Here is a 72,089-nt window from a genome sequence, read left to right on the forward strand (position 1 = left end):
GAGGCGCTCAAACTGCCTCCGATAAGCATCCCTCTGAGTAACGGGGAGAAACTTCTCCAGAAACAACTCTGAAAACTGATCCCAAGTCAAAGACGGCGACCCTGCTGGTCTGGCTAAACAGAAATCCCTCCACCAAGTCTTGTCGGATCTAGATAGACGAAAGGCAGCGAAATCAAATCCATTGGACTCCACAATGCCCATATTCCGAAGAACCTCGTGGCAGCTGTATAAGAAATCATGGGGGTCCTCAGAAGAAGCTCCGCTGAATGTAGCAGTGAAGAGCTTGGTAAACCTATCCAGCCTCCATGAGGCATCTGCGGACATAGCCGCTCCATCGCCAGCCTGTGCAACTACCCCCGGCTGAACTGTCGTAGCTGGCTGAGCCGCTGGAATCAGACCCTGGGGAGCTACCTGCTCCGGAGTACGTGCAGCAGGAGTCTGGGCCCCTCCTCCAGCCTGAGAAGTGGCTGGTGCTACAGGAAACAATCCTGCTCGGGTGACACTCTCCATGAGGCCCACCAACCGGACCAGAGTGTCCTGAAAAACTGGGGTAGCAATAAACCCCTCTAAGACCTGAGCTGGGCCCACCGGAACTGCTACGGTTGGGGATGGAACCTCCTCCTCAAGGTCAACCTGAGGCTCCGCCACTGGTGCTGCTGCTTGGGGCTGAGCTCTGCCCCTACCTCGGCCTCTAGCACGGCCTCGCCCTCGCCCTCTGCCCCTAGCGGGAGCTGCCTGGGGCTCGGACTGCTGATCGGTAGATGAAGAAGTGCGTGTTCTCGCCATCTGCGAAAGAACAGAGTGGAAATCCAATTAGCATTGAGAAACAGAACCGCACGACTAGAAAGAACAAATGTGAATCCTTTCCTAACTCTGTAGCCTCTGGGGGATAAATACAGACGTCTCCGTACCGATCCCTCAGACTCTACCAAGTTTGTCCATGAGTTATGAGACCTATGTAACCTAGGGCTCTGATACCAACTTGTCACGACTCGGATTTCCCGCACTCGGGGTCGTGATGGCGCCTACTCGTGGTAGCTAGGCAAGCCTACTCATTTACTCTTCCATTGCTAACAAATCCTTTAACAATTTATAACATCAATATAGAACATGAAATTTAATAATAATAGCGGAAGTCTGAATCATGATCTAAATCAAAACGCGGAATAGTCAACAATAGCCTCTGCCCAAGACTGGTGTCACATTACTCACGAACTGCTAAAGTTTACTAAATACAAAGGTATGAAAGAAATATATAAACTGTTTGTCTCGAAAACAAGGAGGCAACAGTATAGAAGAGAAAATAAGGGAGAGATGCCGGGCCTACGGACGCCTGCAAGGCTACCTCGGTCTCGCGATAATGAAAGCCTGCTCCCGTACTAATGTTGCTGCTGCTCCTCAAAACCTGGACCTGTGCAAAAATGCACAGAGTGTAGCATCAGCACAACCAACCCCATGTGCTGGTAAGTGTCTAGCTTAACCCCGGCGAAGTAGTGACGAGGCTAGACTGGACACCACATAAACCTGTGAAATTATAAATATACAACGGAATCGAAATACCAAGCAATTAACAATATGAGAGGGGAAACATGCTATGGGGAGATGGCAATATTAACAGTAATCCTGAGTAACAATCTAAAGCAGTCTAAATTTACGAAAAACAAGGAACCAATACTCAATATAAACACATTTGTATCAATAACTGTTGCGGCGTGCAACCCGGTCCACATTTACCATTGTTGCGGCGTGCAACCCGATCCACAAATACCACTGTTGCGGCGTGCAACCCGACCCATATCATTTATCATTTATCATTGTTGCGGCGCGCAACCCGATCCTCATATCTCATTTAACATTGTTGCGGCGCGCAACCTGATCCTCAAATATCATTTATCATTTATCATTGTTGCGGCGTGCAACCCGATCCATATCATTCGACAGTCTAGCTCCCCAAACAATAGTCACAAATAAGGGGCATAAAATTAAACAAATATTGGAAGGAATCCCGGCAAGGGAAAAGAAACCAACAAGTTCAATACAACGTCCCGACAAGGGAAATACCAACAACGCTTTCTCTTTCATTCATTTCTTACATTATAATCCACTTTACCATTTTGAGCCAACGCTCCAAAGAATCAAGTCATTTCATATACTTTCAATATTCGTATCACAATTCGAGCCAATGCTCCTAGGAATCAAATGATCATATCATCGTTCACATGTTATTCACAACATATAGAAATCCTCCAATAAACACGGAAATCACAACCAAATCATGATAATCACATTATGAGGACTCACGGTCATACTAGATGAATCGCAGCAGACTCAACCTTAGGAAGAGTGGGCGCTAATACTTTTACCTAATAGTGGTATCGGGGTCAATTTCCACAGGGAGCTAGAAAGGGAGTTGGATATTTGCTTAATCTAGAAATGCGTGTTTGCTTCTAATTGATCTTCTATCATTTTTGGGTTTTTATGATTATCAACTACAATTTAACAACTACTAATTATAACTAAATTATGCTAAGATAGCAATTCTAGGTTGTATGCAAGATAGAGAAAGACACTAGGGTCATGGCATTTACCTAGGTGGTCAACTAACGGGTAGAGATTCCTAATACAAGAATGATGATTATGGGGCTTAGGCTATAACCGTTGCATGATTGCACTCACTCTCACACCTCTCGGTAGAAAGAGTGATTTTGCCCAATTGACTCTCTCGAGACCAATTGGGTAGGCCAACAAGCCCAAGCAACTTAGGGTTCAAGTTGGGTAATTACTCTCTCGAGGTTTAACCCGTTAATTGGGACTACCATTCTCATGGGTCCATCCCAATTCCTTGTTGGGTTAATCTTGGGGTCATAGACACTCTTTCTCAAGAAGAGTCAAGACCCACTAAGCTAGACTTAGTGTTTGCAACTACCAAATCTTAGTTAAATCATAAAATTAACCCAAATAGCAAACACCCAACATCATTCAAGCATTAAACAATCACACCCATTAATTACCCACACTAGGGTTGAGCCACAACCCTAGCTAGTGGGTTTAGCTAGACATAATAGCAACAGAAATTGAAGAAAAATAGTAGATAAAATCAACATATTAATTAACTAGAATGTTAATCTACAAGAATCCACGGTAAAACAAGATGAAAATGCCCAAAATAGGCTAAAACTTGAGTCTCACGAGTGCAGCAGCTGTCTGATATCTAATTCTTCACCTAGAAATAATAAAATATTCTATTTATACTAGGCTAGAAAAACTGGACAAAAATACCCCTGCGGGGCTGGCGCGGACCGCGCAGAAATGCAGCGCGGCCGCGTAGGGGTCTTGGTCTTCGATCACTCACTTCTGAAGCTGGGGACGCGGACCGCGCAAAGAGGTAGCGCAGCCGCGCAGGCTAATGGGCGCGGACCGCGCAACAATGAAGCGCGACCGCGTGGACACAAGCGCTGGCCGCGTAGAAAGGAGCGCGGACCGCGCATGGATACCCTTGAAATGCATACTCTCCTAGCGCGGCCGCGCAGCAAAACAGTGTGGTCCGCGCTAGGTCCTCTTATCCCTACTTCAATGATTTTTGACACTTGAGCAGGTTTCACTCCGTTTCGAGCCGATTTTTGACTTGTGTCATCTTGTCGCTCAAACCTGCAATCAAGCGCACTTTGTAAGCATTCTGGGTCTATTTTATGACAACTCATACATAAAGCATAGGCAAGTATGGGCATAAAACGTGTTAAAATCACAGTTATCACTAGACACCAATGTATAGGTACTCGTCACCATGCCTATACATCGTACTCGATCATTTAGCAATTAGCAAACAAGACTCAACTCCTATTCCCTCAAGCTAGGGTTAAACCAAACACTTACCTCAAAGCCTTGAAATCCACTTAATCCTCAACTATCGCTTTACCCCGCGGTTCCACCTCCTATTCGCTCGAATCTAATCACAAATTGTTCAATTACTTTAATAAACACTATATGAATCAATTTGAATGCATAAAAAACGAATTTCCCAAGTTTTTCCCAAAAATTCAAAAATCGCCCCCGGGCCCACATGGTCAAAACCCGGTTACCCATTCCCCTCACGAATTCAAATATGTAATTTGTTTTGAAATCGGACCTCAAACCGAGGTCCAAATCCCAAATTTTTAGAAAATATAGGTTCTACCCAAAAAATCCAATTTCACCCATGAAAATCCTTGATTTTAAGTGGAAAACATGTTAAATGATGTTAAAGATTGAAAGAATTGAGTAAAAATCGACTTACAAATGATTTGGGATGAAGATTGTTCTTGAAAAAATCGCCTATGGTGTTTGGGTTTTGAAAGAATGGTGAAAAGTGATGAAAATTCGACTAAGTATAAAATTTGTTGGGCTGCGGATATGGGAATTGCGAAATAGGGTTCGCAATTGCGAACCCTACAGACATGGGAATTGCGAGAATTATGTTCGCATTTGCGAACTTAGGCAAAATGGGGAGGAATCGCATTTGCGAGAAAAGCCTCGCATACTGGGCATCCGCATTTGCGAAGGAAAAATGCCGCATTTGCGATCAAGCTGCCTAGGGCCCATCTTCGCATTTGCGATGAGAAGCTCGCAATTGCGAGTTCGCATTTGCGAATGCTGGCTTCGCAAATGCGAAGCCTGTAGAACTGAGATACCAGATTTCTTCCAAGTTCAAAAATGCACTCCGACACCTATCCAAAACTCACCCGAGCCCTCGGGGCTCCAAACCAATTATGCACGCAACCTCAAAAACATCCTACGGACTTATCCGTGCGATCAAATTGCCAAAATAACATCATATACATCGAATCAAGCCTCAAAACTCATGTTTTTCTTTGAAATTTTCATAAAGCATCAAATTTCCATTTCAAGTCCGAAACACGTCAAACGACGTCCGTTTTCAACCAAATTTTACAGAAAGCGCTTAAACCATATATAAGACTTGTACCAGGCGTCGGAACCAAAATACGAGCCCGATACCACAGTCTTTTAATCAAATTTCATTTCCAATTTCCTTAGTAATTTCAGAAAAATAATTTCACAGAAAAATTCATTTCTCGGGCTCTAGACCTCGGAATTTGACTCCGGGCATATGCCCGAGTCCCATATTTTTCTGTGGATCCTCCGGGACCGTCAAATTACGGGTCCGGGTTCGTTTACCAAAAATGTTGACCGAAGTCAAATATATTCATATTAATATCAAAATTTAGCTTTTGTCACACAGAATTCATATTTAAGCTTTCCGGCTACGCGCCCGAACTGCGCACCCAAATCGAGGCAACCCTAAATGAGGTTTTCGAGGCCTCGGAAGCACGGGATGAGTAAGAAAACAGGTGATGACCCTTTGGATCGTCACAACATCATGGAGTGTACCTCACGAATGATTCAGGAAGCCAATGTTAACGTCGTTCACTGCTATAGGAAGGCTAATCAAGTGGCGGATTACCTAGCTAAGCTAGCAACTACTTCTTCTAAAGAATCATACTTCTTTACATTCCAACAGCTCCCTAAAGGTGCCAAAGGCCCTTTCCAACTAGACAAGAATCAGATGCCTAGTATTAGAACCAAGTTCGATAAGGCAAATTTTTTTGTGAGCTAATTATTCGCTTTGTAATGGGTTAGGGATGTATATATTTCTCCCTACCCCTTTTATCACAAAATTGTCTTGCTTTACAATTTTAAATTGGTGTCTGATCAAACCAAAACACATCTAATAAAAGAGATAGAAGTAATTAAATCCAATAATTAAACAGGCAAAATTAGCTAAGAATAGCATAAAACAGTTTCACGTTTCCAACTTTCTATAAAGTGGAAAAGGTGACTTTGTGAAATGTGAATAAACCACCCATATTTCATGATTGGCAACAGATAATAATTTGCTCTGTTTGTTTTGTTGCTCTACCATTCACACCTTCTCACATCCCCCACCTACTCCAAACGCAACTCACCTACCCCATCCCTAAATAAATGAACCCCCACACTTTCATAATCCATTTCTCGGATGATGTGCTTTACTGCTACTATTTCACATATATTTAGACATTTATTACTAAAAATAATAATAATAATAATTTCTTGTAAGATTTTTCACAATTTCTTCCACGAGGCCGAAGAAGTCTGAGGAATTTTGGTATATTTTTCAATGGGAGAAACTCAAGAAAAGCAGCACCACATTTCTTGTAAGATTTTTGCACATTCCTTCAGTGTTCATCTTTTTTTGTTTATTTGTTTGTGTTTTCCTAAATTTTTAAACTATTATTTGCCACTAATTCATATAGTTGAAGAGGAAGCTAATAAAGGAGCAGATTATATGGCGAATAGTTCAAATAGTACTATCTCTCAATCATTGACTTCGTGGCGTGCAAAATACAAGAGGTGGCTCGAAATAGGCTTCAACTCTTTATTAGTTCTAATTTGCCTAGCTGCTGCTACACTACTCGGCGAGCTTTACTACAAAGAAGGTGGAAAAAGCACTTGGATGAATTCACTTGTACAAACTGGTGGATTTCCAGTACTTTTCCCAATTCTCTTCTTGAAAAAAAGAGAAGAAACTCAAGACGACAACAACGCAAGGAATAACAAAAATCCATCAATTTGGATGTTTTTATCTGTCTATGTTTTTGTCGGTTTACTATTGGGTGGAAGTTGCATGTTAAATGCTGTCGGATTATTACACCTCCCTGTTTCTACATTTTCCTTAATATCCGCTAGCCAATTAGGGTTCAATGCTCTCTTCTCATTTTTCCTCAATTCCCAAAAAATTACTACTTATATAGCCAATTCTATAATTTTACTCACAATCTCCTCAATTCTCCTCGTGTTTCAACCTATTGATTCCTCTTCAGGCAACGGCGAATCATCGAAAGGGAAGAGTTATACAATAGGATTTATATGCACACTTTTTGGTTCAGCAGGTATGGCGTTGTTGTTATCCACCACTGAACGTATTTTTAGAAAAATTATGAAAAAACGTACAATGAAAGAAGTGATGAACGTAGTGATTTGGCAATCTTTTTTCGCCACGTGTGCGATTCTTATTGGTCTGTTCGCGAGTGGAGAATGGAAATGGATGAAATCAGAGATGCAAGAATATATGTTAGGAAAAGTATCGTATGTTATGACTTTAGTATGGACTGCATTGTGTTGGCAGATTTACACAATTGGACTTCTCAGCTTGATTATGAAGGTATCTGCTTTATTTGCTAATGTGATTACCACATTAAGTGTGCCCTTAATTCCAGTTCTTGCTGTCATTATATTTGATGAGAAGATGAGTGGGGTGAAAGCTGTTTCTATGATTTTGGCTCTTTGGGGATTTTTATCCTATGGTTATCAGCAATATCTTGATGAATTAAAGCTCAAAGCTGAAAAGTCTGTGGAAAAAGAAGAATCTGAAGTTTCACTTGTTGAAAGAGGATTAAGTGGTCCAACTTAATTAAATACTTACTAATTGTAGAAAAGCATGCTTTCTATTCATTTTCTTTTAGTGTAAATGATGGACACTTTCTTAATTTATCTTCATGGCAGCTTTTTTTCCATGTTTTAGTTAAACCAAGTTCAGTACATTAAATTCATGATATTCAGCAAAATTTGTCATAGGATGCCATGAATACTTCCGATAAAAAATTTATTTAATGAGAAATATATATATTTTTAGCCGCTCCCATTAAAGATGGAGACTTTCTTAATTTGTTTAATTTCTCGACATCCATTACCTACTTGTCAGTTGTTGTGACCAGGGGCGGATGGATTTAGGAGAGCCGAAGGGGGTTAAAATTAAGACAAAATCTATTTTGTTACTCTATATATTATATTTTGAATTCTCTTGTCACTACCCAAAAACATAGCTCCAAGGAGGTTCAAAACTTTTGTGAGGTTATTGGTTCAATTCCCACTTGTCATAGTTTTTTTTTTTTTTTTTGAACTACCTTAGCGGAAATCTAGCTTCCACCACTAGCTGTGACTTATGTTATTACTGAAACTTTTGTTTTTGTTCTTCAACGTACACGTATGTATATTATATAAGAGTATATATTTTTTTTTCTTCATGTTTTGTTAACCAATTGAAGTGCATTAAATGACATTCAACAAAATTTGTCAGAGGAAGCAATGAATACTTTCCCATAAGAAACTTAATTCGGTTATTTGTCGAGAGAGACGTCTTGATAAACTCCAAATAAGAATAATAGAGTATGAAGATTGATTTACCAAATTGCTTGTCGTATTTTCTATCAATAACTTGCTTTACTTAATTAAAGTATATGTCCCTATATATCCATTTTCGTAGATATTAACACTTATATTTGGGTAGGACTAGGGGTTAGGCATACCCTACCCTTTCGGCCCTTCCTAACATAACCTAATGCAATTAAAATAACGCTGTAGTAGTCTAATCTTCTACCTAATGCTAGCACATGCCTATCATGGGTGAAGCCATATGTCTGAAAGGGTGGTCACTTGACCACCCTTCGTCGGGAAACAACACTGAGCATATAGGTAAAATATTAGGTTTTATAGGTATATAATATATATGGAACACTCTTTATCGGAGAATTTTTTCACTTCTTTCAAGTTTGAACACCCTTGAAAAAATTTCTGGCTTCGCCACTGATGCCTATTATTATATCGAATAATTGAATGACGGAATATAGCTTAATCATATAGAGGGTAGATCCTTGTCAAGTTGTCATAGATATTTCAGTACAGTTTAAGTAGGGATGTTCAATATTTTATAAATGAATGTTTTAGACGCACGATTTGCATGACACTCATGAGCTAAACACTTGGACATACGTAAGTTCGAATATAGTCGTCTCTGCCTGAAAAACACGAACGGAACTATAACAATCATGGGATATAGACCAAAAAACTTTTACGAGCACCATTAGTTTGCGGCTTTTTTCATTTTTAGCCCGTGCCAGAACTATTTACATTTGGTAGTTAAAAAAGTGTATAAAATTTGTATATAACATACAAAATGTATATATATACAAAAAATATACATTTTTTAGCTATTATTTTAAGAGCGGCTATACAATATCCTTTCCCATTATTCTGTCCCAATCGTGGGCTTGAATTTTTTGGAGGTTTTGATTATGTAATGGATCCAGACTGTCATGAATGCAGTGTAGACCACATATTATATGTTTATAGTCTAATAGTAGTATCTTTTACAAACAACTATTGCGGGTAAGGAATAAAGTAAGTAGTTATCAACTACAAGTTGAATATCCCTTTGTATCAATTTATTTGAACCTATTTGACATTTATTGATTTAAAACAACCCATAGATATTTGTATGGCTATAAATAATTTCATTAAGGGTAAAAGGAGAATTTTAAAGTTAAATTATTTCCAAATTTAAAAAAGTTCATTCTTTCTTAAATTGACTAAAAAGAAAAGGGAAATTACTAGCTATGTCCATTTATAAGTAGCTCATTACAAAAATTGGCCAATTGATAAAATATTACTAATATTAGCCAAATTAGCCAATTAGCTATTTGTAGCAAAAAATATCAAATTTTTGCTTTATTTTGAGTGGGTGTTATTAGAATAGATTGGGCACAACTTAAGGAGTTTGAATCTCAGTTTTGGGATGATTTGGTGAAGTTTTGAGGTGGTTTGAATTGAAAATTCGAAGTAAAAGCTGAACATAAAAAAAATGATATGTGTATCACACTGTGTATCATTTGTGTATCACATATGTATCATATTTGTATCAATTGTGTATCACATGTATATCCATGTATACCTGTATGTGTGATACATGCGTGATACATATGTCGCAGAAGACTTTTTTGAACTCGATTTAATTACGAATTTTGATACAAAACTAGTCCAAATCACCTCCAATCTTCCTCAAATTTTGTATATTGACTTATCTATATATTTTCAATGAATTTCAACTATACCCATTGAAAAAGTTCCTTTTTTGTTTAGATTTTTAGAATATTGTATAGATTTTTGTATTTCATCACCTTATTTGCTACCCCGTCCATGAAATTTCCTTTCCGTCTTGTATCTAATGTTGCTAATCACGCTTAAAAATATGGAAGGTGATTTTTGCATGTGATTCTTTGAGAGAAAGAACCCTATTATTTGGTTTTTCAATTTTTGTTGGCTAGTTTTGGTAAGTCTATGACTAATGATTAGAGGTTGGTAAGTTGAGATTTATTTGGGACATCTGTGTAAGTTTCCAAAAGAAAATAGATTCATTCTTTTTTAAAAAGAGAGTACCTTTTAGTTTTAACCAACAGATAGAGGGACCACTTTATGTTAGCTTTAAAATATAAAAGGAGTAATCCTGTCCAACTTTTGTAGGTCAAGAAGCTGGTAAAATTAAAGCTTAAATCAACAAGTATAAGAGGAGGAATGATATCTACTAATGTCTACATATGTTAGGATTGAAAATATCAAGTGTCATGCAGAATCTAGCGAAGCAAATATTGAACAACGATAAATTATACAATAAAAGAGAAATATACCAAACGAAACACAAACATTAAACGTGGTTCGGTCAACTGACCTACATTCACGGGCAGAGATGAGCAATCCACTATACAAAAAGAGAGTACAAAATATCGAGAGAACAACCTCACGAAGAGGCAAATACAAGTGACTTACTAACACTTGTCCCGTAAAGTTCTCCCCCTAAACACGACTCTCAAACCCCATAGGGCTGCATTGTGGATGCTACTGAATGAGAAGGACGGATCTTCTTCAATTTATAGAACTCCAAACATTTTCCTACAAGAAAAGGGACTAGCCAAATATGGAAGAATTATATTTTCCTTATTGAAAAAGAAAAATCCAATTATGGTAAATATGTTGTCCTTTCCGTCATAAAATAGAAAAACTAATTATGGTAAGAAAATCTGGACAAACACCTAATAACATAATGCTCGAAAGGAAGGGCATCGTCATAAAGATGGCCTCATATGCAAATTAAGCGTGGTTTGAAAAAAATACACTTAATGATTTTGTTTACAAATAAAAAAAACAAGATTTAAAAGTGATACTACGGCTGCGAAGCCTTTTTTAATTACTTAATTTGTCCTTTCCGCGTTTACCAAGTCGATAGAGCATGTGATTTGGAAACCAGTAGAATCCAATTTTATTTTCATAATTTGTCTTTACTATCATCAGATTGACGTGTACGATAATATATTAATGATTCTCAACGTTTGCATGTAGAGTTTTATAAGCACTTATAAGATTTAAGCGGCCGTGTACCCACTTTCAGGGACAAACTAAAGCTTCAAGAACACTGCAGTAACAGCCTGCAATTAAATATTTTCTCAATTGTATACGTATATTCAGTGGCGAAGCTAGGAAATTTAATAAGAGTGTTCAAATTTTGAATACCCTTTGCCAGTTGGCTATGCAAGTGTGTTCAAAGTCTATTTTTAATCAGTAACAGTAATATTTTACCTTATACGTAGTAGTATGATTTTTCGGCGAAGGATGTTCAGTTGACCACCCTTGGATCAACGTAGCTTCGGCCCTGCATATATTTATGCACAGAGAAAATTAAAGTAATAGTGTGAAAATGCTAACATAGACAATAGCTAAGAAATCGATCATAATGAGGGAATAACAATGACAGTATGCTGTCTCACCAATTCATCCTTGTTCAACAAGGGAAACTTCAGATTCTTCATTGGCCTTTGACATATCAGCTTTGAGCTTTAGTTCATCAAGATATTGCTGATAAGCATAAGATAAAAATCCCCAAATGGCCAAAATCATGGAAACAGCCTTCACCCCACTCATCTTCTCATGGAATATAATAACAGCAAGAATTGGAATAAGAGGTATAGTCAATGCAGTAATGACATTGGCAAATAGGGCAGATACCTTCGTAATTAAGCTGAGAACAACAATTGTATAAATCTGCCAACACAAAGCATTCCATACCAATGTCATAACATAGGACAATTTCCCTAGCTTGTATTCCTGCATCTCTGTTTTAAGACCTTTCCATCCTCCGCTCGCGAAAAGGCCAATGAGAATGACAAAAGTGGCGAAAAACGATTGCCAAATCACTAAGTTTATTACTTCTTTCATTGTGCGTTTTTTAATGATGTTCCTGAATACGCGCTCTGTGAATGATAACAACAATGCATAACCTGCTGAGGCAAATAGCTTACATATAAACCCTATTATATAATGTTTACCGCCTTTGTTATGGCCTGAAGAGGAGTCATCACGTTGCAACACAAGAAGAATAGAGGAGATTGTGAGTAGGAATATAGAATTGGCTATATAGGTAGTTATTTTTTTAGAGTTGAGGAAAAATGAGAACAAGGTGTTGAACCCCAATTGAGTTGTGTTAATAAGGGAAAATGTTGAAACAGGAAGGTATAACAGGCCCACAGCACTCAACATACAACATCCACCCAATAAAGTACCCAGAAAGACGTATACCGATAATTACTTCCAAATAGATATACCACTGCTCGTGTTGTTTTCATCATCACTAGTAGGAGTACATTTTTTAGGAATTTTATTCAGGAAATAAATGGGGAGAAGTAATGGAAATCCACCATTTTGCAGAAGTGAAACCAACCATGTGGTTTTACCACCCTCTCTGTAGTAAAGTTCGCCAAGGAGTGTAGCAGCGGATTGGCAAGTCAGGACCAATACTATATTGAAGAATATTTCAATCCACTTGTTATATTTTGCGCACCACGATTGAGGGAAAACATTTGCATTAATATTCTCCGTATGATCAGCTTCCTTAGCTTCTTCTTTAACTATATAGTATGAATTAATATGCAAATTAAAATGTAAATAATCTTAATTAGTGGGATTTCATAAAAGATGATGAACAAAAAGAAAAGGAGATCAAGAAAGCTGAGGGTTTGACTACAAAAATGTGAAAAAACTTACGAGAAATATTGAGTTGCTTCTCTTGAGCTTCTCCCATTGAAAATGATACTTCAGATTTGTCAAGATTCTCTACTCTTCAAGCAAAAGGAGAAGTACAATTATCAAAGTAGTTGGTACTCTTTTTCTTCTTTTAGTTGACAAAGGAGTTGCTCTTGGTCGGCAGGAGTAAGTTTAGAAAGAAACAGAGTATTGTTATTGAATGAATACTGTCTGGGACGCCCATGTGGGCTAAAGTCAAAATCAATATTCTAATACATAAACAAATGCAGTAAATATATATAATGTAAAATGATAAAAGGAAAGACTCAATCGTTGTGTTGTAAAACTCACTGTATAGTCATGTCACTTTAGAAAGATAAAAGGAGACTTAATCTTAGGAATTTCTAATTTCTTCCTTATAATTTTCTTTCCCAAGTACATAAGAACATGAAAACAATACTCTCCTGAAAACTCTGAAAGAATTTCAAGGCAAAGATTAGAATCGGTCAATCTTCCTACGTTATTATATTCAGAAATCTTTCTTCTCTATTTATTTTTCCATTTTCTTTGTCATTTCATCTAACAGTTAGAACAGAAACTGATAAGAGCAGGTTGAAGGAATTGGAACTATTTTTTTCAAGTACTTTTTGAATAATTTGAATTACTATTAATTATTGTGACTTATAGTACCTTTGTATGTAATAAATTTTATTTCAATTAACTCGAAGAATCATAGTCTATGTTCACCCAATATTTAAGTAATTTTATTCTGTTGTCCGAACCAGCTACATAAAATGGGAGGAGAGAGTAGTTTATATAAGTTACTACTCCCACCGGTCCAAAATAAGTGATTTTTTAAATATTTTTACACAGATTAAAAAATCCACCTTATAACATTAATTAGCAATGAAATTGACCATGTTAACCTTTACTATCTCTTCACATAAATACTCCTAACACATACTCCAACACTGTTTACTCCAAGGGCAATGTAGGAAAAAAAATTAATTCATTCTTGAAATCTGAAAAAATCACTTATTTTATACCACAAAAAAAAGCTAAAAAATCACTTATTTTGGACCGGAGGGAGTAAAAGATAATTTCTTTCCTAGCGTAGTCTCTCCTTCCATTTAATATCTTACAAGCCTAAAAAATCATTAAAGTGGAAAGGTCCATTTTTGTTAATATATCCTCCGTCCAGGTTTATTTCGTCATATTCAACCTCATTTAAATCATAAATAACTTTACTAAGATATTTTGCTGTCATATTGAGAACAAGAAATCATTTGGATCCATGGCATTCAATGTACGTTGTATTATTTCTTATCTTCAGGCAAAAAATTATTGTGATTGAAGGAATTCCATTATTTACTTTCTAAAATATAAATAGGAGCAAAATTTACTTGCTCCATCGTCAGATCTTTTGTTTGAACTTATATAGATCGTCCTTTTCACCTTCAACATGTAACCAAGTTAGGACTATTCCTTCAATAATCAAAGGTAGGCGATTAACACTTTTTGCTAAAATTAGAAAGTGATGAATTGCATTGGAGAAGAATGACAAAAGACGTTCAAATTAATTTGATGTAATTTCTTTCATTTTTACTCGTATCCACCCCAGTACCCCACTCCTACGACCCACCTCAACCTTCACATGCAATTATATAATAAGCCATCAGAATCCTAACATGAGATTCAACCTTTTATTCAAATCCATAGAAAGCAAGTCTAAACAAATAGTTTAATTCAACCAGGTAGCGAGAGTTACTTCATAAGTCGAAGTACTTCTACATGTTTGCTATGGGAAGTAATGTTCAAGAAAAGGAGCTGGATATAATCATCAGTAAGTTTCCCTTATTGTTTTAATTTAACTTCCTTCACTAGTTTCTTTTTCTTTTTATCTGAGGGTAAGTGACGTTGAAGACTTGAAGTTGATAGACAATGACAATAAAAAAAAAATGGATTTAAGTCATATACCCTAAAAGTATGCACTATTTAATTTGTACAATTTAACTCGATATGACAGATTATTATTATTCTATTTTTAAGGTTATCATATCAGGCTTATTACGTAAGTACATACTTTTATGATATGTCAACGTAACCTGATAATATTAAAAATTTACACACTGCCGCATGAAACTTAAACTCATAACAAGTTATTGTATGTATATGGGCATTTTCTTTTACTTGTGTATGTTGGTGAAATAAATAATTTGGAAGAAAAGACGCTAGCTAACTTTGATCTTTTGGTTTATTCACAGTCCAAGAAGAAACTGAAGAAATGCAAAACTTGGAGAAAATTATTGTTGAACCTGAGTCATTGACTTTGACTGCTGGTAAATACAAGAGGTGGCTCGAAGTAGGGATCCACGCCTTCATTGTCCTGGCTAGTCTGTCAGTAGCTACAATACTTGGAAAGTTGTATTACGACAAAGGCGGAAGAAGTACGTGGTTAGCTTCACTTACTCAAACTATAGGTTTTCCCATTCTTCTAATTCCAATGATCATTTCGAATAATAATAAAATCAAAACCCCAAAATTAGAAGGAATAGTAAGTCACAACGACGTTGACGCAAAATCTCCTTCTAAAATGGTGTTGTTATCAATCTATGCCTTTCTTGGTTTTCTGCTGGGAGTAGGCTGTGTTTTGTATTCAAAAGGCCTTTTACATCTCCCAACCTCAACTTTTTCTCTAATTTCCGCAAGTCAATTAGGGTTCAATGTTTTGTTCTCGCTCTTCATGAGACTACAAAAAATTACATTTTTTGTGTCCAATTCTATTTTTCTCTTAACCATTTCCTCTGTTCTCTTGGCGTTACAACCTGATCATGACTCTTCAAGCAAAACGGAATCGTCTTCTCAACTGAAGCATCATTATGTGCTAGGGTTTGTATTCACACTAATTGCTTCAGCTGGTTTTGGTTTACTATTAGCCACAACAGAGCTCATGTTTAGAAAATTCCTAAAAAAGAATAGTTTGAAAGAAAACATGGATGTCATTATTTGTCAATCATTTTTCGCGACGTGTCTCATCCTTATTGGACTATTCGCAAGTGGAGAGTGGAGGAAGTTGAAAGCAGAGATGCAAGATTTCGAGCTTGGAGAAGTATCATATGTCATGATATTATTTTGGATAATTTTGTGTTGGCAACTTTACTCCTATAGTCTTCTTGGTCTGATAATGAAGGTATCTGCTGTATTTGCCAATGTGATTACCAGTTTGGGTGCGCCTCTAATTCAGATCCTATCTGTTATTATTTTCCATGACAAGATGAGTGGGGTGAAAGCAATTTCTATTGTTTTGGCTATTTGGGGATTTTCTTCTTATGCCTATCAGCAGTACCTTGATGAGCAAAAGCACAAAGCTGAACTTTCAATTTGCAACGGAGCATCTGAAGAATTCGTTGGTGAAGGTGATTTCACGTGCAAAGAAAATTCTACAGTTATTAATTAGCTAGGCTGTTTTCTTTTAAATTAAAATCTATTACCTAATATTTTTATGAAAAGGATTGCTGTTGATTGTTACTGTTATTTTCTTTTATCAATATGTAATATATTATAATTGTTCCATTACTCTCTCCGTTTCTGGTCCTCTATTGACTTAAAATCATTTATTAAGGGTTTATTTTACTAAATTACTCTTGTTAATTAATGGTTACTTAAAGTTGTAACTCCAATAAATTAAAATTTGAGGGTACTTAATACTAAAGGTAATTTTGGAAGAAAATAATAAATCTCTCTTGAATTTGCCAAAAGGAAGGACTATATATAAGATTTGCTGTTTACAAGTTTCTTGGAAAGCTCCAAGATCACACTATTCTTATGGCTTAATATTGATGGTACTTTGGGTAATTAATCCGGTAGAGGTGAAGGCGGAGGTGTGCTTAATTAGGAATAATAGCAGGGATTCTTTATTTTGATTACGGCTTTGGATTTTGGAGATGATTAATAATGAGACCGATATTGGACTACTTTAGTATATGGATTGCAATAGTATGGTAAGCACAGGAATAACAGATGCATGTGGACTTTCAAGTCAAAATTCAAGCTTTTGTTCAAAGTGGTGACTCCTTCACCAAGACTATATTGAAGACTATTTCAATGCACTTCTTATATTTGCACCCTAGTAAGTGAATGGGCAGCCCGAGTTCACAAGGCACCCCATAAGTTCATTGAACAAAAGCCTTTGTAATTTTGTATTATTCAGTTTTAGAGCTTTACCCATACAAATCAAATTAATTATCTTGCCTACCCATTTATTTTTGTACCCATTAAACTAATTATCCGTCCTACCCATTGTAGTTTTTATGGGTAATTGACTCTTTTTTCTCCGTTTCTTTTTCGTTATTTTTGCTCTTTCTCCCTTTCTGTTATGTTTTTTCAATCATATTGTTTTTATTTTCTTTTTTTTAATCATAATTTGATTAATTACTCAATTTTGGCTCCTTTATTTTTATTTTATTTCTTTCCTTTTGTACATTTTTCTTGATTTCTTTTCTAATTTCATTTAACTCTTTTTTTTTTCTTTTTTTTTTTCTAACACATACACTTTTCTTTGCTCTCTTTCTTTATTCTTCTTTATTTTATACAACAATAAAATATAACTAATATAGTAAACATTCATTCACTATTTTTTTCATATGATACCCACATGGTATATATTATATGCTGACAAGACAGAGGTCTAGTTAATTCCTTCAAAAAAGAGCCCAGTCCTCTATGATACCAAACCGATATACAAGTATACCATTCATCTACTTCGCTACCTCAATATTATTTCAACCCAAACTTCGTAGCTCTAGTGCAAAATCTCCACCAAATTAGCTCAAAATTTAGCCACGGCCTCCATTCAACATTTCAAACTAAGTATTTTTGTTTAAGAAAAAATTAAAAAAAAAAAAAAGAAGCATGAAAACTCTATTGGAACATTGAAAAAGGTTCCAATGAAAAAAATACCAACCTATTATATATCATATACTAAGAGGGTATCATAGAAGACAAGTTCACTATGATACCCATATGGTATATATCATTACTGACATGATATAGGTATGGTTTATTAATACAAAAAAGAGCGCAGTCCTCTATGATACTAAACCGGTGTACATGTATACTATTTTGGTATATAATATAAATTCATCATTTTTGCAAGTTCAACTCAATTTCAACCCAAATTTCATAACTTTAGTGCGAAAAATCCACCAAATTGGCTCAACTTTAGCCATAACCTTCATTCAACATTTAAAAGTAAATATTTTTGTTTAATAAAATTTTGAAAAAGGCGTGGAAACTCCATTAAACATTTTAAAAAATTCCAATAAAAATTTTCAATAAATTTAAAAATGACCAAATTATAATGGTATACTATTATACTATACTATATATTATACGAGTATACTGTTCGAATAAATTGTATAATATACTAAAGTGGTATACATGTATACCATTTTGTTATACAGTACAAATCCACCTTCTTCGCTAGTTCAACTTAATTTCAACCTAAATTTCACAACTCTACTGCAAAATCTCCACCAAATTGGCTCAAGCTTTTGCTACAACTTTTAATTAACATTTCAAACAAACCCCAAGCAAAATCAGATCAAACAGCTACAAACTCAACAAGCCCACTACATGAGTTTCCAGCTTCAAGATCCTTTAATTGTGCATTTGATTTTTTCTAATAACAGATCTCCAAAAATCTCCGGTATGAACTTTCTAAAGATACTATAAACAACTTGTTAAAATATCTACTTTGAATCAAACAAGAAATCTTAATGTTAAAATTTCAATTCAAAAGCTTCAAGCTCAACAATGGCGGACTACAAGTATAAATGCTTAAGCTCAGACCATTCCCTGTGAGAATCCACAAAAAGAAAATATGTTCATCATATATGTTAGGAAAGTAGTGATTTCTCCATATTCTCTATAAATAATTGTACTAAATAATGAGTTAAGCACATATGTGAGAAATGGGGGAAAATGGTCATAGCAACAATGACGTTGTGATTTATGAATGCAATGCCTTGGCAGAAGATAGGTGAAGGGGCGGATAATTACTTTTAATCGTATGAGTAGTCTTTGTAATTAGTTTGAGGGTAGATAATTAGTTTAGGTTTTATGGATATTTTGTGTAGATTCCTGATAAGAGGCTAAATCTAGGTAATTTGGCGATTGTTTATGCTCCCGCTTAGTTATATTCCGATGTCATAATGTGGTTAATTGATTAAAAATGGACTCTAATTGTGAATTGCATACATTGCAGGATGAGGAGCCTATGTGATGCCTTAAAGAGGTGATTGGAACTACTTTAGAGCAAAGACAACCCCTCGGAGCTGAGTACGCACGAAGACGAGGAAAAAAATCAAGGAAGTAAGGATCTGGGCTAGCGCGCCCAGGTGCGCGCCCACGCTAATTTTAGCGCGCCCTAAACAGAACGTATGCCAACTAGCGCGGTCAGATGCGCGCCCATATGCGCGACCGCGCTAGTCCAAATTCCGGGAAGCATTGCTTAGGGGCATAATTGGGAATCTGGAGGAAATCCCACTTAACCTATATAAAGTCAAGCTCGCCCAAGGATTATCTATCAAGGTTTTCATAGGCTAGTGAAGGAATAGAGAGGCAAGAGGCAAGGCAGAGATTTTGATCATCAAGTTCTTCTTTTCTTCCCTTGGTTTTTGCTAATTGTGATGAAATTGAACCTTATTGTGATGAACACTAGTATGAGTGGCTAAACACCCACTATTCTGGGGTTGTGATTTAGCCATGAATATTGTTGTTTGATATTAGCTTGACCTTGATTATAATTCACCAGTATATGGTTGTTTCTTCAATTCTGTGTTTAATTGCTTAATTGTCTGGCCAACAGTTAGGTTCTATTTACTATCTATGCTATGCTTGGGAAGCCATATTTAGATTAGAGAAGAATTGAAGAGAGCATGCTCTTAACCCTTAGGGGGAGCGGATTTGTGGTTAGGATAGGAATATACCTAGTCACCGTGCTTAATTAAATATCGTAATCTTAATGCGTTCTTAATAGATTGATTTAATAGGAATATAGGCGTTAATCTATTGAGAATAGGTGAGTAGTACTTCGGGAGAAGGCTATGAGAGCATTTATCGATTAATCAGCAACCATGAGTGAATTATATGAAAGGGAGAGTTAATTAGAACACAATACGAATGGTGAATCGATCACAACCCTGGAATACTTATCTCTACTGAATACACAACAATCAATTCGTTACTTGATAATTTAGTTATTACTTATATCGTAGTATAATACAATAATATTATTGGACTTTGATTTTAGCTGGACTGAATAGCAATTTTAGTAATTCCGTGAGTAGTTTACACAAGTCTCTGTGGGTTCGACACTCAACTTATCATTGTATTACTTGTCGACCACGTATACTTGCGTGTGCGTTTGGGAGCAACAATTCCCCAATTTTATATACTATTTAATTAATCTATCTTTTTCAAGCATTTCTTAAATATCTTAAATTAGAGTATTATTATTGTGACTTGTAAATTAGAGTATTCCATATATGTAAATTTATTTCAAAAAGTTAGAAATAATTGTGTTTCAATTCACACAAAAAGTAAAGTAGCGTGAATCTTGTACTCCTAGTGCGCTGTATAAACTGAGGGAGTAGTTTATACGTGAAAAAGATAATTTAGCAAAGAGTCTTCTTGCTTGTAATCTTCTGCAATCCTGTAGGGAAAAAAGAATTTTGCTAAGGAGAAGGTCCATTTTTTGTTTATTTCCTTTGTCCAGGTTTATATCATTCAACCTTATTTAATTCATACTAGTAAATACTTGGAATTATTCCATTATATACTTCCTAAAATCTAATAAAGAGCAAACTTTACTTGCTCCATCGTCAGACCTTTGTCCGAACTTATATAGAGTTGTCTTTTTCACCTTCAACGAGTTATCCAAGTTAAGACCATTCCTTCAATTATCGAAGCTAAACACATTGTGCAAAACTAGAAAACGGTAAATTGAATCGGAGAACAACGACAAAAACCGTTCAAATTATTTAGAAATAATTTCTATCACCTTTTTCTTTTTTTACTATTATTATCCATCTCATCACCCCCTCTCCTACAGCCCACCTCAACCTTCACATGCAACTATATTAAGCCATCAGAATCCTAACATGAGATTCTAATTTTTCTTCAAATCCATAGAAAGATATAGTGTCCACCAGCTAGCGAAATTAGTTAAGTCAGAAGTCGGAGTTCTTCTACGTATGTGTTTGCCATGGGAATTGTTGCAGAAAAGCAGCTAGATATTACGAGTAAGATTGCTCACATCCTTTAAGTCATCTTCTCACCTTGACCTTTCTTCTTGTTTTGACCTTAAATTTCTTAAACTCCTTCTCTATGTTGTTTTACGGAAAGTGATTTTGAAGTAGACAAAGGTAACAACAATTTTTTAAAGCGAAGAAAATGGTAAAAAATACTCCTCAACTATGCAAAATGTCTTAATTTATCCTCCGTTATACTTCAGCTGTTTATACCTTTTTGCCAGCAAATTGTTTCATACTTGCCTTGATTGTAACGGAGCTCCAGCATGGACCCTAACAGAAGTATAACCGCACATGCTAGTTTTCAATCGTAGTTAATAAAGCAGAGGGCTAAATCTACACATTTTTTTCGTATACTTGAACATGTATGAATCCACCAAGCCTACCTGAAGCTCCATTAAGGACAAATACGGGATGTTTTGCTTATGAACCAAGGTATGAACGACCAAAACGTATAACATAGTAAAGTTAAAATATTTTGTACAGTAAACGGGTAGATTATTTGGACATTTTCTCCAAAAATATATATGTGTGTGTGCCTGTGTGTGAAAGAGAGTGAGACTTGTGTGTGCTGCTGAAACTATACAAGGTGCATGGTGGAAGAAAAGACGCTAGCTAACTTTGATCTTTTTGCCGATTGACAGTCCAAGAAGAAACAGAAGAAACGAAAATCATGGAAATCACTTCAATTGTTGAACATCAACCATCGACTCCGAAGGCAGGAAAATACAAGAAATGGCTCGAGATAGGCATCCACACCATCATTGTCCTGGCTAGCCAGTCAGTAGCTACAATACTTGGAAAGTTGTATTACAACAAAGGCGGAAACAGTACGTGGTTGTCTTCACTTACTCAAACTGTAGGTTTTCCCATTCTTCTAATTCCCATGATATTTTGGACAAAAAGAACCCCTAAAGAAGAAGAAGGACCAACGTTAAGACACATTAACGATGACACAAAATCTCCTTCTATAATGGTCTTGTTATCAATCTCTGTCTTTCTTGGATTTTTACTTGGAGGAGGCTGTGTTTTGTATTCAATTGGTCTTTTATACCTCCCAGCCTCAACTTATTCTCTAATTTCCTCAAGTCAATTAGGTTTCAGTGTCTTGTTCTCACTTTCCATGAGACTAGAAAAACTTACACCTTTTGTGTCCAATTCTGTTTTTCTCCTAACCATTTCCTCTATTCTCTTGGCAATACAACCTGATGACTCTTCAAACAAAACGGATGAATCGTCATCTCAAGGGAAGCGAAATTACGTGATAGGGTTTGTATGCACATTAATTGCTTCAGCTGGTTTTGGTTTACTATTAGCCACAACAGAGCTAATTTTCAGAAAGATCCTAAAAAAGAATACATTGAGAGATATCATGGACGTCATTATCTGTCAATCATTTTTCGCGACGTGTCTAATTCTCATTGGCCTGTTCGCAAGTAAAGACTGGAGGAAGTTGAAGGCAGAGATGCAAGATTTCGAGCTTGGAAAATTGTCTTATATCATGATATTATTTTGGATAAGTTTGTGTTGGCAACTTTACACCTATAGTCTTCTTGGGTTGATTATGAAGGTATCTGCTGTCTTTGCCAATGTGATTTCCACTTTGGGTACGCCTCTAGACCCAATCCTAGCTGTTATTATTTTTCATGACAAGATGAGTGGGGTGAAAGCAATTTCTATTGTTTTGGCTATTTGGGGATTTTCTTCTTATGCTTATCAGCAGTACCTTGATGAGAAAAAACACAAGGCTAAACTTTTAAACTGCAATGGAGCATCCGAAGAATCTCTAGATGATAGTGGTGTGACGTGCAAAGAACATTCTACAGAGATTAGCTAGGCTGTTTTTCTTTAGATGAGTTAAACCTATCTTAATTAGTATTTCTATTAAAAAATGATTGAAGTTGTTTGTTCTTGCTTGAGCAAAAGCTAATAAATTCGGCAGAGCCCATAGACGGGTCTCTAGCTCCGCCCTGTAAGCACAGGAATTACAAATGCATGTGAAGTTTTATGCTTTTGTTCAAAGTGGTGACTAATTAATGTATAGAAAGTTCTTCCAAAAGTATCAACATATGCGGTATGAGTTCAGCATTATTAGTTACCATATTACTATTCTAATTTCAAGTTTCACTTTATAAAAAAGACACATGAAATAGGAGTGATCCTCTTTCCAAATTATCAATAAATAAAATAAAATAATATATTTAGTCCTCCAAAAGAAAAATAAATTAATAAATCGAATTGCATTGATACGTGCATAAATATCAAACATAAATGCATGTACAGATGAGTAAGGCCTCATTTGTTTGCACTTAATGGAGGTCTGAATCTTAATCATTCAGACCTCAGACATTAAGTGCGTTTGTTTTTAAAGTCTGAATCTTAATTATGCAGATCTTAATCATTAAGTGTGTTTGTTTTTTTTACTTCACAACCACTTAGTGGGTCTGAATAGGTCTGTATGATTAAGATCTATAACAGAGACTTAATTTCATTAAGATGCTATCACATTCATTATTAATTGCCGCCGCCGCCTACCATTATCAACTACCACCATGCCACTACCACCACCATACTTAACCACCACCCCCACCCCCACCACCACCACCACCACCACGCCACCATCATCCTCAATCATAGCCGCCACCATTATCAACCATCACCACCCATTATCCCCACCACTCCGACCATCATATATCATTCTCACCCACAATCAACACTCATCCACCTCAACTACCACAACTGACCACCCCATCACCATCAACAACCTCAGCCGACACTGCCCATTATTATAACCTACCACCACCCACCACCTTTCTCAGTCACAACTACTACCACCATCCGCCATCATTAACTATCACCACCCACCAGCACCATCCTCAATTGTAACCGCCACCACTACCAATCACCACTAGCAACTAGCATGAACCACCATCATCAACCAAAACTACCACCAACCACCGCCTCTAGTCGGCATTCACCCGTTAGTCATCACCACCAACAACTATCATATTTTAACAAACTATATATTTTATTGATATCTTAGATTAGTTAGTATTTCATTTGAATTTTATGTTTATTAATCTTTAAATAAAGATAAATTTTATATACTCAGATGTTAAAAATCAAACAGTCTTAATTATTTCTATTCAGATCTTAATACACATCTTAATAGATTCAGATGTGTATTCAGATTCAGATGTCTTAATCTTAGTACACATCTTGATATTCAGATGTGTATTCAGATTCAGACGTCTTAATCTTAAAAAAAACAAATGAGGCCTAAGTCCTCTATGGACCCACTTTTGATGCTTGGTCCCACCTTTCCAAACTTCTTCCTTCCTTATTGGGCCATCACCATGTAATGGAATAGCTTATCCTACACCCTCGAACACCATATTAACTCCCAATTCCTTTAAACAAATACCCTGTTAGGCTCTAACCACAAGTTCCGGATCCGATTTAGATCATTTCAACTGTTACAATATTGTCAAATCAATTTCCCATTTCCAAAAAAATGAAAATCCGTTTCATTAGTTGTATCATAACCGGTACTTCAGATATTTGATTATTGTCAAAGATAAAGTAATTTTCAAAAGATAATTAGTCACCTTAGATAAATTAGCCTAATCAATAAGAAAATAATGCTTATTCAAACAATTAAAAGATTTTTGATAATATGAACCAGATAGGCTTTTAATTGGAATTTGGAATATAGGAGTTAAAAAACAAGTAGGTATAATATATAGTATTGGGACTTTTGCATTTATAAAGAATGAGGATAAAGATTTATATAGAATTGGAAAGGGCAAATATAGATCCCACAAAAATACAGATTAATGTCAAATATTTTCGCTCAAAAAGAAAACAGGAAAGGTTAGAATTACTTTTTCATTACAAAGGTAATACTGAATTATTTCGATCTTCAAACTAATAGTAGTACTACATTTTTGTGGAGTACAAACTTTTATCCTGGACAGCAACGCAGTGAATCATCCGCTTTCCCCGAGTCCAAGATATTTCTTTTCTTTTTCCCCCGGAGTCCAAAGATATGTGCACTTTTTTTTTCGGAAAATAAAAAAAGAAGAAGATATGCGCACTTTAATTAGCATACACCCAAACAGTTTTCAGTGTAGTCGTTGGTTCTAAGAAACGGTTTCTTCTTTTCTCTCTTCTCTACTCCACAACCCCTCCCCCCCTCCCAACTCTCACTTCCTTCAGCTGAGATTTATTGTATTTCCTATAGATGGAGATGAAGCTTTCCAACTGTTTACCGAGCCAAAAATGGTGCGGAGGAGGAGCACCTTTTGTTAGACAAGTAAATGTTCGATTCTATCCACTGTCTTCTCAACGTTTGCTTCCACTTCTAGCTTCCGGCAAAATGCGCCACCGCAACTTCAGGTACTCCTATTCTCCATTCCGTTTTCACGAAGAATCGAGTAGTGTAGATTTGGTATGGATCAGTTGATTGCATTTCTGAAATATTTGAGCTGGTTTCGTTGAGTGATTTGAGGTTTATATGGGGAAAATACTGAGTTTCTGTAATTTATTTTTAATTTTGAGCTGTTTAATTAGGAATTTGTGATAAATGAGAGTTGCCGAGAGTCAGTTGCTTTCGTTGGAGTTGATTTCCTGTGATTTTGATTCTGTGTTGACTGTTGTGGAAAATGCTTCTAGTTTCTCTTTCTTTCTTTCAGTTTCGTTTTTGTTCTTCTTCTTTTTTTGGTTTTAAATTAGGTTTAGGGATTTATTTGAAAGTGTTTAAGCTCTATTCACTGATATCGTAAAAGATATTTACACAATCATTGATTGGTAACTTGGGATAAATGGTAAGTAACTTGCTACAATAGGTAAAATTACGCTGATAATGTAAAATTTAGTTAACACTGTCAGTATACATAACTTAAATCATATTTGAAATCCGTTTGGAAGGGGTAGTTGAGTGGATTTGAGTTGTCGAGATTTATTTGCTTTAGTTTCTGTTAGTAGGAGTAGTTTTGCTCCGATTTGAAAATTTGTGTGTGGAAAAGTCTTTTGAGTGTTTGATTCTTTAATTAGGGTTAGTGCTTTGCTTTGAGTTAGGGAAGAAGAAAACATTTGTTATTGATTCAATCATGATCCGCAGAACCTGGAACTGCAAAAGATGAACAACGATATGCTGCAATTTATTAGTTTGGAACTTTACTTAAATAGCTTGGTGAAAAATGTATCTCTAGAACTCGGGTAGATCAACATTGTTGGGAAAACAAAATTGATCTTCTTTCTTATCTCCAGCTGCATTAATTGACTATGCTCTGAAATTTCCAGTTTGCAGAACAAGAGACAACAAACCAAGAAAACAAATATTGAACGCCCGACAAATGTTGATCTTCAGTCAAGTGATGCTGTAGATTCCAATACGAAAAATATGTCCAAACAAAACCTATCAAGTTCAAATCAGGAAAGCTCAATCAAAGAAAACGTTGACACTTTGACAGAAGCCGGAAGCTCCGAGGAGATTAGTTATTTGGTATGTTCTTTGAGATATTGGACAATGAGATACTTGTAGTCATTATGTACTGTGTGTATGTTGAATAAGGGTTTACAAGTGCGTCATCCAAATTACCCCTTTCATTGAATTCTCTGAGCGGAGTTTTTCACAAATCTAGGACCCTATTAGAGCTATCTGAAAATCTCTGACATGCCGCAAAGAGTGCCTCGAGGAGAGCGTGCCCTTATTTTGGCCATTGACAAATAACTAAGCGCCGTTCAGCATTTGAACTAAATTGCTCTACCTTGTGCTTTTTTTATGGATCTTTCTCAAATTATGAAGTATGAACTATGTGCCAAGGTGGGTGCTTCGTGATTCCATTAGAAAAAGAGAGTTCTTATGTTATCATATTTAATTTCAAAATATACATGACTCCTATGCACTAGAGCTATAGTTTCTGTACACCTACAAATACTGTAAGAAAAATGGAGTTCTTTAAATGGTTTAACTAGTATGCTAAAAAAATTTCCGAAAGATAAACCAAAGAAAGCTGAATGCGCCTTCCAGACCTTCATGCTGCAATTCTTTCTGCTGAGTATATTGGCCCCTGAGCTTTCGTGCCAATCAATATATTTAATGCAGGAGAGTTAATTTTCTTGGACCTCTCTTTCATTCTTGTCTTTCGCAAATCTACCAATACTTCCTTGCATTTTCTACCGACCTATGACCTATACTGTATCATTTACATAAGTATGAAACCTGATCTATCATCAGTGTATATGGTCCTAACAACTTAGTTTGCGTCACATAACATCCATATTATTGTTGTGGTTGGAGCAGAAGCTAGCAATTCAACAGAGGTTTGATGCATGTCATACATCCTCAGAACTAAGCTCCACCAGATGGTCTTTATTTTGTTCCTCGCTAATATAGAAGTTGAAAAGATTCTTGTTTCATATCTACTCTTTAATCAGTAATGTCTTTTCTTTTTGTTCAATTCATCCTAATGGTGCATATTTCTTGGGATCATTAATTGAATACCTCGTGATTGAAACAGTCTGTCGACTCAAATGAGGAGGAACAACCTTCAAGTGTTCATCTTCAGGATTTGATTGGCATGATAAGAAATGCGGAAAAGAGTAAGACAATTCTGGTTTTCAATCTTCAAGTTTACACTGTTTGCTATTTCACGGTTTTCTCCCCTTGAAAGTTTGTGTGAATTCATCAAAATCAAAAGAATTGTTGTGTAACTTCATTACCTTCTGAATAACATTTGTAGATATTCATCTACTCAATGAAGCTCGAATTCGTGCATTAGAAGATCTTCAAAAAATTCTTGGAGAGAAAGAGGATTTGCTTGGAGAGATCAACATTTTAGAAATGAAGCTGGCAGAAACTGATGCACGGCTCAGAGTTGCTGCCCAAGAAAAAATACATGTGGAACTTCTAGAAGACCAGTTGGAAAAGTTGAAAAACGAATTGTCTAGCAGTAGAAGCAGAGAAGAAAATGTGCTTCATGTGAATAATTCAGTTCCTCTTTCAGATAACGATTCTGTTAATTCACTGAGCGAGGAACTTGATTCCTTAAGGAAAGAAAATATATTATTGAAGCAGGATCTTCAAGCGTTGAAGTCAGAGCTTACTAATATCAAGGAAACAGATGAACGCATTTTAATGCTAGAGAAAGAACGATCAGTTCTTGAATCTTCTTTAAGTGAGTTGGGATCTAAACTAGCTACATCTCAGGAAGATGTTTCAGAGCTCTCTGCCTTGAAATATGAGTGCAAAAATTTATATGAAAAGGTGGAACACTTACAAACATTGCTAGCTAAGGCAACTAAACAAGCAGATCAAGCAATATCAGTGCTACAACAAAACCAAGAGCTGCGAGAAAAGGTTGATAGGCTTGAAGAATCACTTGAAGAGGCTAGTACCTATAAGCTTTCATCTGAACTAATGCAGCAAAAGATGAAACTTCTTGATGAACGTCTTCAGAGGTCTGATGAAGAGATACAATCTTATGTCCAGCTCTATCAGGATTCTGTCAAGGAGTTTCAAGATACACTCGATAATTTGAAAGAGGAAACTAAAAATAAAGCTCTAGATGAACCTGTAAATGATATGCCTTGGGAATTTTGGAGTCAGTTGTTGTTGATGATTGACGGTTGGTCTATGGAAAAGAAAATCACAAAGGATGACGCAAAGTTGTTAAGAGAACTGGTCTGGAAGAAAGATGGACGTATCTGTGATGCATATATGTCATGCAAGGAAAAGAATGAACGTGAAATTATAGCGAGATTTCTTAAATTTACGTCATCGTCAACACGGTATGTCTAGTTTTAGTAATTCGCAACAGAATATTCCTAGTTTAAGGATATAACTTGCAGTTTCTTTTCTGGTCAATCAATAGTCCGGGACTGCATATCATCCATATTGCAGCAGAGATGGCGCCAGTTGCAAAGGTATAACGGCTCCTCTCTGTGGATTTTAGTCCTCTATTTTATGAAGAAAATGAATCTTAAGCTATATTTATTTGTTTAACAATTTCTTCAGAATGCATTGTTGGATTGTGTGCTCTGTATTTAGGACGACGCAATTGTCTCCTTACATCGATGTACAAAGGGGGGAAAGACAAGTCTCTAAAAATTAGTTAAATAATAGTACCTGGTTTTAAAGATGAAGGCAATTACTGTGAATTGGTTATAGATCATCTTTTTATCGTAATTCCAGATAACTATAGGTTAGGCCAGAATCACATATGCACCTAATCTATAAAAAGTTATGTTCTCTTCATCTGTGCTTTGTGGACTTTTCCTGGTGGCTGGTGCTAATGTTCGTTTGGTACAAGTATATACTTACCTTTTCTCAAAAAATATTTGGTTAGTACAAGTGTAGCAAAGTAGGCTGCATAGGATAGCTAGTCATGCAACCAGTATTTCTACTGTTAGGATCTTGGGTCATTCTTATTTGTTTTTTGTTCTCTGTTATGCCCTCTGAAAGATGCACATTCTGTTGTATGATACTAATGTATTATTCGTCCTATTTAAGTATAATAAGCTTCCAAGGACAATGCTTGGTAAAGTAAGCAACAACTGTATAATTATATCCTCAAAACTAAGCACCAATTGTATTGGAGGCATTTGAAATGCCTAAATTTATTTTAAAGGAGTTCTTAATTGTCTCTTAGGTAGGTGGTCTAGGGGATGTGGTGACAGGTCTTGGCAAGGCTCTGCAGAAGAAAGGACACCTTGTGGAAATTGTTCTTCCTAAATATGATTGTATGCAGTATGAGTCAATTAAAGACATGAAGGTATGCTTGAAAGTCGACATTCCAATCATTATTTTAGTAGTCTTAGTAGCCCAGGTTGTATTATGATTTTAAATCACCTAAATGGTTATATTTCTACAGGCCTTAGATGTGGTTGTTGAGTCTTACTTTGATGGTCGGTTATACAAAAATAAGATCTGGACGGGCACTGTTGAAGGTCGAGAATATTTACGGTCCACAAGTGTCCATTTCTTTGTACACCTTTTGCATGTAGGCTTGGCGATATCATATTTAGTTGCTTTTATTTTTCAGGCCTTCCTGTCTATTTCATTGAGCCTCAGCATCCTGGTAAATTCTTCGGGAGAGGACAACTTTATGGGGAGCACGATGATTTCAAACGATTTTCATTCTTTAGCAGGGTAGCACTTGAGTTACTACTTCATGCTGAAAAGAAACCAGATATAATTCATTGCCATGATTGGCAAACAGCTTTTATTGTAAGATGGATTCCAATTTTTTTTACCTTTTAGCTCCTGTTTTTCATATATTCAGGATTCTATTATTTCATGAAGGCACCACTTTATTGGGATCTATATGTGCCAAAAGGATTGGACACAGCGAGGATTTGCTTTACATGCCATAATTTTGAGTATCAAGGGACTGCACCAGCATCAGAATTAACATCTTGTGGTCTTGATGCTTATCACTTGAACAGACCAGACAGGATGCAGGACAATTCAGCAAATGATAGAATAAATTCCGTGAAGGTAGCAAGATATATGATGATAAGTTGTTCTAACTGATTTTTGTGGCTCCATTGCTTCCATGTCAAATTTTTTAATATGCAGTGTATGTGGTTCTTTCTTGTTGCAGGGTGCAATTGTGTTTTCTAACATTGTTACCACAGTTTCACCAACTTATGCTCAAGAGGTCCGGACTGCTCAGGTATGGATTTCATTTCCCTAGGCACCTTCTCTTACCTTCTGTCTTCGTGCAGCAAGCAGTCATGCTTTTAATCATATACTTGGGTAATTGGTTTCTCTAGTGAGACACGATAGGTTTTGTTTGAAATGCAACTTAAATGGGACTTTTGAACCATAGTTTCTGCAGGGCCTCAACTGACCTGTTGTTGCCAAATCTTCATCAGAAAAGAAAAAAGATCTGTTGTTGCCAAAGAGTCTCAAAATATATATCTCTTCGTTTCCTTCTTCACTCTTTCCTCGTCTTTCTGGTCTCAAAGAGGCTGAATATTCCCCTGTTGACGTCAAGGATTGGTTTGAAAATCTGAATGTCTTCTGTAAACCACTGACTGGTGACATCCTTGGTTTTATAGGTCCAATGATCATGTCTTTTGAGTCTTCATTTGATTTAAGTTAGCCATCTGGCCCGTATATTTTCAAGATGGTAAAATTTTCTACTTTTGACCAAAACTATAGAAGACTTTGAAACTTAATTTGTGTAGACCTGATATTTGACTCGATCAAAAAGCTTATTCGAGATCTGAAAAGTCCAAAGGTGGTTTGGCGGAAGCATCAAGTTCTCTTCAAAAATTGAGTGCACATGCATTTGAGTTCTAAGCTTTATCTCATATGATACATGATGATCGTTGGGTGTGTAAATGATCCAATTTGCAAGGTGAATATATAAATTACTTGTGCATGGTTCAAGTAAATAATCCCGTTCTCCCACTAGGCGAGGAAAAAAGTTACTTTAGCAATCTTTTTTATGTAAGATAAATGTTATTTGATTGAAGCTAGTACCAAGAAGGCGCTGAGGACACTTAGTAAATCTGTTATCATGTTTAGACTATACTTTTCCTCTTGCTTTAACAATCATCACTTTACACCTTGCTTGATGAATTTCTGCCTCTCAGTCAATTTTCATTTATGATGTACAGGGAGGAAAAGGACTTCATGCAACAATTAACTCCCACTCTAAGAAATTTGTTGGAATTCTGAATGGAATTGATACTGATGCTTGGAATCCTGCTTCTGATAATTTTCTTAAGGTCCAGTATAGTGCCAGTGACATAGAGGGGAAATTAGAAAATAAAGAAGCTTTAAGAAGACTTCTAGGGCTCTCTTCTTCTGAAATTAGACGACCATTGGTAAGAATTTCCTTCATTTAAAAGAAGTTATGGTTATGATCTCAGTAATTCTTTTTTTATCAGTAAATAATTATGATCTCAGAATTATACTGCTACAACACCAAAATGCTTTAGTTAGTTTGCGACTAACCTTTTAATTATGAGTTTCAGTACAAAAACTATTACTTCTTCCGTCCCATTTTGTGTGACCAGACTGGATTTAAGAAACAAAAAGACCTTTGACATGTAAGCCAGATATATGCAAAGTGTCAACTTTTAAATGATTGCTGGTGAGAGTTTCACATGTCTTTTTCATTTTGTCTCTCCTTATAAAAGAATAAACTTTTATATGAAGTGGGTCCCAACTAGGCATGTCATTAAGGGTAAAATGGGATGCTAAGATAAATAGTTTCCAAAAGAGAAATGTGTCATTCATTTTGGGATAGACTAAAAAATAAAGTGTGTCACTTAAAATGAGGGACAAATGATAGCAGTAACTGTTTGCACTCCAATTGAATTCAGGGCCTTCGAGTTTGGATTTGGTGGAGAAAAGGTTTAAAGATCAGAATACTGCTGAAACTACCATTGGTTTCAGAGGATTCCACAAATGTGAATTTTCTGAACATATAAAAAAAAGTGTGATGACTCTACTCAGTGCCGGAGCCAAAACTTTCACTAAGAGGGGTCAAAATACAAAGAAGTAAACCCACGTACAAGTCAACGGGAGTCAATATATTGTATATACACATAATTAAAAAAAAATTAACTTTACATAATGTAATTTTCCGACAAAATACATGTGGCTCCCCACCGACTCTGTTTATCACTTACTGAGTCCATGAACGAGACTGTAAAGAGAGGCAGATTACGTGCATAAATAAATTTAGTCGGAAGTCTTCAGCCTAACCTTAAAATCTGACTATGAATTCAGAGCTGCAAGGCGTGCTGGTGGGTTTTCCTAATCATTTATATCGGCCATGTGTCATTTAATTTCATTGTATCTTGCATAATCCTTCTCTCAAGGTAATATTGTTCAGTCCATTAGTTAGCATGGGATAATATTTCATCAAAGTTAACTTGAGAAACATTCGTTTCAAGTAAAAATATCTTGAATCAAGTCTAAATTCTTAGAAAATGTTGGAATGTCATGTGTTAAGAAGTGGTGATGTTTAGATTCCATGAGTCATCCCACTGTTTATTTTATCTTTAACAGTAATTAGATGACAGTAGACTACTGATTTTATTGTACCAATCGGCCTATCTTGGCATCCACGCCCTTATTTATCACAATATCTGATGTAAATATACTTACTGCTTATAACGGAAGTTGAAAAGCAAAGATAACAAGAAAGACATGGTGTAGGTTATGTCAAAATTTTCAAATACGATATTGGAGAATTGATAGCTAACAAGTTAAGAAGAACATCAGTTGGGCTGGATATACTAATTGACATTGCATTATGAGATGCTGAGCTTATTCTCTCAGTTTGGATAAGGACTTCCGTATCACTTATAATTTTAACCTAAGATTGCTTGGTTACAGGTTGGTTGCGTAACAAGACTGGTTCCTCAAAAGGGTGTGCATCTTATTAGACATGCCATATATAGGACTTTGGAGTTGGGAGGTCAATTTGTTCTTCTTGGTTCTAGTCCTGTGCCACATATTCAGGTAATGATTTCCTTTTCCTTCGCAGCATCATGCTATAGGAAAATACAATCATCATGACGTCTTAATGATGATATTCAGATGATATACTTTGCTGAAATTTGGCACACAAATAAGTCTGTTTAGCTCAGGCTTTTAAACTTTGTTTATCAATAAAATGAGAAATGCGGAAGAAGAAGAAGAAGAAGGAAGCTCTATATTTCCAGTTTCGTCAATAGGAATTCACACTTGTACAGAAAGATAGCTGTTGGATCTTCTAGTTAGGTGTACATGAGAATGAAGAATTCAGTAACCAAATCCTTCCAGTCTAGAAGTTCTATGTTTTTGTTTCTGTGCTTATCAACTCAGAAATCCTGTCTTTATGGAGACACCCGAAACTTGGAAACCCCATAGCACCTCTTTTTGACGATTCAAAAATGGTTGGCATCAGTCACATCTACATTCCTTAGACAAAGTTGTCTTTTCTTTTCTTTGAGATGATGTGTTCTTTTGCTAAAGTCAGGTATGCTGGTTTCTTTTAATTTCTATGTACTATGGTAAACCATCCCCATTCTTACTTGTATTCTTTTTGTATTGGTACTTAAATGAATTGAAGCATTATTTTTTATTCTTATTTCCCCTGAGAGATGAGGAGGCTTGGGTTTTGCTAGATTTTCTATTAGTGGCTTCTCCTTCCATTGTTAATCATGGGAAAATAATAAAATTGTATATGATGGAAATTTAATGCTTCTCTGTCATGATACTTCTCAGTTTTGGTATGTTACATCTGCTTTTTCCATGTTTGTTTCTTGTCAAACCTTTCATGTGAACTTTTCTGCACTTGCTGTGGATTCCCCCACCGTTTGCTCTACCCCTAGTGCATCCTAGCATAATGTTTAGCATTCTGTCAACTCATACATCAATGTTGGTGCAGAGGGAGTTTGAGGATATCAGAAACCATTTCCGAACTCACGAACATGCTCGGTTGGTATTAAAGTATGATGAGGCTCTTTCCCATTTGATTTATGCAGCATCTGACATGCTTATCATCCCATCCATCTTTGAGCCTTGCGGCCTTACTCAGGTCATTCCATAATTGCTTGAACACTTTCTAGTAAATGAAGAACCTTTTTAAATAACTCAGTATTTTTTTGGCTCTAATGTTTGAATCCGAATTCTATTCTGCAGATGATAGCGATGAGATATGGGTCTATACCAATAGCTAGGAGAACAGGGGGCTTGAATGATAGGTTCGTCAACGCGACACGGCAGGGCTTCTTTATTAATCAGAGTTCATGGTTATACTGTTTTATATTTATTATTAACCATTCAAATATGTTTGCAGTGTTTTCGATGTTGACGATGACACAATCCCGGATCAGTTTAGAAATGGATTTACGTTTGTGACTGCTGATGAACAGGTAACCTCACTTTAATAGCTAAGAGCCTAAAACATTAGTAAAAAGTTGTCCAAGACATAATACTGGTTCAGTTTTGCGCCTCATTAGCAAATTACTGCTGTTCGGACTCTGCATCAAGCATTGTTCTTTATATCGAGCATCAAGCATTTGTTCTTTATATCGAGCACTTGTTCTTTGTATCGAGCATCAAGCATTGTTCTTAAACGAGTTTTATGTTGCACTGTTTCATGACCAGGGATTCAACAATGCCTTGGAACGTGCATTTAACTACTACATGAACAATGCTGAGACTTGGAAAGAGCTGGTTCAGAAGGACATGAACATAGATTTTAGTTGGGATTCGTCAGCATCACAATATGAAGAACTTTACGATAAGGCTGTTTTGAGGGCAAGAACTGCAAGTCGTAGTTGATCTCTTTCTAACCATGATTTGTTAATTCATTGATCTAAGCTGCTTGTCAGTGCCATCATTCCGTGGTGATAGCATCCATTAGGGGATAACTGGGCGAGCAACCCTTGACAGAACATTGTGATTCATAACAGTAAAATGCATGTATGATGTCGGACGTCAAAGGTGAAAGTCAGAATTGACATACCATCTGCGAAGCTTTTCCGGCAAGAAAATGAACAACAGAGTTTTACAAATTTGTATAAATCTCTATGTTGTTAGTAAATATACATTCTTTTCGACCAAATATGTAGTTAGTATATACTTCGCATAGTGCTTACAACTTAAAGCAGAAACACAGACAGTGTAGTCAACTTGTTTAGTACGTGAGATCTTGTATAGATTTTAAAGAGAATCCATTAAATTCCATAAGCTGCTCTGGTCTGTAAAATCAAGTTTAAGCTTTTAACAGCTTTACAGTGTTTTTAGTTACTCGAATGTCCAGTGGTCATTAGGCCTTTTTTCCTGTGTTTTTTTCTTCTTTCTTTCTTTTTGTGGCTGTTTGATTAATGGGTATGAAACTCAGAAATAAACAGTCATTTAAACACAAACAAAATCTCATTATATTGTCAAGTAGCTCACAACAGCTTTACAAGGCCATCAAACAATCAGAATTTTGAGAATGTTTTAAGATTCACTTTCCGGGCACAAAGTTTGTGGCGTATGCCCAAGCGTTGTTGTTAACTGGGTCTGCAAGGTGGTCAGCAAGGTTCTCTAATGGGCCCTTTCCAGTAACAATGGCTTGAACAAAGAATCCGAACATAGAGAACATGGCGAGTCTTCCGTTCTTAATCTCTTTTACCTTGAGCTCAGCGAATGCCTCTGGATCCTCAGCAAGGCCCAATGGGTCAAAGCTACCACCAGGGTAAAGTGGGTCGACAACCTCACCAAGAGGCCCACCAGCAACACGGTAACCCTCAACGGCTCCCATCAAGATAACTTGGCAAGCCCAGATGGCCAAGATGCTTTGTGCATGGACCAAGCTTGGGTTGCCCAAGTAGTCAAGTCCACCCTCGCTAAAGATTTGGGATCCAGCCTTGAACCACACAGCCTCGCCAAACTTGACACCATTACGAGCCAAGAGCTCGGGGAAGACACATCCAAGAGCACCAAGCATAGCCCATCTGCAGTGGATCACCTCAAGTTCACGGTTCTTGGCAAAGGTTTCTGGATCTGCTGAAAGTCCAGCAGTATCCCACCCGTAGTCACCTGGGAATTCACCGGTCAAGTAGCTTGGGGCCTCACCAGAGAATGGGCCCAAGTACTTAACACGGTCTGGGCCGTACCATGGGCTGCTAGATGCAACGGGTTTGGCGACGGTCTTTCTCATGGAGACCCTTCCATTTCCAGTGATTTCCGAGGCAGATGGGGAGAGTTTCACTGCCTGTCCAGCAAAAGAAGGGGAAGAAAGAGCCATTGTAGAAGCAGCCATGGTGTATGAAAAGAAAAGTGAGTGGTTGATAGTTTGAAATGCCGAAGTTGGCTGTGATGAGCTGAAGTTAAAAGTTGGGCTTCACAATATATAGGAGTTAAGAGCAAAAGAATCCTTATCTTGTGATATGTATATCTATGATCTCATTGGGTATCAAGATTCCATAGGCAGCAGTTGATGCGCACTTGGCGATCTCTAGTCCATCAATTTTCCAAGATTTTTACTAGGGGACCCGACCCATGTGTGGCTACAAAGGATGGCACTCTATCCTGTGATGATCTGTGAGCTCAATACGATATCTCCTCCTTTATCCATTTGGCATTTCTCTAGATTTTTATCTACCGGCAAGGTGTAAAAGACACCACCTCTATGCTCATTCAATTTAAGACGATTATATTGTCGTGCATCTTATGTCTCTGGTTTATGTTATTCTAATCTTAAGCTGAAATTTAGTACTACTACCTAGTTTATTAATTGCGGGGTATTTAGTATTGCATGCTTATGAATGTAAAGCAATGAGATTAACAGATGATATACCCTGCCAAATTTATTCTTTGAAAATGAATCAAAAAGGAAAAGAAGAAAATACAAATGAATTAGTAGGTTATTAGTGGCATAATACCATATGCAATGGTATCAATTTTCTGGATATATATTTCTTTCGCGGCATCAGTACTAACAAAGTCAAAGACTTGAAACTTTACGGTCGGACCTTAACTAAGCTATTTAAATTAACTGCTTATATAGCTTGTTTTATGCTTTCCTCTGTACTAGACAACATAAGCAAGAGTCAATATCATAGTTACGTAACTTTCAATTCATAAAAACTGAAGATACTGGTTATTAGGTTTTACAAATTTGAGATTACAAATGCCGGCAATGCAAGAACATATTACATATGTTCAAAAATAATTAACATAGGTCTACTCTTGGATTTTTGTTACTCTCATGGTCATGAAAAGGTATTCTGCACCATCCATTCAATGGTGCTACGCCACGACCACACAGACGAATGTGAATATTTTCTGGCCATCTATATATTGCACTTAGTGGCGAAGCTAGGAATTTCTCCAAGAGTGTTCAAATTTAAAAGAAGTGAAAACAAATTCCGACAAAGGGTGTTCAATATGTATTATATATATACCTGTAAAACATAATATTATACTTATGTGCACAGTGCAATCTTTCGATTGAATGGGCCAAAATTGGGTCTAGTTTAGCGAATGCAGACGGACAAGCTGAGGCCGAGGTCGAAACCAAGCACTGTCCAATGGCGAGAAGTCGCTCAAAGGGGGAGACCAGTACCGAGGTCGAGCAGAAAGCAAACGCCTGCAGTTGTTAGAATATTCCTATAATTGTGAATAGGAATATTCTGTTGAAGATTCCCCCACGTTGTACTTTATTTTTAGGGTTTCCTAGGGAGATCCCTTATAAATAGGAAGAGAGAGGAAACAAAGGGGATTCGAAACCTTTAAAAAAGAACATCTTGTAAAGAGTTGACTATCAAGAATATACAAAAAGCTTGTCTTGCTCTCTTATTTGATTCTGTCACACAATATTCTTTTTTAGTTCATAAGATCCAAGAACACATAGTTCACTTTCAATGTCTGCTATCAGACGTTGTGGTCAGAAGAAGGAATCATCCATCTCATCCAACACTTGGGTGACAAAATTCCTTCTTATTACATTTATTACATTTATTGCATATTTTCATCCTCATATTTATTACTAGTCATTGCATACTAGTTCGGCATTTGTCGACCCAAACACAGTCCATACCGTCCAAGTTGTTTAATTTCGGATCTGAAGTTTATTACTTTTAACTTGGATTCACCCCTTCTTTATTTATAAATTGGTTTAACTGAAAGGGATTAAAACTTTTTGATCAAACAATTTGGCGCCGCCTGTGGGAAGTTCCTAGTTAAAAAGTTTAGTTTCATCTAGATCTAAAAAAAAAAAACAACAAAGCTCCATTTTTTCTTGTTTGCACAAGCTAACAATGGCAGGAAAAAGAGAGGAAAGACTGAAAGCAATGATGGGTGTCACTACCAATCTCTTAAGCACCATCAACGAGGTGGACAGGAAAGACGAGGAGAACGTGACGCCGAGCGTCTCACCCAGGCAAAGTGATTCACCTCCTCCTCATGGGAGTGTAACCGCTTCACATGAGAAGGGAGCCTCCACGTCCACGACGGAAGAAACGTCGCCCGCAGCAAAAACGTTATTGGAGGCGTGGCTGACAAGCACCCTAAGCAGTATACTCGACAAACTCGCTCAAGGGGCGAGTAGGAACGCTGCACGAGTCGGCACCCCAATAACCATCAGCGAGCAACACGCACCTCCCCAATAGGTAACCCTCACACCAATGTTGATGCAGGTAACGACGCCCTCGTAGCTGTTCTGAAGAAAATGGAAGAAATGGAGAATAAAAATAAAGCGCTCCGCGACCAAATGAGAGAGCACCAAGAAAGAGTTGATATGGTACCAGGCGCCCCGAAACTCCTGCCAAAACAGGATGTCGGCCGGTTCGTGGAGCAGCCATACAACGAGGAGGCAGCCCCACATGCCATACCCAAAACCTTCAAAATGCCACCATACCTAAAAATATAGGACGGCACAACAGACCCCGAAGACCATATCATTCATTACGTCACAGCGGTAAAAGGAAACGACATCTCGAAAGAACAGGTACCGTCGGTGCTGCTGAAGAAGTTTGGTGAAACCATAACAGGAGGAGCCTTAACATGGTACTCACAACTACCTGCACACTCCATAATGACATTCGAGGAAATGGCTGACAAGTTTGCTACGGCCCATGCCAGGGCCAAGAAAGTAGAAGCCAGAGTGAATGACATATTCGCCCAGTTCAACAGAGTAAGAATGAGCCTGCCAAATGTATCAGAAGGGATGGAGGTAGCGGCCTTTCAAAACGGGTTAAGCAGGAACGGGTCAAGGGAGATCAAAAAATTATTAAGCAGACTCATGAAATAGCCTCCCACCACTTGGGAAGAAATTCACAATGCTTACTGTGCCGAGGTGAGGGCAGATGAAGATGACCTCAATGGTCCGACCCAACGGCTAACGACAGTCCAAATACAATCAAGGAAAGATCGTCGGAATGACAGCCGAAGAGATCACGCAGGCACACGCCTCAATCGGGTGCCATACAATAGAGCGACCATCCCACTGTCTCCCCGCCAAGCCGAAGGGGCGTCCGGCCGCAAACGGGAACTCACCGAAACGAAAGTGGTATGCCTCCACTATTATCTGCTCACAATTTTTGTGTCTCTCCTTCAGAAATAGTTTACGCCCTAGAGAAGCTCGGTCCCAAGGTGAAATGGCCACAAAAGATGAAGTCAGACCCAAATTCCAGAAAGTCAAATTCCCTCTGCGAGTTCCATCAGGAACGGGGCCACAAGACCGAGGGCTGCATAGCCCTACGACAAGAAAGTAGTGAATATGCTCCACCAAGGACATTTAAAAGAGCTGATGAGCGACCGAGGGAGAGCTAATTTCGCCCGCGGACAAGAACCACATCAAGGCCCCCCAAAGCCACCCTCCCCCGCCCACACCATCCAAATGATCATCGGCGGGGGCGATGAAGCAACAATCAGCCATGTGAAGTTCACCACCACACACAAATTGAAGCGGTCAGTCACCCATGAACAATATGATGACGTCGAAGACAGTATCATCTTCGATAAGTCAGATACCCACAGATTGACCTTTCCTCATTTTGACGCTCTTGTCATTACTTTACGAATTTCAGATACTGATGTAAAAAGAATCATGGTAGACGACGGGAGCGACACGTGTATTATCCACCCCAGAATTCTCACACAAATGAGACTCGAGGATAAGATAGTACCACGCTGCATAACGCTAACAGGTTTTAACAATGTGGTTGAACGAACCTCGGGAGAGATAACATTGCCCATTCTGGCCGGGGGCATCACCTTGGGAACCACGTTCCATGTATGTACCAAGACACAACCTAAAACGCCATTATAGGGCGACCCTGGATACACGCCATGAGGGCCATCCCGTCCAATTTATACCAGGTCATCAAGTTCCCTACCCCGTGAGGGATATTCAGATGCTGCCGCATCGCCCAAGATTGCACATACACCTAACAATTACGAGAGGAGGGCTCAAGAGCATAGCAATTACCGAAGTCGGGGCCCGAGTCCGACGAACAAACAGACGCCATCAGAGACCCCGACGTCATGTAAGCCACAAGGTCAACAGCGGAAGACTTCGATCCCGTCCAGCTAGACGAAAGCGACCACATCAAAAAAGCCTACATCGGCCACAAACTCACAGAACCAAGTAAATTCCTTAAATTTTTAACTAACAACGCCGATCTGTTTGCTTTCTCCCATATAGATATGCCAGGTATCCCGAAATACATTGCAACACACAAGCTGAATGTCATTCCACTCTACCCGCCAGTACAACAAATCAGAAGAAAGTTTAATGCTGCAATCAACGAGGCCGTCCAGGAAGAGGTAGAAAAATTGCTCGCCAACGGGTCCATTCGAGAGTCAAAATACCCCCAATGGGTAGCTAACGTGGTCATGTTGAAAAAGAAAAACGTGAAATGGCGCATGTGCGTAGACTTCACGGACTTAAACAAAGCCTTCCCGAAAGACTCCTTCCTGTTGCCTCACATCGATCAACTCATCGACGCAATAGCAGGACACGAGCTGTTAAGCTTCTTGGACGCCTACTCAGGCTACAACCAAATCCTCATGGAGAAGGAGGACCAAGAAAAAACCACCTTCATCACCCACCAAGGGACGTACTGCTACAGAGTCATGCCGTTCGGGTTGAAAAATACAGGGGCGACCTATTAAAGGCTGGTCACCAAGATGTTCAAAGAGCAACTCGACAAAACGATGGAAGTCTATATTGACGACATGTTAGTCAAATCAAGAAGAAAAGAGGACCACATCTACCACCTAAGGGAAGCCTTCGACATACTCAGACGATACGGCATGAAGCTGAACCCCAAAAAGTTCACATTCGGCGTGACCTCGAGAAAGTTCCTCAGCTTTTTGGTGTTGCAGAGAGGTTCGAGGTCAATCCTGACCAAATCAAGGCTATAGAGGGAATACCTAAAACTTTGACCAACAAGAAACAAGTGCAGAAGTTGACCGGCCGTATAGCCGCCCTGTCAGGGTTCATCTCACGATCCTCTGACAGATGCCACAAATTCTTCAACGTTCTCAAAAAGGACAATGGACTCCGGTGGAATTCCGAATGCGTCAACGCCCTAAGATAACTAAAGGCATACTTGTCCACACCCCCATTACTCGCCAAGGCAGAACCAGGCGAACGTCTCTTAATCTAACTAGCCGTATCTAACATTGTAGTAAGCGCAGTCTTGGCCCGTGAAAACAAAGGTAAGCAATCTCTAATCTATTATATTAGTAAAACCCTGGTCGACGCCGAAAGGAGGTACCCCCACCTCGAAAAACTAGCCCTGGCATTAGTCGTAGCTTCACGAAAGTTGAGACCCTATTTCCAATGCCACCCTATCTCGGTGGTCACGACCTTCCCCCTAAGAAGCATCTTACATAAACCCAAGCTATCGGGTAGATTGGACAAACGGGCCATCAAATTAAGCGAGCACGATATAACATATCAGCACGAACAGCGATAAAGTCGCAAGTACTTGCCGACTTTGTCGCCGACTTTAGCGCCAAAATATCATCTGAGGCCAAGCAGGAAGCCGCCCATACCTCTCCCAAGTTACCCGACCTATGGGTCATGTACACCGATGGTGCCTCCAACGCGATAGGATCTGGACTGGGACTCATGCTCGAGGTCCCAAGGGGCGAAGTCATTCTCCAGTCCATACGGTGTCCCGACATGACTAACAATGAGGCCGAGTATGAGGCCGTAATTGTAGGATTGAAACTAGCTCTCAAGTATGGAGCGCGGTGAGTCATCCTCCGATGTGACTCACAACTCGTCGTCAACCAAGTCACAGGGACTTTCCAAATAAAAGAACAAAGGCTACAAAAATATCAAGTAGAAATTCATAAGCTACTGCCCGAGTTTGATGAGTGACAACTCGACCAGATACCCCGAGCACAAATCATCGAAGCAGACGACCTTGCCAAATTAGCAGCAGCCACCAAGAACATAAGCGGAAAAGAAAACGTGGTCACCCTCCTCCGTTTGTCGATAAACCAAATTGAGGTACACACTATAAACTTGACTTGGGACTGGCTCAACCGTATTATGTCATATTTACAGGACGGAGTGCTCCCACCCGACAAAAAAGAAGCCAAGAAGCTTTGAATGTAGGCAGACCGATACAACATCATCAACCACACGCTAGACAAAAGAACATTTGGCGGTCCTTTGATAAAGTGCCTAGGACCAAACCAAAATAGGCGTGTTCTCGAAGAAGTACACGAAGGCCACTATGGAACACATACCGATAATCGAGCCCTCGTTAGATGCCTCATACGGGCAGTATTACTGGCCCACCATGAAGAAGGAAGCCGCCAACTTCGTTAGAAAGTGTGAGCAATGCCAAAAATACGCTCCAATGATCCACTAAGCGGGCGAGCACCTCCACTCCGTCACATCGCCTTGGCCACTAATCAAATGGGGGTTGGACATCGTCAGACCCCTTCCAGCAAGACGAGGTAATATAAGTTTCTTTTGGTTTTAACTGACTATTTTTTCAAGTGGGTAGAAGCAGGTGCATTCGCCCAAATACGCGAACAGAAAGTTATCACATTCATATGGAGGAACATCATATGCCGCTTCGGCATCCCCAAAGAAATCAATTGTGACAACGGACCCCAATTCACCGGAAAAAAGACCGCCAAATTCTTTGAGAAATGGCACATCAAGCGAATACTCTCCACGCCATATCATCCCGCAGGCAACGGTCAGGCGGAGTCCTCCAACAAAACAATACTGAACATCATGTAGAAGAAGCTTGAAGACGCCAAGGGACTATGGCCGGAAATGCTACTGGAAGTGCTATGGGCATACCGCACCATGCCAAAAACAAGCACGGGAGAAACGCCATATTCACTAGTCTACGAGACTGACGCAGTGATACCAGTCGAAGTCGGGGAGCCAAGTTTGAGATACTCCAACGAGAGCGGACCAATTAACAATGAAAGCAGAAAGCAAGACCTCGATGAAACAGATGAATGCAGAGACATGGCCAACGCAAGAATGATAGCTCAAAAACAACAAGCAGAACGGTACTACAACAAAAAAGCCAAAGTCAAACCACTCAAGGTAGGGGATTATGTACTCAAAGCCAAAACACAAACGATCAAAGACCCACGAGAAGGCAACTAGGAACCAATTGGGACGGACCATACAAAATTACGGAAACAACAACAAAGGGACATTCCAACTAGAAACAATGGAGGGAAAATTACTACCAAACAATTGGAACGTCGCGCACCTCAAATACTTCAACTTCTGAAGATGAACGTCCTCGAAGTCGTACTCTTTTTCCTCATCGAGTTTTGTCCCAATTGGGTTTTCTCGAGGAGGTTTTTAATGAGGCGACAAAGGGGGCGTCTCGGAGTTTAGGTATTTAGTTCATCGCCCCGCCCATCGACTACTTCTCTAGGCCGACGATGAAGGGACTAGATAGACTGGAACTCCTCGAATATATGTACGGACCAAAAAGAAATGTAATATTCTCCAATGAATAAACAAGGCAGTATTTCTTATGCCTCCACCAAATTTGCACATCACGCCAACGCAAAGGCAAAATACATTCGACCTCGATCGAATCAATATACATTCGACCTCGTTCGAATTGTTCTACATTCGACCTCGTTTGAATCGTTCTACATTCGACCTCGTTCGAATCGTTCTCTATCGACCTTGCTCGAATTAACATACATTCGACCTCGTTTGAATCATTCTACATTCGACCTCGCTCGAATTAACTTACATTTGACCTCGTTCGAATCAATATACATTCGGCCTTGTTCGAATCGTTCTACAGTCGACCTCGCTCGAATTAACTTACATTCGACCTTGTTCGAATCGTTCTACATTCGACCTCGCTCGAATTAACTGACATTCGACCTCGCTCGAATTATCTTACATTCGACCTTGTTCGAATCGTTCTACATTCGACCTCGCTCGAATTAACTTACATTCGAACTCGTTCGAATCAAGATACATTCGACTTCGTTCGAACTGAACAGAAAGTCAGGGACTTTCTTGCAAAAGAACTCACAAAAAAAGAGAAAGAAGAGTTAAGAAATACACAACAAAAGACAACTGTTTCATTTCAATCATTCCATTCCAATACATTTTTACAAAGGGCTGGAAAGACGCCCCCACAAAAATAGCAAAACACAAAAAAGCAAAAACCAAGTACAAAGACTTCACGCCGCATCATCCCCCCCACCACCAACGTCACCAACATACTCTTCGTCATACCAAGGTCGGAGGCAAGCCCATCTAAGGCGTCTTCATCATCATCTCCTCCGGGTGTACCGGGATAATAACCACAGGCATCACGAGCTGCACGCGCCTTGGCACGAACATCCTCAAATTCCGCCGTGAAAATCTTCCCAGCCGCCTTCAGAGACCTGTATATGTCAAGTTGGGCCTCAGCATGAACCCACATTTCATACAACTCCCATGACACACCGGGAGCGGCAGAAGTATGAGAAGTGGACAGCTGGGCCTGCACCGGCGCCTTCTTGGCCCTCAGGGCGACAACCTGCTCATTCAGCTGAGACAGCTCCGCCTCCAAACTACCAATCCTCTCCTCCAATCTCGCCTCCTTGAGCACCGAAGATTCCGCCTCAGTAGCTCGCTCGGACCTACAAACATGAAGGGCGCCCCCTAGGGTTGCCACCTCCGCCACAGCAGTCATTCTTGCTTTCTCCGCTCGGTCCAACTCTTCGACCCTCGTTCTCAACTCACCCCTCAGGTTGACGGCCCTTGCTTCGCCCTGCTCAAGCTTGAACCTTAAAGATACCACCTGCGCTTGAAGGTCAGTGTTTTCAGCCATCACCCCTTGCTCACCTCGAACTCATCCTCCTTAGCTCTCAGGCCCCCTCGAGCACACTGCAGCTGCCGATGGCCCTCATAAGCTCCTCATCCTTCTCCTTCAGCTCCTCGTCCTTGTGCTTGAGCCTGTCGCGAAGCGTCTGGAACTGTCTGTCCTTGCTATGTAATTCGACTAGCGTTTGGCGCTTAGAAACGGTACTCTCTATACTTGTATATCATCTTCTTGAAGAGGGTCGTCCTATGCTCCTCTCGCCGATCATGCTCAATCTCCATAATAAGGGTCAGGCATGCAAAAGAAGACATGTCATAGGAAATAAAATACACATATAAAATAAAATAACCTAACATGGGAAAAGTAAACTTACTCGCAAGGCGATGCCAGATATACCCAACGATAGCTCTGCATCCCTCAGCGTCTGCAGCGTCCTGTTCTCAGAATCCACACACAGAGGAGCGAAGGCCGGCACCACCTGTTCTGAATTGGCCAAGAGGTCGTAATCCACGGGATGACTATGTGCCGATCAGGCCCCTCCGTCCTTATCTCCACTTGGGTAAATCTCTCCTCAAAAGCCCGCACCTCCTCAGGGTCGATATCGAAGCCCGACCCATCATCTTCTACGAGGATGGTTTTATCTCTTCCGTCCGCCAATGATGGGCCGGCCTCAGCTACTCATGCAGGTTCCCTCTGTCGAAGGTCCCTTCAACCTTTAATGGTCTTTCCTCCATAACGACAGCTGGCTGGCAGCAGCCTCGATGCCCAGTAAGGGTGTCGCCTCTGCGTCCAAACCAAAGGGCCTTTCCACTTTCCGCCTTTTCCTTGATACCGCCCCCCCCTCGTCAGGAGACGACTCGTCGACCAGGTACATGACACGGTAATCAGAGGTTTCAGCCGACGTGATGGCTGCCTGTCGGGCGGAACCACCCAATGGCGGATCTAGGGTTTGACCCTCCCGTGCAGACTCAGCCAGTACGAATTGCATTCCAGCTGAAGCAACTGCCTGGCGGAATGCGGGCACCAGAGCCTTCGCCTTCTTAGAAGCTCGACGACCTGGTGCAAAAAGAAAATCGTATTTAACAAAAAATTACGACAAGACCGTGGTAAGCTATAATGAAAGTGAAAGGGTCGTAGAAATGGGAATCAGACTCACTAGTCAAAGGCTTGGGACCGAACCGCTTGTTAAAAGACATCCAGTCGTGAATCCCCATAGTATGAGGTAAGACGCGAGTCACCCTGTCTTCGATATCAGGAACCAAGGGAGGTGGACGCTTACCAGTTGAAAGTAGAAAGACATGACAAAGTCAGAAACAAAAAGAGGAGGGATGAACAAAATATTTGACGAACGGTAAAAGGCCCTTACGATTGAAGTTCCACTGCTCAGGGAACCCGGCCGGGTCCGCCACTACGTGCTTGGTCCTGACGAAGAAGTAATTGCACCAGAACCGGAGGTTCGCCTTGTCATCCATCCCTGTCACCAATCCCTTAGTCCCACGGCGCGGAGATTAATTAGCGTCCCCTTGTAGAAACTAGGCGAGAAGAGATGCAGCAGATGACGAATGGAGACCTCACAACCGACCAACTCTGCAAACTTTGCCAGCATCAAAAAGGCTTTATATAGGTAAGGGGAAAGCTGTGCCGGGTAGACGCCAAAAAAACGGCAGAATTCCTCAGTGAGCGGGGGAAGAGGAAGAGAGTAACCCACCAAGAACGGGTATTGGTAGAAAGCGCAATACCCAGGTCGGTGAATGTATTGAGTCGTCCCCTGCCAGAACGATATCGACGTGAGCAGGAATACGAAATTTAGACCGCATATCAGATATTTGCTTCGACCCCATGACTGATAGAACCCGCTCACGAGCAGGAGCAGGTTCCTTCTGAAAGTCATTTCTGACCAACGGGTTCCGAGGAACTATCTCCTCTACAGTAGGAAAACTTTCATCTTCCGCAACCGTGGGTTCGCCACTACCGGAAGGCATAGCCACCGATAAAGGGGTGGCACCAGAAACTATATCAGAAATATGAGGGAAGTTTGTCATTTATACAAGAAATATGTATACCGTAGAACCGGAACGGGGTATCGACGGGAAAGTGCTCGATCAACGGGAAAGCTAAAACTGAAAAACTAAAGTAAATCGGAAGTAAGGGTTGGAGAAGAAGCAGAAGAACAAGCAAAGTGCAAAAGGAGTATGAAGTTCGAAAAGTCTCATTTTTGAATCTCCATTCCCCTATTTATAAGGTATTATGGCGCCCAGATCGAGGCAAGAAACTGTCATTGACACTAAGATCAAAGCAACAGAGGCACCGAAAATGATGCATTGCATCGGAAAGATGCGTAATGATGACGCACGTGGTCATGATGTCATCCTATGTTAGCCACGCCAACCGCAACCTTTGAGTCGACCCATCATCAACGTGACGTCGACCAAATTAGGTCACTCGCCACGGCAGAATATCTCGTGATTAGGCACAGACAAAATCCGGTCATCAAGGACGACCTCAATAAGCGGAGGGACTAACTGTATGGGCCAAAATTGGGTCTAGTTTAGCGATTGCAGACGGACAAGCTAAGGCCGAGGTCGAAACCAAGCACTATCCAATGGCGAGGAGTCGCTCAAAGGGGAAGACCAGTGCAGAGGTCGAGCAGAGATCAAACGGCTGCAGTTGTTAGAATATTCCTATAATTGTGAATAGGAATATGCTATTGAAGATTCTCCCACATTGTACTTTTTTTAGGGTTTCCTAGGGAGATCCCTTATATATAGGAAGAGAGAGGAAACAAAAGGAGATTCGGAACCTTTAAAAAAGAACATCTTGTAAAGAGTTGACTATCAAGAATATACAAAAAGCTTGTCATGTCTCTCTTATTTGATTCTGTCACATATTATTCTTCTTTAGTTCACAAGATCCAAGAACACATAGTTCACTTCCATTGTCTGCTATCACACATTGTGGTCAAAGGAAGGAATCATCCATCTCATCCAACACTTGGGTGACAAAATTCCTTCTTGTTACATTTAATTTCATTTATTACATTTATTGCATATTTTCATCCTCATATTTATTACTAGTCATTGCGTACTAGTTCGGCATTTGTCGACCCAAACACGGTCCATACCGTCCAAGTTGTTTAATTTTGGATATGGAGTTTATTACTTTTAACTTTGATTCACCCCTTGTTTATATATTAAATTGGTTTAACTGAAAGAGCTTAAAATTTTTGGTCAAACAATTTGGCGCCATCTGTGGGAGTTCCTAGTTAAAAAGTTTAGTTTCTTCTAGATCGAAAAAAAAAAACAAATTCTCCCTTTTTTCTTGTTTGCACAGGCTAACGACGGCAGAAAAATAAGAGGAAAGACTGAAAGCAGTGATGGGTGTAACTACCAATCTCCTAAGCACCATCAACGAGGTGGACAGGAAAGACAAGGAGAACGTGACGCCGAGCGTCTCACCCAGGCAAAGTGATTCACCTCCTCCTCATGGGAGTGTAACCGCTTCACATGAGAAGGGAGCCTCCACGTCCACGACGGAAGAAGCGCCGCCCGCAGGAAAAAAGTTATTAGAGGCGTGGCTGACAAGCACCCTAAGCAGTATACTCGACAAACCCGCTCAAGGGGCGAGTAGAAACATCGCACGATTCGGCACCCCAATAACCATCAGCGAGCAACACGCACCTCCCCCAACAGGTAACCCTCACACCAATGTTGATGCAGGTAATGACGCCCTAGTAGTTGTTCTGAAGAAAATGGAAGAAATGGAGAATGAGAATAAAGCGCTCCGCGACCAAATGATAGAGCACCAAGAAAGAGTTGATAAGATACCAGACGCCCCGAAACTCCTGCCAAAACCGGATGTGGGCTGGTTCGTGGAGCAGCCATACAGCGAGGAGGCAGCCCCACATGCCATACCCAAAACCTTCAAAATGCCACCATACCTAAAAATATACGATGGCACAACAGACCCCGAAAAAGGGGATTCGGAACCTTTAAAAAAGAACATCTTGTAAAGAGTTGACTATCAAGAATATACAAAAAGCTTGTCCTGTCTCTCTTATTTGATTCTGTCACATAATATTCTTCTTTAGTTCACAAGTTTCAAGAACACATAGTTCACTTCCATTGTCTATTGTCACACGTTGTGGTCAGAGGAAGGAATCATCCATCTCATCCAACACTTGGGTGACAAAATTTTTTCTTATTGCATTTAATGTCATTTATTACATTTATTGCATATTTTCATCCTCATATTTATTACTAGTCATTGAATACTAGTTCGGCATTTGCCGACCCAAATACGGTCCATACCGTCCAAGTTGTTTAATTTCGGATCTGGAGTTTATTACTTTTAACTTGGATTCACCCCTTGTTTATTTATTAAATTGGTTTAACTGAAAGGGCTTTAAACTTTTTGGTCAAACATCGATAAGGGGTGGTCAGTTGACCACCCTTATTACCATGTGGCTTCGCCACTGATTGCACTATTAATCCAATACCATACTTAATATTGAAAAAACTAAATCGGGCTAGATTTTTCGGAGCATTGGCATAAACATCTGCAAAATTGAGCAATTAAGTCTATTTTATAAGGTTGCAAATAATCTGTTTCTATTGTGTGTATTATGTCTGTTTACAGGCGTACAGCTGAAATATTGTTAGTATATATATATACTACTTTGCTCGTACTGCTTATGAAAGAACATAGACGGTGTACATAATCAACCTGCTTTACGTACCAGCGATTCTGTATAGACTTTAAGGAGAATTAGTTTAAATTCCTTAAGCTTCTCTGGTCTACAAATTTATGTTTAAGTTTTTAACAGTTTTATAGTTACCACATCCCAAATGTTTCCTCGGTCTTTTTTTCCCTCTCTTTGGTATGGAAGTGGTCGTGTCTGATTCATGACTTTGGAAAATGGAACTCAGAACTACACAATCATTGGTAAATAAACAAAAATTCATTCTAATGTCGAGTAACACAAAACAACTTTACAAGGCCATCAAACAATCAAATTTGAGAATGTTTAAGATTTTCATTTTCCGGGGACAAAGTTTGTGGCGTAGGACCAGGCGTTGTTGTTAACGGGGTCTGCAAGGTGATCAGCAAGGTTCTCCAATGGGCCCTTTCCGGTAACAATGGCCTGAACAAAGAATCCAAACATAGAGAACATAGCAAGTCTACCATTCTTGATCTCCTTCACCTTGAGCTCAGCGAATGCCTCTGGATCATCAGCAAGGCCCAATGGATCAAAGCTACCACCAGGGTAGAGTGGGTCGACAACCTCACCAAGAGGTCCACCGGCTACACGGTATCCCTCAACAGCTCCCATCAAGATAACCTGGCAAGCCCAGATGGCCAAGATGCTCTGTGCGTGGATCAAGCTTGGGTTGCCCAAGTAGTCAAGTCCACCCTCGCTAAAGATTTGTGATCCAGCCTTGAACCATACAGACTCACCAAACTTGACGCCATTACGGGCCAAGAGCTCGGGGAAGACACATCCAAGAGCACCAAGCATAGCCCATCTGCAGTGGATCACCTCGAGTTCCCTGTTCTTGGCAAAAGTTTCTGGGTCTGCTGAAAGTCCAGCAGTATCCCACCCGTAGTCACCAGGGAATTCACCGGTCAAGTAGCTTGGGGACTCACCGGAGAATGGGCCCAAGTACTTAACACGGTCTGGACCGTACCATGGGCTGCTAGATGCGACGGGTTTGGCGACAGTCTTTCTCATTGATACCCTTCCATTTCCAGTAATTTCTGAGGCGGATGGGGAGAGTTTCACTGCCTGTCCAGCAAAAGACGGGGAAGAAAGAGCCATTGTAGCAGCTGCCATGGTTTATCAAGAGGAAAGTGAGAGGTTGCTAGTTTGAGATGTCAAAGTTAGTTGTGATGAGCTGAAGTTATTCTAGCTTCACTATATATAGGAAGTAAGAGAGAAAGAGTCCTTATCTAGTGATATCTATATCAATGATCTCGTTGGGCTTCAAGATTTCATATGGACAGCAGTTCCTGCGCGCTTGGCAATCTGTAAACCATCAATTTTCCAATATTTTTACTGGGGGGCTCAATCCAATGTTGTCCTCGATCCCATGTGTGGCTGCTACATTGCACTCTATTCGGTGATTTGTTGAGCTTACAATACGATATCTCCTATCATTATCCATTGGCCACTTAATTAAATTCTCTAGATTTTATCTAGTAGCAGGGTAAAAGATACCACTGCTATAGCTCATTCAATTAAGGACGATGGTTTATCGTTCTGCTAAACAAAATTGAGGAAAAGCTGAAAATTATTGCCTTTATAATTTGTGGGAAATTAATATTGCATGCTTATGATTGTAAAGCAATGCCATTGAATTAGAGAAGATATTCCCTGTCAAACTTATCTCTTCGTAGTCAATTAAAAAAGTTCTTTTTTAAAAGATTGTATACGGTCAAAATCGGGCTTGCCTAATTTTGTATGACTAACCAAAATCAGGGTGGCAGATCAAGACTTGGCCTCGGTTATATCGGACCATGGTACGGAGATGGATTGGTAAGCTCATGGATCAATGGCCGATCGAGATCGAGACCAGCCGTGATCGAGACCGAAGCGAGAAAGAGATCGAGCAAGATCGAAGGAAGCCTTCTAGGTCGAATAACAGAAAGCCGGGATATCCGTGATCGGGCAAGGATCATGGCGAAAATCTCGGCACGTATCGAGTCAAGACCGGACTTTTAACCAATCATGGGATTTCCTTCTGTAATTAGAATTATACCACAAATAGGATTCCTCTACTATATAAAGAGGATCTTAATCATTTTGTAATCATCACACTCACGCATAATCAAGCAATATACTACATTTTTTCTCTTAAGCTCTCTTAAGTTCTGCTGATCAGTTCATACCTTTTTAGCATACTCTGTTGTTCGAGGGCGATCTGGCTCGAGGGCCATAGTTGTTCATCACGTTGGTTTACTTTATTTTACTGTTAATTTCTAGCATTAATTCTCATATTTATCAGTTTATGCCAAGTGAAATCACGTATTCTTAAAACCACGTATAAGTTTAATTGTTATCCAATTTTAAGGATAAATAGTTTGGCGCTCACCGTGGGGCTAAGGATAATAGTGATTGCCTGGTACAATTTTTGTAACACACACTATTTTACGCTTGTTCTTTGAAGTGTCTTTGATTCCAGGATCAACATGTCAAACTCCCAAATAGCACCCACACACACAGACAATGGCCTTGGTCTTCATGTCGAGAACGAAAACATAGCCGCCCCAGGTAACGGAGCACCTCCAGCCAACCTCGATGGAGCTCTGACCGTGGACCCAATCGACGTCAGCTCCCATATTGCCATCAATGGGAATTTGGGTGTCGATTATGAAAATAGCATCCGCAGAGATGCTCGAACAGCCGATCGGAACGCACAGAGCGGTGAAGAAGGCAGGATTAGCCTTCGAATGATATTTGAAATGTTGCAGACTCAACAAGCTGAAATAGCACAACTCCAAAATCAAAATCGTGCACCAAGCAGGATCGAGCTCGAGCCATCACAAGAAGTCGTTCATAGAGCCAAATCGGTGCCAATGAGATCGAATGGAGGAGAATCGGAGACTTATCCTGCTATCGTAAAGATTCTCGAGGAATTGACAAAGCGAATCGAGACAGGGGAAAAGAAGATCGAGGAAAACGATAAGAAAGTGGAAACTTATAATTAACTCTAGGGTCGACCAAATCCCCGGGGCACCACCGATATTGAAAGGACTAGACTCCAAAAAGTTTGTACAGAAACCTTTCTCCCCGAGTGCGGCTCCGAAGCCAATCCCCAAGAAGTTCCGTATGCCCGAGATCCCGAAGTATAACGGGACAACAGATCCAAACGAGCACGTCACCTCATACACGTGCGCCATCAAGGGAAATGACTTGGAAGATGACGAGATTGAGTCTGTATTGCTGAAGAAGTTCGGGGAGATTCTATTGAAGGGTGCTATAATATGGTACCATAATTTACCACCTAATTCTATTGATTCATTTGCGATGCTTCCAGATTCTTTTGTAAAGGCACACGCCGGAGCCGTTAAGGTCGCTTCCAGAAAGTCGGACCTCTTCAAGGTAAGGCATAAAGACAAAGAGATGCTTAGGGAATTCGTATCTCGATTCCAAATGGAACGAATGGATTTGCCACCGGCCACCGACGATTGGGCTGTTCAAGCTTTCACTCAATGTCTCAATGATCGGAGTTCCGTAGTTTCACAACAATTAAAGCAAAATTTGATCGAATATCCAGCTATGACTAGGGATGATGTACATAATGAATACCAGTCGACGATTAGGGTTGAGGACGACCAGTTGGGGGCTCCTTCCGGGTCCGTTTATCCGAATAGGCCCGTCGACAGAGTTAAAAGGGATATTGACCGGGAACCATGGTCGAACAGAGATCGATATCAACCATACGGTGTAGATCGGAGAAATGATGGACCCAGACACAACCCCTTTCGGAATGAAAGAAGGAATGACCGAGGACAGGGCTCCCTAGGTCTCATGAGCAAGAGTGGTTTCGACAGGGATGTCGGGCCCGAAGAAGCACCTCGGCTGTCGGAATATAACTTCAACATAGATGCACCCGCCATCGTATCGGCCATCGGACATATCAAAGATAGAAGATGGCCTCGACCTCTGCAAATCGATCTGGCCCAGAGAAATACGAACCAAATATGCAAGCATCATGGTACCCATGGTCATAAAACAGAAGACTGTAAACAGCTAAGGGAGGAAGTAGCTCGATTGTTCAACGAGGGACACCTTCGAGAATTCTTAAGTGATCGGGACAAGAATCACTTCAGATATAGGGATTTGAACAGACAGAACGAGCAAGAAGAGCCACAACACGTGATTCATATGATCGTCGGATGGGTCGATATTCCCCAAGGACCAGTATTTAATTGTACTAAGGTGACGAACACAAGGAAAACCCGAACACGGGACTACTTACCGGAAGAGACCTTGTCTTTCAATGACGAGGATGCAGAAGGGATCGAACAACCTCATAATGACGCACTGGTAATATCTGTCCTTATGAATAAAATTCAAGTTAAACGTGTTTTAATTGATCCAGGTAACTCGGCCAACATTATTCGATCAAGGGACGTAGAACAGCTCGGCTTGCAAGATCAAATAGTGCCTGCAGCCCGAGTACTTAACGACTTCAATATGGCGAGCGAAACCACCAAAGGTGAGATTATTTTGCTAGTGAACGTGGCCGGGACCATCCAGGAAACAAAGTTCCATGTAATCGAGGGTGACATGAGGTACAACTCCTTGCTTGGAAGGCCCTGGATCCATAACATGAGGGCAGTACCCTCGACCCTTCATCAAGTTCTGAATTTCCCAACATCAGAGGGAGTCAAAATAGTGTACGGGGAGTAAACCGCTGCCAAGGAGACATCTGCAATCGATGAGGTGATACCGGTATCGGCACTTTTATCAGCGAAGGGATCGAATTCAAAGGGAAAGCAGGATGTCAAATAGCAACCTCAGTCACCAGCCTCGACCCAACAGGAGGAGTAGGGAACTTTCAAGGATGATGACTATATGATACCCCGATCTTCATAATCCCCGATGATTCTGACACCACAAATTCAATGGTCGAAGAGCTGGAACAAATCATACTGATCGAGCATCTGCCCAATCGAAAGGTATACCTGGGCACGGGGTTAGCTCCCAAGCTCAGGAAAAAACTTATTCAATTCCTTAAAGCTTATATGGATTGTTTTGCCTGGTCCTATCTCGATATGATAGGGATCCCACTGGAGATCACTACTCACAAATTAAGCTTGGACCCGAAGTTCCGCCCAGTGAAACAAAAAAGAAGGCCTCAATCCGAGGTAAAAACAAGCTTTCATCAAAGATGAGGTAACCAAACTTCTCAAAATAGGATCCATTCGGGAAGTAAAGTATCCCGAATGGTTAGCAAATGTAGTAGTAGTCCCTAAGAAGGGAAACAAACTTAGAATGTGTGTAGATTATAAAAACCTGAATAAAGCATGCCCCAAGGATTCTTTTCCCTTGCTTAACATCGATTGTATGATCGATACCACGGCTGGCCATGAGACTCTTAGTTTTCTTGATGCCTACTCCGGGTACAACCAAATACAGATGAACCCGGAGGACCAAGAAAAGACCTCGTTTATCACTAAGTATGGCACCTACTGTTATAATGTAATGCCATTCGGACTTAAAAATGCTGGTGCAACCTATCAACGCCTAGTAAATCGAATGTTCGAACAACAAATGGGGAAATCTATGGAACATGCTAGTTAAGTCCCTGTGAGTAGAGGACCATTTGAAACATTTGCAGGAGACTTTCGATATACTAAGGAAGTATAATATGAAACTCAACCCAAAAAAGTGTGCATTCGGTATTGGCTCGAGCAAGTTTCTCGGCTTCATGGTGTCCAATTGGGGTATCGAGATCAATCCCGATAAAATAAAAGTTATCGAGGATATTAAAGTCGTAGATAATGTAAAGGCCGTGCAGAGGCTAATCAGGTGCATAGCCGCCCGGGGCGATTCATTTCGAGGTCCTCAGACAGGAGTCACCGATTCTTCTCACTGATTAGGAAGAAAAACATTTTTCATGGACCCCGGAATGTCAGCAGGCCTTGGAGGAACTAAAGCGGTACTTATCGAGCCCGCCGCTGCTTCATACCCCAAAAATGGACGAATAATTTTGCTTGTACTTGGCAGTCTCGGAGATAGCGGTAAGTGGAGTCCTGGTCCGAGAAAAACAAGGTAAGCAATTCCCTGTTTATTATGTTAGTCGGACCTTAGGCGAGGTCGAGACTAGATATCCACACTTAGAAAAATTAGCGCTTGCTTTAATAAGCGCCTCTAGGAAACTAAAGCCATACTTTCAGTGTCATCCAATGTGTGTTGTGACGACTTATCCTCTTTTAAATATTTTGCACAAACCCGAACTGTCGGGCCGGTTGGCCAAATGGGACGTCGAAATCAGTGGGTACGATATTGAGTATCGACCCCGAACCGCCATCAAGTCTCAAATCTTGGCTGACTTCATGGCTGAATTCACGCCAGCCCTCGTAGCCGAGGTCGAAAATGAGCTGTTATTATAATCGGGTACATCATCGGGGTTGTGGACCCTCTTCACGGATGATGCTTCGAACGTGAAGGGGTCCGGGCTGGGTATCGTTCTAAAATCACCCGCGGGTAATATAATTAGACAATCTATTAGGAATCCGAAATTAACTAACAATGAGGCCGAGTATGAGGCCATGATTGCAGGTCTCGAGTTGGCTAAAAACTTGGGAGCAGAAGTCATCGAAGCCAAATGTGATTCCCTCCTCGTGGTAAACCAAGTCAGCATGACTTTTGAAGTCCGAGAAGACTGAATGCAGAGATACTTGGATAAGCTACAGGTAACTTTACATCGGTTTAAAGAGTGGACCTTACAGCATGTACCTCGAGAACAGAACAACGAGGTCGATGCTCTTGCAAACTTGGGGTCATCGGTCAAAGATGACGAACTTAACTCGGGGATTGTCGTCCAACTCTCAAGATCAGTAATCGAAGAAGGCCATGCCGAAATAAATTCTACAAGTCTGACCTGGGATTGGAAAAACAAGTACATAGAATACCTAAAGAACGGGAAGCTCCCATCAGATCCAAAGGAGTCGAGAGCTTTACGCATAAAGGCAGCACGGTTCACATCCGAGGATGAAACGTTGTTTAGGAGGATGTTCGATGGACCATTGGCGATATGCTTGGGACCGGGAGATACCGACTACGTCCTACAGGAGATTCACGAAGGCATTTGTGGAAACCATTCGGGTGCCGAATCGTTAGTTCACAAAGTTATCAGAGCAGGATACTACTAGGTCGATATGGAAAAGGATACAAAAGAGTTTGTTTGAAAGTGCGACAAATGTCAAAGGTATGCGCCAATGATTCACCAGCCCGGGGAACAGCTCTACTCGGTCTTATCCCCCTGGCCGTTCATTAAATGGGGAATGGACATCGTTGGTCCTCTCCCCTCGGCCCCAGGTAAAGCTCAGGTTATTTTATTTATGACTGACTATTTTTCTAAGTGGGTTGAAGCACAGGCTTTCGAGAAAGTCAGAGAAAAGGAAGTCATAGACTTTATTTGGGGCCACATTATATGTCGATTCGGGATGCCTGCCTAGATTTTGTGTGATAATGGAAGCAATTCAACGGCAGCAAAGTGACTAAATTTCTCGAGGATCACAAGATCAAAAGAATTTTATCGACATCTTATCGTTCCAGTGGGAACGGACAAGCCGAATAGACAAACAAAACCATTATCCAAAGTCTTAAGAAGAGACTGACCGACGCCAAAGGAAAGTGGAGAGAGATATTGCCCGAGGTTCTTTGGGCGTACCGCACAACATCGAAGTCAAACCGGGGCAATACCGTTCTTTTTAGTTTATGGTGCCGAAGCTCTTATCCCGATCGAGGTCGGAGAACCTAGCCTCAGGTTCCGATATGCAACAGAAGAATCGACTCACGAGGCCATGAATACGAGCTTAGAATTGTTGGACGAAAGACGAGAAGCCGCCCTCGTTCGACTGGCTGCACAAAAATAGCGAATCGAAAGGTACTACAATCGAAGAGCCAATATTCGACATTTTAAAATCGGGGACTTGGTGCTAAGAAAAGTCACCCTCAACACTCGAAATCCGAATGAAGGAAAACTGGGTCAAAACTGGGAGGAACCATATCAGGTCCTCGACATCATCGGTAAAAGGATCCTACAAGCTCGGCACGGTGAACGGCGAACAATTACTGAATAATTGGAACGTATCGCTCCTAAAATGATACTACTGCTAAGGTACGACCCTTCCACTTTCGTTTATATTTTAAACTAACCATTGCAGGTGTTCGATCAGTAACGACGATGGATCCTTCAAAACGAAGTCTTTAGGTCTGAAAGCATGCATTGCACTCTTTTTCCATTAGACCGATTTAGTCCCAATTGGGTTATCCAGCGAGGTTTTTAACGAGGCAACCATTGATCGTGTTAACTTAGAACAATTTAACAGTATTCGAGGCTTCTTTACAATTGACCTCAAATACTGGGGGCATTACCCTCGAATATCAACTTTGTTTCAAGGAAATTACTTTGTGACAGCGGGGTCTCGATAGGAAAATTTTATAAGGGTCAAACGGTCGAATGAACCGTGCCCATATAGGTTACTCGAGCCCTAACATCAAACATGTACACATGTATAATCATCTATTGAGAGAAGTATTTTTCCTTGCCGATATCCCATGTCTTAGAAAAATTTTCTACTTTACAATTTCATACTCTTGATCTATTGTGTAAACAGGCTTAAGGGCTAATCATAACAGAAGTTTGAACAGCTAACCCCACGCTTGGGGACTGCCGTCCGAAAAACAAACAAGATTGAATCACTAAAACTTCGAGATCATAAGACCTTAAAGGCGACCCTCGATTTTTACAGGCCAGGCCAGGCCACCCCACTCGGGGACTGACACTTCGGGCAAGCTCGAATTGAAACGGGAAAATAAGCCTAAGAGGAAAGTCCCAAAAAAAAGCTACGGCTGAATTAACACAGACGTCCGAATTCCGTAATAAAACAGGCCTTCGAATATTTTCATAAACCGGTTAAAAGGGCTACCCTCGGCAAAATTATAAAGGGCTTCGATAATATCAAGCCTTGAGAATTCTAATGAGTACAAAATAGTTCAAACTCTCAAACAATCTCTTGTTTCATGCTAAGGCACTACATATTTTAGAAATGCAAATGATAAAAACTTTTCAAGCCGAAAAAGGGGAAAAAAGCCATAAACATTCTTTATACAAAGGCCATGTCGGCCTAATAAAAAAGCCCAAGGGCTATTTTTTGCTTTGAGTTCAAAAGATCGTCGTCGTTCAAATAAAACCTAAGGGTTCCCTTATTTCAAGTCCGAGCAACCACTCGCTCGATCACTCGGTCGAATTGCCTAAACCTCAAACCTATGAATAAAAATTTCATAAGGCATAAATGAAGCACAAATTTCATAAGGCAGAAGTGAAATGAAATTTCACAAGACAAGATAGAAAGAGAAAAAGATCTTTATATATGTCAAAAGTTATTTACAAGGGCAACATGGCCCGATCGGAATTCTATACAAAAAATCCAAAAAAAGATCCTAAGTACTTAATCTTCTCCAGGAGCAATATCTTCACCCTCAGGGTATTCTTTGCTCTCGGACCCACTCATGCTCCCGGAATCATCATCATCAGAAGAGGCCAATGCTTTGGCTTCGGCTTCAAGCTCTTTTGCATTTTTGATCTCGACAGTGAGATTGAAGCCACAAGGCGTGGATTTCCTCGAGAGTCTCCCTTCGAGACTGGCACTTAGCATGCTCGGCAACCTAATATGCTCGAACCTTAGCAACATCGGCAACTTCCTTTGCTTGAACTTGAGCGGCTTCGGCTTCAGACCGGTAGACGGCCACGATTGCCTTAGCATCGGCCTTGGCCATCTCAGCCTCAGATTTGGCCGCTGCAAGTTTCGTGACCAACCGAGCTTGGAGCTCCTCAATTTTCTTGGCTTGTGCCAAGTTCTTCTCTTTCATGCCTTGGAGTTGACTTTCAGCCGAGGATAACTGAGCTCGAGTAGACTCCTTTCTTGACTTTGGAAACAAACACAAATAAAATCTGATTTCTTGAAGAGCAGTATGTGTCTCCCCTTTTTTTTGGAAAGATTTTTTTTCGTTTTTTTTTATACTTTTTTTTATAGTGTATTATGCACTGCTACAGTAACGTTTTTTTTTTGCTCCTTTGTTCTGAAATCCCCAAGATTTATCAAGAACGGAATCTTGATACAACCGCTCTGATACCACTTGATAACACAAAGGTTGGGAGATCCAAGAACTTAAAGAAAATAAGTTGATGAAATGCGGAGGCAGTAAAGAAATGCAAGTATTAAGAAAAGCAAGAAAAATAAACTAGATATGTCGAAATTCAAAGAAAGATCCAAGAACCCCGAGATTATGTTAATCTAGATTTTGACAAGATCCTAATGACAACAAGTTGGTTATGAAACCAATTGCCTTCACTAGAGATAAGATAATCAAGAACTAGATTCGGATCTTGACTTTAAGTTTGAATAACTTACAACAACAACTAGTTAAAGAAACTAGTCGCCTACGAAGAATATCAAAAGAAACCAAAGATATCACAAGAAAGAAAATTATCATACTACCTTAAGCTATGAACTAGTTAGGGTTGTGTCACGCCCCGACCTCGGGAGGCGCGACCGGCGCTCAATCGAGTGAACCCAACTGAGCAAGCCTTATTAACACTTTCTACCCAACTCAATATGATTAAGGGAACCATGCTTTCGTTCATTTAGACAACAGTAAAGATCGTACATTCAACATTGTTAGTTTATTTTTATATCACAAATCTTAAATCATGGCTAAGTTTCCAAGATTTCTTACAGTTATAGTTTAGAAGAGCTAGAGTATAGAGTTACGACACAGTTCATTGACCCATCCAACACCCGTACATAACCCACACAAACGTCTACGGAGCCTCTATGGATACAAAAGACAAGTATGACAACGCCGGCAACAAGGCCCCGGCTATACCTCAAAAGTGGAAGTCTACAACAAAAGATGTACAACATAACCCCTTGAAGGAAAAAGGGGCTCACCAAGACTTTGAGAGGAGTATACTCCACTACACGCGATCGGCACTGTCCGCTATGGAGCCACCTACATTCATTCAAAAATGTAGCGCCCCCGGCAAAAGGGATGTTAGTACCATTGAATAGTACTAGTATGTATAACTAAACGCCATCTAATTAGAAAGAACTATCATACAAGAATAAGGAAATCACAAGTATAACTCAAAAGCTTTAAACGATCACCACATCATCAAATAAAAGAATCATATAGCTTTCACATAATTTTCCATTGCTTTTAGTTTGGGCATTTCATACTGTTCATCATTGTTCGCAATACCACTGCTATCTTGAGCGGAGTCCGATCACGACCCGACCGGCTAGGTTGCCTCATTTGAGACATATACCTCAATCACAATCTCATTCCCCTTTTCCGGAATTCAATATCAGCACAATACCACCATGTGTGCGACATGGCGTCCGATCATGGCCCGATCGGCTAGGCCGCCTTACCAAGGCGTTGTTCCTTTTCATTAATCATCTCGTTTCAATCTTTCTTTCACATATATCAATTCATAGGCACTTGGGGCCACGATTATCACATCATTCTTGGCACGAGGCCACATTTCACATCATTTCCAGTTTCAATGTTAGCTTTGCAATTTAGGATAATAGGCACACACAAGAGCAATCTAAGTTGAAAGCATAGACAAGATTTCACATAGATAGCACAACAATCGCAGCTTCAATCTTGATTTGAGGTCTAGTCATTTCAAAACATGATTCATATTCTTCGCACCCTTTTAAATTATCAAAAATAGCACATCGATCATATTGAGACACATCTTTGACGTATGTAAAGTTGCAACACCAATTCATGTGACATAACAATCAATACATCAATCCAACTTTAATCTTACCGCATTTACACAATCACCCACGAAGCTCAATTTCTAAAAAGAGGGGGTTTTAGCCATACATACCTCAATAAAGCTTTCCTCAAATTCTTACAAAATTCCGGGACTCTTAGCAACTTCAATCTATTTTATGGGAATTACAAATTGAACCAAGAATTAGAGACATGATTAAGGTTCTAGCTCATTTGAGCATATTATCAAGCACTAAGTGTGCATTGTGATTTTAGGACCCTTTTGTGAGAGATTTTCTTCAATCTTATACTCCAATTGCTATCTTTTTAGTTCACAACCTCCCCATACCCTATAATCTTTTATGCATGCAAGAAAATTCATTTTTATACCCATGAACCCACAAGCTAATTACTCATTCTAGTGTGAATTTCGAAACCAAAGGTTAGGGCTCAAGTTCTTACCTCTTGGGGTGAAGGCCTAGCAGTTGTACTTGAAATTCTTCAAGGGTTTAGGCAAGGATTAGGTGGGGACTTGATGAAGATCACTCTCTCTCTCTCTCTAGAACTTCCTCTCTCACTCTATTTGCAGTAAAATAACATAAAAGGGGTCTAATGAGGTGTTTTTAATGGGCTGGGATCGGGTTTTAAAAGTTAGAAAATAGGAGCCCCGACATAATCTGCGATCGCATAATGGATATGCGGCCCGCAAAAGGGACCGCAAAAATGGCTTCAAAAACCTGAACAAACTGCCCGGGTATGCGACAAGAATGCGGTCTGCATACCTGTTCTACGGTCGCATAATGCACCGCAGAATTGCCCCTCGCAAAATTCTAAGGGGAGTATGCGACGCATATGCGGCCCGCATATTGATTATGCGATCGCATAATGGGCCGCATAGTTGACCTCAAAATTAACCATTAAACTGTCTGACTCTGCAGCGACTATGCGGTCTACATAGCTATTATGCGACCGCATAATGGACCGCAGAAATGCGCTTTTCTGAAAAACATTATTCCTTAACTTTTTAATGCACAGATCAGTCCAAAGGGTCCGAACTGCGGCGAGCAAGCTCGCCGCGAAAAATTTTACAAATTTCAAACACATATTCCTAATTTGGCACTACGAGCTTTCGGGTTTTGAGTAGAAATTTTCACGGGGCCTTACATCCTCCCCCACTTAGGATCATTCGTCCTCGAATGAGGATCAAGGTTCACTCATTAGCAATCTTTATGCAACCTCAACTTTTCACAACATGAAACGTATCAACAGCCCTAAATTTGGCTAACTCCCTAAATTTTCAAAAATTTGCCAGAGTTTCCTTTGTAACTAGGCCTATCCACCTGTCAGAGAGCCCTGAAACATATTCTAACAGCATATACATAATCCATAGACACATAACCTGTACAATACTAACCATGGCCGCATGTGCAACATATAACCAAAATGAAACAGAACAGTTTTTATATAGACCAATTCAAAGGATACAGAGTTCATATAAATCAAATGCATAAAAGCTATTACATGGCTATACAAACAAATGTGGGTACTTCCTTCTCATTTCTTCCTCGGCTTCCCAAGTGGCTTCCTCAACCTGTTGGTTCCGCCATAACACTTTTACGGAGGAAATTTCCTTATTTCTCAATTTCCGGACTTGCCTGTCAAGAATGGCAACTGGAACTTCTTCATATGACAGTTCTTCATTAACCTCAATAGTTTCAACTGGCACAATAGTGGACGGATCTCCCACTACCTTCTTCAACATAGACACATAGAAGACTGGGTGTACCAATGACATCTCGGGTGGCAGCTCGAGCTTGTATGCCACCTGACCAATCCTCTAAATGATTCTGTACGGTCTGACATACCTTGGAATCAATTTTCCTTTCTTTCCAAACTGCATGATACCCTTCATGGGGGAAACCTTCAAAAATACCCAATCATCTTCTTTGAACTCCAAATCTCAGGGAAAAATGTCCGAATAAGACTTTTGGCGACTTTGTGCAGTTTTCAACCTCTCCTTGATAATCTTGACTTTCTCCATAGCCTTGGCACGAGTTCCGACCCTATCAATTCAGCTTCTCCAACCTCAAACCACCCAATGGGAGACCTACATCTCCTACCATACAACGCCTGAAATGGCGCCATCTGGATACTAGCATGGAAGCTGTTGTTATAAGCAAACTCTATGAGTGGCAAATGATCATCCCGCTCTGCTTGCCCGCCGGTCTGAGGGTGAAAAGCTGTGCTAAGATTTACTTGCGTGCCCAAACTTTGCTGAAATTTCTTCCAAAAGTTGGCCGTGAACTGAGCCCCTCGATCTGAAATGATTAAGACTAGAGTGCCATGCAACCTGACTATTTCTCTAATATACAACTGATCATACTGTTCTGCTGTGTCGGTAGATTTAACTGGCAAGAAGTGCGCTAATTTCGTGAGTCGATCCACGATCACCCAAATTGAGTCGAACTTGCGCGGAGTGCGCAGTAACCCCACCACAAAGTCCATGTTGATCATCTCCCATTTCCACATTGGAATTTCTATGATTTGAGCCAATCCACCGGGCCTTTGATGTTTGGCTTTCACTTGCTGACAGTTCTGACATTTTGCCACAAAGTCCGCCACATCCTTTTTTATGTTGTTCCACCAATAAACTTCCTTGAGATCATGATACATTTTCGTAGAAACTGGGTGCACAGAATACCTAGAAGTGTGAGCTTCTGCCATGATCCTTTCCCGAAGACTGTCAATATCTGGAACACATAGGCGGCCTTGGTACCGTAGGGTACCATCATCCATGCCAAAGGAAAAAGTTGTGATCTTGTGTTTATGAATCCCCTCTTTCAGTTGTGCTAATAATGTATCGCTGAATTGCTTCTCTTTCACCTCCGCCACAAGCGACGATTCGGCCCTATTCTGCACAATTATCCCTCCTTCATTAGAGTCCGCAAGGAGAACTCCCAAACTAGCCAATTGATTAACCTCCCGGGCCAACGGCCTTTGATGCACCTTCAAATGAGCCAAACTTCCCATAGATTTTCGACTAAGAGCGTCCGTCACAACATTAGCCTTTCCCGGGTGATAGAGAATATCGATGTCATAGTCCTTGAATAACTCTAGCCATCTTCTTTGTCTTAGATTCAACTCCTTTTGCTTGAAAATATATTGAAGGCTCTTGTGGTCCGTAAGCACATCCAATGGACCCCATACAAATAATGTAGCCAAATCTTTAGTGCGAACACTACTGTCGCAAGCTTTAAGTCGTGGGTTGGATAGTTCTTTTCATGATTCTTGAGTTGCCTAGAAGCGTAAGCTATAACCTTGCCGTGTTGCATTAACACACACCCAAGCCCGATCCTTGAAGCATCGCAATACACCACAAACCCCTCGATACCCTCTGGCAGGGTTAATACCGGTGCTGTAGTCAATCTTGATTTCAATTCTTGGAAGCTCCTTTCACAAGCATCGGACCGCTGGAACTTAACTGCTTTCTGGGTCAATTTAGTCAAGGGAGAGGCAAGAGTAGAAAATCCCTCCACAAACCTTCTGTAGTACCCAGCCAAACCTAAGAAACTGCGAATCTCTGTTGGAGTGGTAGGTCTAGGCCACTTCTTCACTGCTGCAATCTTTTGAGGATCAACCATAATTCCTTCCCTGGAGACGACATGACCCAAGAACGCGACAGATTCAAGCCAAAATTCACATTTCGAAAATTCGCATACAATTGGTGTTGCTAAAGAGTTTGCAGAGCTGCCCTGAGATGGTTAGCATGATCCTCTCGACTTCGGGAATACACAAGAATATCATCAATGAACACTATCACAAAGGAGTTTAGAAAAGGCTTGAAGACTCGATTCATAAGGTCCATGAAGGCTGTCGGGGCATTTGTTAGCCCAAAAGACATCACCAGAAATTCAAAATTCCCATACCGAGTCCTGAAAGCTGTTTTTGGAATATCCTGCTCCCTTATCTTCAATTGGTGATACCCGGACCGCAAGTCTATTTTTGAGAAACACGTAGCACCTTGCAATTGATCAAATAAGTCATCTATCCTTGGTAGAGGGTATTTATTTTTTATTGTGACTCTGTTAAGTTGCCGGTAGTCAATACACATCCGTAGCGACCCATCTTTCTTCCTTACAAACAAAATCGGTGCGCCCCATGGTGACACACTTGGCCGGATGAAACCCTTCTCTAGCAAATCCTTCAATTGTTCCTTTAGCTCTTTCAATTCTACCGGTGCCATTCTGTAAGGTGGAATTGATATAGGCTGCGTGCCTGGCATCACATCGATCCCGAAATCAATCTCCCTGTCTAGTGGGATCCCAAGGAGCTCATCTGGAAAGACATCCAAAAATTCATTCACAACTGGTACGGCCTCAAGGCTACGTGCCTCGGCATCTGTGTCTGTAACCCGAACTAAATGGTAGATACACCCCTTCTTGATCATCTTTGCGGCCTTAAGGTAAGAAATAAACCGACCTTTAGGCACTACATTATCTCCCCTCCATTCAACAACAGGCTCATTAGGAAACTTAAGCCTCATAGCTCTAGTCCAACAATCAAGCTTGGCAAAACATGAATAAAGCCAATCCATTCCTATTATTACATCAAAATCGACCATCCCCAATTCAATTAGATCGGCTATGGTATCCCTACCAGGCACCGTGATAACACAACCTCTATAAACTCGAGCAACCGTAATGGACTCACCAACCGGAGTAGACACCGAGAATGGCTCGTGAAGCTGATCCGGTTCTATCCCAAATTCCATAGCAACAAAAGGGGTAACATAGGACAAGGTGGAACCGGGGTCAATAAGTGCATACACATCATGAGATTGGACAGTCAGAATACCTGTAACAACATCTGGAGAAGCCTCTGCAGTCTGGCGACCACTCATAGTATAGAGCTGACTGGGTCCTCCTGAACTCTACGCACCACCCCTAGATGCACCACGCCCCGCGGGTGCCGGGGTACCTCGAGCTGGAGAGGGGGCTAAAGATGTAGTAGCTGCTAGGCTGGCTGGCTGTGCTGTGCCCCTGCCCGTTCCATGGCGGGACACACGACAGTACCTCTGAATATGACCCCTCATCCTGCATCCATAGCATACGGGTAACTCCAAGTAGTAAATCCCTGAGTGCATCTTCCCTCACCTGGGGCACGGGGACCTCTGTTGCTGCTGGGATCTCTCTCCTGACCGACCCTGCTGGTGGGATCCCCTGTTGCCCTGATTGGGCCTGAAACGACTCCACTGCTACTGTTGGCTGGGCCCTGATGGCGGTGCACTGGCTGAAGACTGTGCAACAGACTGGGACGGCCCTGATGATCCTCCCCGGAAGGCTGATCTTTCCCCACCTAGTGACTCACCCATGTTTCCCGTAGACCGAGTCTCTCTGTTACCCTCTCTCTCCATCCTGTTCTTCAATTTACGATTCTCTGTGGCCTGAGCAAATGCCACCATCTTTCCATAATTCATGACAGAATTCAATGCAGTTGTAGTAACCTTATTAATAGTCAAAGGATTAAGGCCCTGAACAAACCGGCGCACCCTAGCCTCCATTATGGGCAACATATGAATAGCATATTTGGACAGGCGGACGAACTCCATATGGTACTCCCACACACTTCTGCTACCTTGCTTCAGATTCTCAAACTTTGCTGCACGGGCTGCCCTTGTCTCAGCAGGCAGGAAATGATCTACGAAGGCATCGGCAAACTCGCTCCACCTTGCTAGCGGGCTCCCCTCCTCATGGGAATCTTCCCATAACTCAAACCACACATAGGCCACCCCTTTCAGACGGTAGGCAGCCAACTCTACTCCCTCTGTCTCAGTTGCACGCATAACCTTGAGGGTCTTGTGTATCTCATCAATAAAATCCTGAGGGTCTTCTTCCGGATTGGCACCCGTAAACACTGGAGGGTCTAACTGAAGAAATCTGTTCACCCTGGAACTGGTGGAATCCCCTTGCTGGCTAGATGAACTGGGTGCAACATTTGACCTCTGGGCCTGAGAGGCTACTAGCCGAGTCAACATCTGAATAGCTCCCCTAAGATCCCCATCAGAAATACCAGAACCGGAAGCTGGGGTTGGAGGCGGAACAGGAGTACCGGCGGAAGGGATAGTGGTACCCTCCGTAGATGTAGGAACTGAGGTAGTCTGCTCTAGAGTAGAAGAATCAGGAAGGGTGATAGCAGGGCGATTAACCTCACCCGCAGTATCAAGTAGTGAATCATCGGCCACTCCTGGAGTGGCACTGGCTCATTGGACAATTCTGGCTTTCTTCTTAGGTGCCATGTACTGAAAATTGAAGGAATGCACTAGTTAGAGGAGCAATAGAGTAGAATTGCCGCACGATCCAGAATATCAAAGAAGGGTGTTATTCCTAAATGCCCAGCCTCTAACTTATAGATGTGGTCGACTACACACCGATAAGAAGGACTCTACTAGACACGGCTCCAAGACATCCTAGGACACTTTAAAACCTTAGGCTCTGATACCAAGTTTGTCACGCCCCGACCTCAGGAGGCGCGGCCGGCGCTCAATCGAGTGAACCCAACTGAGCAAGCCTTTTTAACACTTTCTACCCAACTCAATATGATTAAGGGAACCATGCTTTCGTTCATTTAGACAACAGTAAAGATCGTACATTTAACATTGTAAGTTTATTTTTATATCACAAATATTAAACCATGGCTAAGTTTCCAAGATTTCTTACAGTTATAGTTTAGAAGAACTAGAGTATAGAGTTACGACACAGTTCATTGACCCATACAACACCCGTACATAACCCACACAAACGTCTACGGAGCCTCTATGGATACAAAAGATAATTATGACAACACCGGCAACAAGGCCCCGACTATACCTCAAAAGTGGAAGTCTACAACAAAAGATGTAAAACATAACCCCTTGAAGGAAAAAGGGGCTCACCAAGACTTTGAGAGGAGGATACTCCGCTACACGCGATCGACACTGTCCGCTATGGAGCCACCTACATTCATTCAAAAATGTAGCGCCCCCGGGATAAAGGGACGTTAGTACTGTGGAATAGTACTAGTATGTATAACTAAACACCATCTAATTAGAAAGCACTATCATACAAGAATAAGGAGATCACAAGTATAACTCAAAAGCTTTAAACGATCACCATATCATCAAATAAAAGAATCATATAGCTTTCACATAATTTTCCATTGCTTTTAGTTTGGGGCATTTCATACTGTTCATCATTGTTCGCAATACCACCGCTATCTTGAGCGAAGTCCGATCACGACCCGACCGGCTAGGTTGCCTCATTTGAGACATATACCTCAATCACAATCTCATTCCCCTTTTCCGGAATTCAATATTAGCACAATACCACTATGTGTGCGACATGGCATCCGATCACGGCCTGATTGGCTAGGCCGCCTTACCAAGGCGTTGTTCCTTTCTCATTAATCATCTCGTTTCAATCTTTCTTTCACATATATCAATTCATAGGCACTTGGGGCCACGATTATCACATCATTCTTGGCACGAGGTCACATTTCACATCATTTCCAATTTCAATGTTAGCTTTGCAATTTAGGATAATAGGTACACACAAGAGCAATTTAAGTTGAAAGCATAGGCAAGATTTCACATAGATGTCACAACAATCACAACTTCAATCTTGATTTAAGGTCTAGGCATTTCAATACATGATTCATATTCTTCGCACCCTTTTAAATTATCAAAAATAGCACATCGATCATATTGAGACACATCTTTCACGTATGTAAAGTTGAAACACCAATTCATGTGAAATAACAATCAATACATCAATCCAACTTTAATCTTACCGCATTTACACAATCACCCATGAAGCTCAATTTCTAAAAAGAGGGGGTTTTAGCATACATACCTCAATAGAGCTTTCATCAAATTCTTACAAAATTCCAGGACTCTTAGCAACTTCAATCTATTTTATGGGAATTACAAATTGAACCAAGAATTAGAGACATGATTACGGTTCTTGCTCATTTGAGCATATTATCAAGCACTAAGTGTGCATTGTGATTTTAGGACCCTTTTGTGAGAGATTTTCTTCAATCTTATACTCCAATTGCTATCTTTTTAGTTCACAACCTCCCCATACCCTATTATCTTTTATGCATGCAAGAAAATCCATTTTTATACCCATGAACCCACAAGCTAATTACTCATTCTAGTGTGAATTTCGAAACCAAAGGTTAGGGCTCAAGTTCTTACCTCTTGGGGTGAAGGCCTAGCAGCTGTACTTGAAATTCTTCAAGGGTTTAGGCAAGGATTGGGTGGGGACTTGATGAAGATCACTCTCTCTCTCTAGAACTTCCTCTCTCACTCTATTTGTAGTAAAATAACATAAAGGGGGTCAAATGGTGTGTTTTTAATGGGATGGGGTCGGGTTTTATAAGTTAGAAAATAGGAGCCCCGACACAATCTGCGATCGCATATGCGATCGCATAATGGACATACGACCTGCAAAAGGGACCGCAAAAATGGCTTCAAAAACCTGAACAAACTGCCCGGGTATGCGACAAGAATGCGGTCCACATACCTGTTCTGCAGTCGCATAATGCACCGCAGAATTGCCCCTCGCAAAATTCCTAGGGGATTATGCGACGACTATGCGGCCCGCATATTGATTATGCGATCGCATAATGGGCCGAATAGTTGACCTCAAAATTAACCATTAAACTGTCTGACTCTGCGGCGACTATGCGGTCCGCATAGCTATTATGCGACCGCATAATGGACCGCAGAAATGCGCTTTTCTGAAAAATATTATTCCTTAACTTTTTAACACATATTCCTAATTTGGCACTACGAGCTTTCGAATTTTGAATAGAAATTTTCACGGGGCCTTACAGGTTGCAAGATAAATCTCAAAGTAAAGTTCACAAAGGTTCAAAAGAACTCAAAATAATAATATTAATCTTCATTGTCCTCTAAAATGGAAAACAAGCACCCCTTTATATAGTAGTAAAGAAGGAGTTAGTCAAGACTTCAATAAATGAGAATTATATTCCCTAGAAGCATAGAAGACTACCCACACTAAGACCAATGTAGTCAACATACACATAGACCAATGCAAGTCAACATAGATTAAAACAACTATTAAATATATATTCTAGAAACTATTTTTGGGGCTAATTTGGGCTGCTGAAAATTTCTCTTTTTGGGCCATATTTGGGCCTCATTCCATCTCCTCTTGGACTTTAATTTGGGCCTCCAAATAGTTGTAAGACTTGGCCCAAAGATCCTCCTTGTGCTGGAGCTCTTCTTCTATTATAAGACACTTTTTAATTGCCAATTGAAGCCTATTAAGCTTGTCTTGAAATTTCTTTGTTTGAGACCTTGCCATGGGCCTTCTTGAAACTTCCAGAGCTTCATACTTCTCCTTTAATGATGTTGAGCTGTCCATGGATGCTATCAGGCTCCTTGTACGTGAGGAGTCTTCATGGCCCGAGCCTCCCGAATCATTTTCTCGGAGAATAAAGGAAGCGACGGAGAGTCTTCGATTTCTATTGCCCCAAGTGGGTCTCTTGGGGCGTTCTCTCCATCTCGAGGAGCCTCGAGACCGGAC

The 72,089-nt window shown here is 40.2% G+C and overlaps 5 protein-coding genes and 1 long non-coding RNA gene across 8 annotated transcripts; 3 read left to right on the top strand and 3 right to left on the bottom strand.

The window, feature by feature from the left end:
* The first annotated feature begins 5,908 nt into the window (after nt 1-5,908).
* LOC109238228 (probable purine permease 9) lies at nt 5,909-7,563 on the top strand. Its single transcript, XM_019404655.1, has 2 exons — nt 5,909-6,191; nt 6,291-7,563. Exons 1-2 carry the CDS (start codon nt 6,155-6,157, stop codon nt 7,445-7,447), a joined length of 1,194 nt encoding a protein of 397 aa, XP_019260200.1. The 5' UTR covers nt 5,909-6,154; the 3' UTR covers nt 7,448-7,563.
* A 3,212-nt stretch (nt 7,564-10,775) lies between these two features.
* LOC109238229 lies at nt 10,776-13,071 on the bottom strand. Its single transcript, XR_002069714.1, has 3 exons — nt 12,904-13,071; nt 11,631-12,767; nt 10,776-11,515 (listed from the first exon to the last, which is right to left on the bottom strand). It is a non-coding gene; the product is annotated as an uncharacterized LOC109238229 (long non-coding RNA).
* Nucleotides 13,072-14,524: 1,453 nt separating this feature from the next.
* LOC109238230 (probable purine permease 9) lies at nt 14,525-23,105 on the top strand. Of its 3 annotated transcripts, XM_019404657.1 has the most exons (3): nt 14,525-14,725; nt 15,147-16,156; nt 22,849-23,105. In XM_019404657.1, the coding sequence occupies exons 1-3, from the start codon at nt 14,674-14,676 to the stop codon at nt 23,029-23,031; spliced, it is 1,245 nt and encodes a 414-aa protein (XP_019260202.1). In that variant the 5' UTR covers nt 14,525-14,673; the 3' UTR covers nt 23,032-23,105. The 3 variants fall into 3 exon arrangements, with proteins under 3 accessions (XP_019260202.1, XP_019260201.1, XP_019260203.1); XM_019404656.1 differs by lacking the exon at nt 22,849-23,105 and having other exon boundaries at nt 14,531-14,725; nt 15,147-16,458; XM_019404658.1 differs by lacking the exons at nt 14,525-14,725; nt 15,147-16,156 and adding an exon at nt 21,055-21,185 and having other exon boundaries at nt 21,839-23,105.
* A 2,187-nt stretch (nt 23,106-25,292) lies between these two features.
* LOC109238231 (probable starch synthase 4, chloroplastic/amyloplastic) lies at nt 25,293-35,989 on the top strand. Its single transcript, XM_019404659.1, has 17 exons — nt 25,293-25,346; nt 25,438-25,592; nt 26,499-26,700; nt 27,719-27,800; nt 27,941-28,988; nt 29,072-29,123; nt 29,849-29,971; nt 30,071-30,146; nt 30,242-30,426; nt 30,502-30,696; nt 30,803-30,874; nt 31,827-32,036; nt 33,559-33,684; nt 34,595-34,744; nt 34,849-34,910; nt 35,006-35,081; nt 35,317-35,989. The coding sequence occupies exons 2-17, from the start codon at nt 25,438-25,440 to the stop codon at nt 35,491-35,493; spliced, it is 2,991 nt and encodes a 996-aa protein (XP_019260204.1). The 5' UTR covers nt 25,293-25,346; the 3' UTR covers nt 35,494-35,989.
* A 79-nt stretch (nt 35,990-36,068) lies between these two features.
* On the bottom strand, nt 36,069-37,411 carry LOC109238232 (chlorophyll a-b binding protein 21, chloroplastic). The gene has a single exon (XM_019404660.1). It carries the CDS (start codon nt 36,959-36,961, stop codon nt 36,164-36,166), a length of 798 nt encoding a protein of 265 aa, XP_019260205.1. The 5' UTR covers nt 36,962-37,411; the 3' UTR covers nt 36,069-36,163.
* A 13,501-nt stretch (nt 37,412-50,912) lies between these two features.
* On the bottom strand, nt 50,913-51,959 carry LOC109238233 (chlorophyll a-b binding protein 21, chloroplastic-like). The gene has a single exon (XM_019404661.1). The coding sequence runs from the start codon at nt 51,802-51,804 to the stop codon at nt 51,007-51,009; it is 798 nt and encodes a 265-aa protein (XP_019260206.1). The 5' UTR covers nt 51,805-51,959; the 3' UTR covers nt 50,913-51,006.
* Between the last annotated feature and the right edge of the window lie 20,130 nt (nt 51,960-72,089).

This window comes from Nicotiana attenuata, unplaced genomic scaffold (genome assembly GCF_001879085.1).
Source record: "Nicotiana attenuata strain UT unplaced genomic scaffold, NIATTr2, whole genome shotgun sequence".
NCBI classification, from domain to species: domain Eukaryota; kingdom Viridiplantae; phylum Streptophyta; class Magnoliopsida; order Solanales; family Solanaceae; genus Nicotiana; species Nicotiana attenuata.

Excerpts from the sequence above, each read along its gene's own strand:
- LOC109238228 (XM_019404655.1), top strand. The coding sequence starts at position 6,155 with ATGGGAGAAACTCAAGAAAAGCAGCACCACATTTCTT. Across the intron at positions 6,192-6,290 it reads AAAGCAGCACCACATTTCTT|TTGAAGAGGAAGCTAATAAA; the intron begins GTAAGATTTTTG and ends TAATTCATATAG.
- LOC109238230 (XM_019404657.1), top strand. The coding sequence starts at position 14,674 with ATGTTTGCTATGGGAAGTAATGTTCAAGAAAAGGAGCTGGATATAATC. Across the intron at positions 14,726-15,146 it reads GGAGCTGGATATAATCATCA|TCCAAGAAGAAACTGAAGAA; the intron begins GTAAGTTTCCCT and ends GTTTATTCACAG. Across the intron at positions 16,157-22,848 it reads TTATTATTTTCCATGACAAG|ATGAGTGGGGTGAAAGCAAT; the intron begins ATGAGTGGGGTG and ends TTTCATGACAAG.
- LOC109238231 (XM_019404659.1), top strand. The coding sequence starts at position 25,438 with ATGGAGATGAAGCTTTCCAACTGTTTACCGAGCCAAAAATGGTGCGGA. Across the intron at positions 30,427-30,501 it reads ATTGGCAAACAGCTTTTATT|GCACCACTTTATTGGGATCT; the intron begins GTAAGATGGATT and ends TATTTCATGAAG. Across the intron at positions 30,697-30,802 it reads ATAGAATAAATTCCGTGAAG|GGTGCAATTGTGTTTTCTAA; the intron begins GTAGCAAGATAT and ends TTCTTGTTGCAG.
- LOC109238232 (XM_019404660.1), bottom strand. The coding sequence starts at position 36,961 with ATGGCTGCTTCTACAATGGCTCTTTCTTCCCCTTCTTTTGCTGGACAG.
- LOC109238233 (XM_019404661.1), bottom strand. The coding sequence starts at position 51,804 with ATGGCAGCTGCTACAATGGCTCTTTCTTCCCCGTCTTTTGCTGGACAG.